Source organism: Eubalaena glacialis, chromosome X, assembly GCF_028564815.1.
Source record: "Eubalaena glacialis isolate mEubGla1 chromosome X, mEubGla1.1.hap2.+ XY, whole genome shotgun sequence".
NCBI classification, from domain to species: Eukaryota; Metazoa; Chordata; class Mammalia; order Artiodactyla; family Balaenidae; genus Eubalaena; species Eubalaena glacialis.
This window is the reverse complement of record NC_083736.1, coordinates 59,175,425-59,247,513: the sequence shown is the minus strand read 5'-3', so window position 1 is coordinate 59,247,513 and position 72,089 is coordinate 59,175,425. Positions and strand designations below refer to the sequence as shown.

At 41.4% G+C, this 72,089-nt stretch overlaps 2 protein-coding genes across 5 annotated transcripts in view; one reads left to right on the top strand and one right to left on the bottom strand.

Annotated features, from left to right (window-relative positions):
• Positions 1 to 6,370, top strand: part of LAS1L (LAS1 like ribosome biogenesis factor) — a 19,691-nt gene extending 13,321 nt beyond the window's left edge. For 2 of the 4 annotated variants that reach the window (XM_061178641.1, XM_061178639.1), the window contains 3 exons: positions 501 to 1,042; positions 3,935 to 4,082; positions 5,997 to 6,370. In XM_061178641.1, the coding sequence (XP_061034624.1) occupies positions 501 to 1,042; positions 3,935 to 4,082; positions 5,997 to 6,129 (823 nt within the window). In that variant the 3' untranslated portion in view covers positions 6,130 to 6,370. Of the gene's footprint in view, positions 1 to 500; positions 1,043 to 3,931; positions 4,083 to 5,996 lie in introns of all 4 variants that reach the window. The other 2 variants (XM_061178640.1, XM_061178638.1) reach the window with 1 other exon arrangement.
• Positions 6,371 to 15,588: 9,218 nt separating this feature from the next.
• Positions 15,589 to 50,740, bottom strand: ZC3H12B (zinc finger CCCH-type containing 12B). Its single transcript, XM_061178866.1, has 5 exons — positions 50,133 to 50,740; positions 20,636 to 20,775; positions 18,964 to 19,198; positions 18,195 to 18,301; positions 15,589 to 17,009 (listed from the first exon to the last, which is right to left on the bottom strand). Exons 1-5 carry the CDS (start codon positions 50,738 to 50,740, stop codon positions 15,589 to 15,591), a joined length of 2,511 nt encoding a protein of 836 aa, XP_061034849.1.
• Between the last annotated feature and the right edge of the window lie 21,349 nt (positions 50,741 to 72,089).

The following is a 72,089-nucleotide window of genomic DNA, read 5'->3' as shown; positions in this document are numbered from 1 at the left end:
CCCAAAAGGGATCACACTTTGTGTTCCATGCAGAAGGAGCACAGCACACTTCCAGGCATATCTTTGGAGCTCAGGATAGATTGCTCAGCTAAAGAGAGGGATCTGCTATTCTCATGTCCAGCCCTGCAGGCCTGTTGGCTAGTTTGTGTATTTACATAGCATTTCAGTACAGATTAATAGCTATCATTTATTGCTTGCTCACTATGTGCCAGGCACTGTGCCAGGCATTCTGTGTGAGCTATCTTATTTACTCCTTTCAACAACCCTCTAAATTAGGTGCCATTATTGTCCTCATTTTACTGAGAGTGGAAGTGAGCCACAGAGATGAATTATGGAGCTTGTTCAGGGTCCATGGTCCTCTTGTATCTGTGTTGTGTCTGCTCTACTGCACTGCCTTTCAGAGGCAGGTCTGGAAGCTCAGAGACCAAATTCAAACTGGAGTTTTGGGATATAAAATGACTTGAGATTTTGAATCTTTCTTACTCCATCCCTCTTCTCAGCATCTTCAAAGCCATGGGGCAGGTCCTGCCAGACGAGGAGCAGGAGAAGCTGCTGCGCATCTGTTCCATTTATACCCAGAGTGGAGAAAACAACCTGGCGCAGGAGGGCTCAGAGGCTTCCCCCATTGGGAAGTCTCCATACACACTGGACAGCCTATACTGGAGCCTCAAACCAGCTGGCTCGAGCTCTGGACCTGAAGGAGAAGCCCAGCAACAGGAGGAACAGGGCAGCCTTAATGATGCCAAGGAAGATGAGAAGGAGAATCAAGAGGCCTTGGAAGACCAGGTGGAAGAGGATGATGAAGAGGAGGAGGAAGAGGAAAATGATGACCAGAAGTGGGAGGAGGAGGAGGAAGGTGATGATGATGACGACGACGATGACGATGACGACGATGATGACGACTACGAAGATTATGAGGAGGAAGACAGGATGGAAGTGGGGCCTTTCTCTATGGAGGAAGAGTCCCCCACTGCTGAGAATGCCAGGCTCCTGGCCCAGAAAAGAGGAGCTTTGGAGGGCTCTGCATGGCAAGTTAGCTCAGGTAAGAAGCCTGATATCCACTTTCTCCCCACATCTATCTTCCCTCTCTGGCTGGCTCTTGAGGCTTCCCTTCACCCTAGAGAAAGGATGGAAAGTAGCAGGAGGTAGCCAGCATGAGCCAAGCCTGGGAGACAGCCTGGCGTGTGGATGACAGCTGGTTTCCCTCCCCCTTAAGATGGAGCATGTGAGCGCCAGGGACCTTAGCACTGTCATGCTGCCAACTGCCTCATGCAGAGAGCACATTCAGAGAGGTTGGTGTGGGTGTGGGCACTGGGCAGCAAAACACAGAAAGCTAGAGGTAGGTGGTTGATATATGTATGATTCTGCGTGTGTTTTTCATGTGCAGTGATCGGGGCAAGGAGCCAAAGAATAGTGCTTTCTGTGTATATGTGAATGTGTATGGACACCTGGAGGCTGGTTGGTGATAGGACAGGATTTTGCTGTGTGTATGAGAAAGAAGGAACCCAGGGGTATTCAGTCAGTGGAAGTGGAAATGAGATCAGAAGGGGGAGAATAAGGAGCAGTGCAGTTTTTTGGTGAGCGTACAAGTTAGTGAGACAAAGCCGGGAGGGAGCAGGAGGTTGAATGGTAGGTGGGGGAACATGAGTCAGCTCCTGAGGGTGGTATTTTGAATGCCCTCATTTGGGTTGGGGAGCAGGAACCTTAAGGCAGGGGGACTCCACAGGAATGAACAGTCTGATGTGTGCACATGGGCATGTGTGTATGTGTACACGCTGGAGGCAGGGGTAGACGTGGGGCACAGCCCATGTGATGGAGCCTGGGGCTGGGACTGGGTATGGTGTGGGGTAGGCATGGTGGGGAACAACAGGGAGAGAGAGGGGAAGCAGTGAAGGAGCTTAGGGGGAAAGTGAAGTCTTTGCCCTTATATGGACGTGTGTGTGGAACGGCTGGGACATAAAGGCCCTGAGTGCTACGGATGGGGGAACATATTTATGTGTGTGTGTGTGTGAATGGGTATGTGCTTGCATGTGCTGGACAAACCAAGGCACAGCAACAGAGAAATCTCTTAGAGCAAGGAGGGCTGTGTTTGTAAATATTCAAAGGGAGGGGCAGTGACTCAGGCAGAATTGTGTGTGTGTGTGTGTGTGTGTGTGAGAGAGAGAGAGAGAGTAAGGGTTGTGAAAAGAGAAAGTGTGAAGTGGGCTGTATGTGCATCTGTGCATACATGCACACATGGTCATATATGTTTTTGGAAGAGGAGGCAGGGTTGCTAAGACCTATGGGGACCAGGAGGCATCTGTATGAGGGAGAGAAGTGGAAACAATAAGAGGTGGGGGGATATGGAAAGGCCTGAGAACAGGCAGTGAAACAGCCATCTTGAGATGGCCTGTGTGGTCTGTGCTATCACTGAGGGGACATGTACAAAGGTATCAGGCTAGAGAGCCAAGGGCAGTGATATAGACAGGGTTGGGAGTAGGGAGGATGGTCAGGTCAGTGACAGACATGGGGGAATGGTCCCTTGTACAAAGGTGTCTTTGTATGCATAGGGCAATGCAGGGTGTTAAGAGAGTCACAGCTTCCTTCATGTAAGAGAGCCAGGGATGGGGAGATGGGCAGGCAGAGGTACAGCCCTTCCTGTGGGGGTTCTTTGAGTAACATAAATCTCTAGTCCAGGGTTGATACTTTCCAGAATGCCAGGGGCATAATGACAGGGAGAATTCTTTGGGTACCAGGGAGATGCAGGAGGCCAGAAACTGGATCTACTTGGAGGAGCTCACCAGTGAAGGCTTCACTTGAAAACACTGGATACACTAGTGTAAGGATGGGGAAGGGATTTAATATAATACTGTGTGGAGGGTACTTAAGTGATAGGACAGAGTGGGTGGGGAGTGCCTGACATGGTCCATTCCGAAGTGGAGTATGACAGGGGTGGGGAGGGGTTGTGAACGTGGAAAGGCTAGGGCATTGAAATCTTTCCCTCTCCCCCTTGTTGTTACTTCCTCTGTATGTGTATACACATATGTGGAGATGCAGGAATGTTAAGATTTCTGGTTTGTGTGCCTGTGCATGAGAAGTATGAGAGGCAGGGAGTAAAACTGGAAACATTTGTTGAGTGGAGGGTTTGGTCTGTGTGCTTATGTATGTATATTGAGGCATCTATAGGGGGTGGGATATGCAATGAGACAGCCCTTCCCTAGAGAAGGGATGTTCTTTGTGTGCATATCTGGGGCAACAAGACCTTGCAGGGGGCAGGGAGAGCATGATAACCGCTGAGAGAGTGTTCACCCTGAGGTGGTATGTGGGCCTGTATGTATATCTCTCAAGGCAAGGCTGCTAAGAAATGATGTGGCACTCAAACACGTTGGGAGGGTGGTTGTGCATAGATGTGTAGGATATCTAGGTCATTCAGATATGCAGAGGTATCTTTCAGTTTGGGGAGGAGGTGCGGTGGGAATTCTGGGGCATCCGGACTCTCCAGGATATATATATATGCGTGTGTGAAAATAGGGGCGAGGGTGAGCGATTGAGGCAGTGATACAGCCAGGTCTGAAGAAGGTGTCATCTGTGTCTGTGTAGGGACATGTTTGGGGAAGTGGGAGAAGAAGAGTAGAGAGGAACAAAAATGTCTATAGTTGTGATAGTTGTGTGCATGGTATGTGGGGGTTGGGGGTGGCTGTGGTGGGGGTGCTGCATGTGAACACATAGAAGGACCATGAAGAGTGTATGGGGGAGTATGGAAGGGACGGGGAGTGCTAAGGTGGAGAGGAGAAATGATGAGAAATGATGCAGAGAGGAGTGAGGATGAAGATAAACAGCCTGTGCTGAGCAGGCTAAGTAAGGTGGGTGGATGGACAGAGTAGGTGGGCTTGTGCACCCATCTGAGAACTAGCTCCTCAGCCCTCTCTTGCCTCCTCCCTTTGCTCCACAGAAGATGTACGATGGGACACTTTCCCCTTAGGCCGAATGCCAGGTCAGACCGAGGACCCATCAGAGCTTATGCTGGAGAATTATGACACCATGTATCTTTTGGACCAGCCTGTGCTAGACCAGCGGCTGGAACCCCCAGCATGCAAGACTGGGTGAGTGCCCATGGCAGCAGGATTTCTCACCCCTTTCTCTGCCTCCCGCAGGAGGGAGGGAGGAAGGGAAGAACATAGAGTGGGGTGGATGGGGGAGGTAACTGTCCCCAGTCAGGGCCTAAATGAGTGAAATATAAGCTCCAGTCCCTGGCTGGGCCCTTGCCAGGAGTCCTAGCCCCTAGTGTGGGGGACCAGTGAGGCAGCCACACAGAACTGGCTTGGCATCCCTCTCAGATTGCATCTGGTTTGTGCATGCGTGCATGTGTGTGTGTGTTTGTGTGTATGTGTGTGTGTGTGTATTGGGAAGGGAGAGGTCCATAGCTTTCAACAGATTCTCTAAAGGATCCACCACTCCTAAAAAGTCAAGAATGGGTGCTCTAATTAACTTCTTCATGTTCCTGAGGAGAAAACTGAGGCCCAGAAAGGGGAAGGGATTTGTCCAAAGGTGCACAGAGTAATCAGTAGGCCTCCCTGCACTGTCCAGGCATCTTGGTAGCAAGGCCTACGCAGGGCTCCATGCTGTCCCTCGAAACTCACCTCTGGATCACAGGCGTAGGAGCCCTTGGGTCATCAGGGAGCCAGGAACCAAGCAGCCCTTGCTGAGGGGCTCTGCTGGTAACACAAAGGAGCCTGTCCAGAGGGCCTGTACATTCCAGAATGCGGGGCCATTGTGACCAGGACAATCCTGTGAGTACCAGAGAGAGACCTCTGTGGGCCCCTGAAACAGTCTGTCCCTGTGCTGCCTGCCCACTGCATGGGAGATGAGCCCCTCTCTTCTTCTAGACATTCAGAGAGAGGGCTATGGAACCCAGGGACCTCAGCAGCAGGCCAGGCCCAAGGCAGTGTCATGGACTCTCTGTTGTAAGCCGGGGCAGCAGGCCTCTTGGAGAGGAGAGGAGGCAGTGGGGGAAGCCAGGTGGTCTGTAGTTGGGAGTGGGGCCCACATGTCTGAGAGAGAGACCTCCTCTCCCTTGGGTAGGGCTGTCTTGATGAACATCAAGGTATCAAGGGTGAAGTTTGGGCAGGTAGAGCTGTTATATCCAGAAGGAGGCCCAGTCCCACACCCCCTGTAGTAGGGAGACTTCCTCAGCTGGAGCCAGCATGCCCACCCCTGCTCCTTGTCTCAGCTCCACCCCGACTTGGCTGTGTGGCCTTGAGCAAGTCCCTTTTCATCTCTGAGCCTCAGTTCCCTTGTCTGTGAGATGGTGAGTGATGGGAGGGGATGGGGCTAGATCATCTGTAAGGGTTTTTTCAGCTGCATTAGTGTAACCATGGATCTCCCTGAGAGGAAAGATGATGACTTTGCTTTCAGCTGTCACCCTCATCTACCTGGAAGGACTTTTGACCTGCAGGAAGCAGGGGAAGCAAGAGTGTTCTGAGCAGGGCCAGGGAAGAGGAGGGCAGTCTTCTCCCTAGGGCAGTTTTGCAATCCTGAGATGGGAGCTGGGCCTAGCCCTGCAGCCTAAGCCTGGCCTTGGGCCCCTTAACCTGCTGTTGGGGTGGGAGGCATCCAGCCCAGGGTCCTCTGGGCCCCCAAGATCTAGGGCCTTAGAAGAAAGCCTATTAAGGCAGCCACTTTCAATACCTTCCTGGGGGTAGGGTGGTGCAGGTCTTCCTTTCCTACCTCAACCCAAATAGCTCTGCTTTAATCTGGTTTAGGTACTGGGGTTCTATATAAAGTTTCATTTGAAAAGTTCCACTCCTTTTCTCCCTCCTCCCTCAACTGAGGGCAGGGCAGAGCCACCCTTGGGGCCCATCTTGAAGTGGTTTCTCAGATGTATTCCAGTCTCTTTGTAAAGCCAGGCAAGAGCGTGGGCCCTTCCCATAGACACACACATCAAGCACCCTTAGCCCCTCCAGAGCCTAAAGCTGCCTCCTTCCCTGACTGACCTCCCCTCTCCCCTCTCTTTGCAGCACCCTGGGCCTGAGCTGCAGCATTGGCAGTGGCAACTGCAGCAGCGGCAGCAATGACAGTGGCAACTTGGACGGCCTTCTCTGGAGCCAGGGCCAACTGCATGGGCTCAAAAGTGGCCTACAGCTCTTCTGATGCCAGCCCTGGTGCAGGTGTTCATCCAGTGCTACTGGGGCAACAGCCCACTCCCCCCCACTCCCCCAGTGCACCTAGTGCTCCATAAAACAAGCTGGGAGACAGCCTGCATCAGCCATATCAGCTCAGCTTTCCATCACATAGGATTTTGAATATGTTTTGTTTTGTTTTGCTTTGTTTCATTTAGTTTTTTGTTTTGAAAAACAATAAACAGGCAACTGTTTTGGTGTTTGTGAGATGAGGGGTTGTGTGCTTCTTCCTTTATTCTGGGGGCTCCGGAAAAAGTGGGATCATAACAGAGCAGGATCTGGGTCCACTGCCCCTTTTATGCCTTTTTTCTGACTCAAACCATTTTCACTCCCCTCATTGGAATGTAGTGTGGGGCCAGCTCACTAGGAAGCATCAGGCCCCAGAAGAGGCATTGTTGGCCATAAAGCCCAGCCAGCATCAGGGGAATCTGCTCAGAACCTCCCTGACAGCTGGAAGACCCAGGTCTTCCTGTTGCTATTCAGCAGGCTTCTGACTCATTTACCTGCCTGCCCTCACTGGGCACCAAACAGCAGTTGAAAGTCAAAGAGAAACCTTTCTTTGTCACCTTTTTGCCTAGAAAAGATGAAGTGGACTTCCCTGTGGTATGCACTGGAGCAGAGAAATGTCTAAGGGACTGAACCAGAGTTCTTCTATGGTCACCCAACTCCTTCAGACACTCAGAGTGCCTTACCCTGTCAGCCCTGAGCTGCCAAGAGACAGGGATGAATAAAATATGTCTCACCCGTCAGAGCCCTCTGCTGGGTGAAAAAGGACAAAGTTCACCAATTATGATAACCTGATGCCTTTGCTAAGTGTCTTAAGAAAGCCCCAGTGTACACAAGTTCTTTGTTTTTCTCAGGGTGATATTTCCAGGGTGGTGGTTGACTGAGGTTAAGATTGGCTACAGTATCTCCCACCCCAACTTGGGAGAGTGATAGCTGGGTGAGAGAGTGGGCATCTGTGGGGCCCGTTTGGGCCCAGATAAGGTGAAACAAGGGACAGAACCAGGCCACATTCCAGCCAAGAAGCTGGCTCTAGAAGTGGCTGAGCCAAGGAATGATGAAAGGAAGGAGAGGGCATATGCTATAAAATGCCAAGGAGGAATTGAGTGGAAGTGTCCTGCCAGAGCCCAGTCAAGGGTTTAAACTAGTTAAGACTCTAGGGAGTCCCCAACACCTCTTAAAAGATATCCTGAATATCTTTGTGGGTATGTGTATGTAATCATTTTTCTAGAGCTAGTTCACAGGTTTAATCAGATTATCAAAGGGGTCCATGAGCCCAACAGCTGAAAAGGTTACAATTTCCTATCCTGTGTGGACCCAAGCGCCAGGCATGGGCCGAGCAGTCTCCTGCACAGGTTAATGCAAAGTCAGTTTCCCTCCAACTCTTCCCTCTCCTGCCAAATGCTAAGTCAGCATCCAGGAATGTCAGATCTAACGGAGCCCTCAAGGAGTATCTAGGCCATATCTAAAGGGATTTGCAAATGTGTATTCTGGGACATAGCCTCAGCATCTGCCCTGTGGGGAGATGGGTGCTGCAAGCTCTTGGTTCCTGTCCAGCACTTCTCTAAAGCAGCCTGGATTTTTATCTATTGTGTATGTATTGGTATTGTATATAAGATTTTTTTTTTCAAAGTGGGCTTTGCTGCTAAAAAAAAGTTTAGAAATCATAGTTCTAGTCTAGCCCCCTCATTTTATACATTGAGACACTAAGGCAGAGAAAAAGGGAAGGGATTTGCCTAAGGACACAGAACAAGTTAACAGCTTGGTGCAGAACGAGTTTCTTGTAGTATCAGCATCACCTGGGTACTTGTTAGACATGCAAATTATTGAACCCCACTCCTGGCCTGGATCAGAAAGGTTGAGGGTGGCCAGCAATCTGGTTTAACAAGCCCTTCAGATGATTCTGATGCACACTAAAGTTTGAGATGCTCTGGTATAGAGGAAAAAGCTACCCAAAGACCTAGATTCCAGGCAAGCTCCACCACTTAATGAGAACAGCCTTGGGCAAATCATGTCAGTTTCTTCATCTGTAGAAGGATATTTGCCTCATGGGCTTGTAAGGATCAAATAAGATAATAGATGTGCAATTGCTTTCTAAAGCTTTTCATGCTTTGTATGTGTGAGTGGTGTGGATTCATGCCAGGGTTCACAGGCCTTGAACTCAGGACTCAGGTCTCCATATAACCTAGGACAAAGAGCTCTCCCCTGGCCCTCAAAGACTGACCTAAAGATGAGAAGTAGGCTATCAGAGCCATTTTTAGTCCAGGTCCAGGGAGAGTAAGAACCAAGCGTTATTGTTGGCTGGAGTCCTCCTGAAACCTGGGATTTGTGAAGCCAGGTCCCTGGGAAGGGCTGCTTTAGATGGCGGGGGCTGGGGGTAGGAAGTGAGGGAGGGGGGCGTAGGGGAGGACAGGCCAGGAAGCAACCTTAGCCCAGTGCCCTTGCACCTTTTCCTTCTGACTAGAGGCCGGAGACTGATTAGAAAAAGTCTTTGAACTGCACACATTTAACCGAGGAGCAGAGTTCGGGGTCAAGGGAAGGGAGCGCTGATTATATTGCTATTCAACGACAATAATGAGAGTCACTTGATAAATGGAATATAAGTGGAATGGAATATTTATAAATGGAATATTTCCTGCCTTATCAATAAACAAAGGATGTCACAGTCATCAACGATTGCAACCCTCCAACGTGAGCTGGTGAGCCCTGAGGAAACTCAGGATGTGAAAATACAGGATACTGGCCACAGATGGTTGAGGTGCATATCAAAGGAATGATTTCAGTGAGCCCAGACTCTTGCATCTTCCCATACACAGAAAAGCGCTAAATTCCTTAACTTGAGGTATCTGGTTTTCTTTAATTAACAGTAATCTTTTGATATTCCCGACTACCTGCCCTTTGTTGCAAAACTCCTCTCTATCCTGGCTCCTCCCCTCGCCTCCTCGGAGCAGTTTCTCAGAGCTATCGAAACGCTGTCTTCCCCGGGCTGCAGTCCTCATTTTGCCCCAGATAAGAGAGTGGCATGGACATATATACACTACCAAATGTAAAATAGATAGATAGCCAGTGGGAAGCAGCCGCATAGCACAGGGAGATCAGCTCGGTGCTTTGTGACCACCTAGAGGGGTGGGATAGGGAGGGTGGGAGGGAGGGAGATGCAAGAGGGAAGAGATATGGGAACATATGTATATGTATAACTGATTCACTTTGTTATAAAGCAGAAACTAACACACCATTGTAAAGCAATTATACTCCAATAAAGATGTGAAAAAAAAAAAAAAGAAAACTTAACTCACAACTCTCAGGTTGTGTATTTTTTTTAAGTCAACACACCCCTTCTGATAGGAGTTAATTTCATCAGTAATGAAGAACATGGTTTCTGCCCCTAAGGAACTTCATGTTTTGTATGGGATCTGCATGCCAACATGATTGTAACAGAGTGGCAAGTGCTAAAATAGACGTATTGTTCAAGATGCCTGCAAGGCCCCCAGGGGGAAAGGACTAACAATGTCTGGACAAGGAGGTGGGACAGCTTAATAAGGAGGTGACTTTACTAGTCAAAACAAAGAGTAGAAGGAAGGTAAAAGTCTGGAGGGTTATAAGAAAGACCATGGCATGTTGGGGCACCAATGAAGCGTACAGAATAATTGGAATATGGGTTAAGCGAAGAACATGGGAGGTCCTGAGGCCAGAGAGGTTAAGCTAGAGAGGGATATGGTCAGACTAATTGATTTTCTGCCTGTGATTAGGGAGAAGTATTGGACATTGAATTGTCCCTTCTTAGAATTCTAATTATTCTTATCACTTCCCCTATATTCACACTGTCACTGCCCTCTAAGAAAGGGAATTCATTTATTTTCTAAGCATGTTTCATTCCCTCATTGCAGTGCAAGTTCCAGAAGACAGGAACTGTTTCTTCCTCTTCAGTCTCTCCCTAGCCCAGTATAGGCCAAGCTCCTATTTGGTACTCAGTAAGAATTTGATGTATGTATGTCTGAGAAATGTGAGAGGAGGCAGCAGGAGTAAACAGACAGAAGAGGAAAAGGATGGGGAGAGATGAGCACACTTAGTCCCAAGAAGGATGATAAAAGAAAAAAAGATTCACGAATACTAGCCCCTTCTGAAGTCTCCTAGCCTGGGGTCCCCTGCAGCCACTGTGTCCACCTCTGCCTTTAGAATGAGACTGGCCTGTTGTGTCGGGGAGGGGAGGAGGAGTGCAGGGGTGAGGATGAGGCTTCAAAGAAGCCTAAGGGAAGAGCAGACACCACTGTGATAAAGGGCTCACTGGCCTGAGAGCAATGAGGCCTGGGGTTCCAGTCCTGGCTTTGCCATTAACTCCCTGTTAAGCCTTGGTCGAATCTCTTCAGTTCTTGGCGCCTCAGTTCTCATACCTATAACTTGATTGAGTCCCTGCAACTGAGCACTCCCCATGTGACTTCTCTGTGAACTGTAGGGTGCCAGGCTGCTTCTAGCTCTGATATTCTGGCTAAGGCTCGGCAGATGATGTCTCTGTGGCCCTGAGGCGATTCAGGGGGGAAACAGTAGGTTTTTTACAGAAATAAGCCTGAGCCCTGAGCCCTCTACCAGTTTCTGACCCACCAGTGGAGGCCTGGTCCAGCCCAGCCCTGGGGGAAACACCGATTGATTAGCACTTATAGATGTGTTAGTATACAAAAATTAGAGGGCATATGTTTACTGTGACGAAATTCAGATGAACTCATTTGTGGAGATCCCTCCCATTATAGCTTATCTCAAGATGCAAATCCCAAGGACAGAAATCTAATTTTTTAGGAGCTGAGTGTGTGTATTTATAGGTGTGGTATGGCTTTTGCTGGTGATATTCTTAAAGAAACAGAGCCCTTAGTGGTTAGTAAACAAAACATTTATGCAGTAATTAAGTGTGGTTACAGTTCATTGTTGTCAATGACACAGCATTTTCCATCATGATGATAGGTGAAACAAATTAAAACCTCATGAAGTAGTCGTAGCACATTCATGCTAGTGAGAACATATTGCAAAGCATTGCACATGCATTGGAGGGGCAGACAAAACTGGGGACACGATATATTTTCACTCACCTCAGGTTAGCTTTGTGTATTTTGTCGTTGAGACTTACATAATGTTTGGGTCAAACAAAAAACCCAAAGAGATTTTATAAAACTTTACAGCCATTATACAGTATCATTTAACGCCACAAATGGATAAAGCAAACTACTATAGCTCAGTGATACACAAACCAGGACTAAAATCAGTCAATCTGCCTATGTATATAGCTAGCTACACTATGATAGATATGGAATATGCTGAGTCTTTTGGCATCAGCTATTTAGATAAGCAGGTTCCCAAAATATACTGGTTTGGTTTCCAATGAGAACTAAGTGTAGTGCCTTTTCAGTTGAAGATTATGCACACCTCAGTGTCAGACCTGAGGAGAAGCAAACTAGGGGAAGGCAGAGAAGGTTTGGGAGGACACCTGAGCAGGGCTCTTTGGACAGCTTGACATTACTTTCCCTATGCAGTTCCAGACCTGGTTCACAGAGTTAAACAAAGTGTATTGAAATTGTTGACCCTCAAAAAGGGTGTTTATACAAAGTCCCATACTTAAAGCATAGATAGAACAGTAACTGAGCGCCTCTCAAAATGAACTCTTCTATATTAGAAGAAAACCCAGTGCCAAAGGTTAATGGATATCAGTGTCTGAATTACTGTATAAAGATAATTTATTCTAAAATAGAAAAAATGGATTTAGAAGTATTCTCCTGGAAACTAGCAGAAAGAGAGAGAGAGAGAGAGGATATATAGATATAGATATATAGATGTATATTTCATTACATAGAAGAAAAGTTTTATATACCATTTCCATAAAGCATCTGTCATCCTCCCATTTCTTGCACCTCAAGAGAGAGTGCAATGGCTGTATGTTACCTTTGAAAAGGCTCACTTTCCTTTGAGCTGTTTTACAGAAATTGTGCCCTGGATTGACCATGCCACTCCAGAGTCACACTTCTTCAGGTCAAAATAAAAATAACAACGACAACAAAATCACAAAAAGAAAAAAAATTCACAAAATCTACAAAATCTAAGGCCTGAACAAGCACAGACTTGCTATGAGTTCAGAAACTCAGTGAAAGAATTAAAATTACAAAGCACCTCTTGCAAAATATACTTCTTGAAAACAACACAAAACACTGTGCAGTAACCCCTGCTTAGTGCTTGGAGGTATATCCTGAGGGACACACACTTAGCCCTAGGAAGGAAGCTTGATTTTATTATCAAGGGAGCCAAAGGGGTTCCAGGGTTTCTTTGTACTTGCTGTTTTATAATTGCAGACAAACTGGAAGTCAAGAAGTGTGCAGACCTCAATGCATTCATAATTGTACAGCTCCATTTATATATATATATTTTTAAATATTTATTTATTTCTTTCTTTATTTTGGCTACACCAGGTCTTAGTTGCAGCACGCAGGATCTTCATTGTGGCATGCGGGATCTTTAGTTGCGGCACATGGACTTCTTAGTTGTGGCATGCAGAATCATTTGTGGCATGCGGACTTCTTACTTGTGGCATGTGAACTCTTAGTTGTGGCATGCATGTGGGATCTAGTTCCCTGACCAGGGATTGAACCCAGGCTCCCTGCATTGGGAGCATGGAGTCTTACCCCCTGGACCACCAGGGGAGTCCCCAGCTTGATTTATAGATTCTTGCAGATGACCCACTAACACTGACACTTTTTTACACAAAGTCTCTTTTGCAAGGATATATTAAACTTAATAGGCTAAAGAGAAACTTATGCAATATAATGCTTGAAACTGTATGCACAATAGCTGTTGGACATAGTAATAAAGAGGCCTTGAAAAATTGTCTTTGTCTATAAACTGCTGCCCTTTGGAAATAAAAGCTCTCTCATGACCCCTGGGCTACTCCCTTGTGACACACAGTGCCACAAACATCATAGTGAAAAGTCAACACCAAACCTAGTTTAAGATGAGTTTTGTACATTTGCTTCTATACAATCAGGAAAAAAAGAGATACAATTTGTATCAACAGAAGGTCATTTCTGGTTATTTGAGGCATTGCTCCTAGCCGCTTTGATTCATACACATTTTATGAGAAGAATGACAATTGTTTTTGGAAATAAGAAATACATACGCTGCCCTAAAAATATTTCCTGTATTGGGAGGAGCTTACAATTTTTTTGAGTACTAAACATGAACATGTTCCAGATGAATTTCAGCTGACAAGATTAATCTTGTGCTTCCCTGTACGTTGTGTAGCTAGTGGATACAGTGGTGCCATTGATGGTTTTGGTAGGAAGATGAACTAACTGGCACAAAGGCAGTAGAGTCATCTAAGATTGTCAAATACCCTGATTTAGACATGGGACAGATTTAGAAGGTCCAAGAAGCTGAAGGTATAAAATGGTGTTTGTGTGAAATAGCAAGCACTTCACTCTCTACGGACCTACCTGACAGAAAATAATTTTACATCTCAGTATGCTGGGGGATAGAAAGATCAGAGGGTAGGAGATGAATGTGAACTGTGGTTAACTGAAGAGAAACACTGAGATGAAGTTTTGATCAACTAGGACAGAGACACAAAGCCAGAAAGCAGCATGCAAGCCATTATCAAACCACCAGAAACAACCCTGACTACAGTCTCACATTCGGAGTGTTTCACAGTAAGAAACATTTATAGGCAGTGTCACACCTTCTCATGAAGAAACAAAAGGCCAAGACCAGGCCTTCTCAACTTTCATGAAAAAACGACCATAGAAATTAGCAAGTTCCAGCTCAAGAAATACTGAGCTGGTCATGGTTCAAAATGTTGCAATATACAATGGATTCAAAAAGGGGTTCATTTAGTGTAGCTGTTAAAAACCCAAAAACAATAAACGCCTCTTCTAGAGGCATTTAGCTACAAAGGTTCCCACCCTGAGCAAGATACAGGTTGCGCAAATAGTGCCGTCAACACAAAGTCCTGCCTTCTTTAGTAATGCATTTAAGAATTACCTAAGGTCAAGTGCACACTCTTTGTGTGCATTTGAAGTGTGTAACTGAGCCAGCTATTAGCAAAGATGTAGCATCCCCTTTTGGAAGCTGCCTTTTTTCCACCCAGAAAATCCCCTAATTTTGTTTCCTAAAGAAATTCTGCTCCACCAATGATCAACCTTATTGCCCAAAGGGTGGATGGCAGGACAAAGTGGATTACATGGCTGTGCATTACATTTCATCCTGTAGTGTTGAATACTGCATAGGTCAGAAGTCCAAAGAGCATCCATTAGACCCTCCTTGAATGCAGCTTTTGTGTTCATCATTTAACACCAAATGAGTTTGGCCATCTCTCCTGGGATTAAGGGAAGTGGATTCTGGTAGGAAATCCCTTGGTCCTGGTCAAACTCTTCTGTGCTTGTCTAGCACACGCATCTACTATGCTTGGAACTTGAGCTTATCCATCAGCTCCTCTGCAGAAGAAGGCTGCAATCTGATCCCTAATTTACTGAGGTGAAGAGACTTAAAAGCTAAGAACTGTCAATAAATGTTGACAAGTAAAAAGTGCAAAGGAAATAGAGCCAGTTTGCTCTGGTGCCTAAGAAAGCAATGTTCAAATATTAGGATGTAGTTTCACTTTCAAAACTAGTTGAAACTATGAAATGTGACATAAAATCAAGTCTGATTTGTGATCTACACAGCTGTAGACTAAGGGCTGTGCAGAGCCTATCTTTTTATCATCACTATATAAAAGGTTATATAGAGATATACACATACACCTCTCAAACAAATACATACAGTCATACATGCAATATAATTGCTAACAATAAGTTTGAAATATAGCTCTAGAAGCTTCGATGTGACCCTATAGCTCGGTTAATAAAGGTATTGAATGGTCAGATATCCATGCAATAAAGTATGCATTTACTTTTAAATAGCTTTAAATATTCCTATTAAAAATCCTAAAAGGTTAATTCAACATATGGATTGATCCTGATGCTCTTGCTCTCTAAATTAGATATTATCATCGATACTTTGTAATATAGAATGTGTGACTAAGAAAACAGTTGGTAATGGAATCCCTTGGGGTTTCTTGCATTTGGGCCTTTCCCCTGGGTTTTGTCCTCCATTACCTGCATGGTGCAGTGCAAAAGGGCATAGGACTTGGAGTCAGAGGACTTGGGTGTGAGTCTTGACTTGGTCACTTGCTAGCAGTGTGACCTCGGCAAGTCACCTAATCTCACTGAGCTTCAGTTTCCTTGTCTAGAAAGCAAGACATTAGTAAGACTTACCTCACAGGGTTGTTATGCACGTCAATGACATACACTCTGTAACTTGTAAAGTGTAACGCAAAATAATTAGTTACTATTATCATAGTATTAGTGCATTATTGGTATTCATATTTATATTTGTATAATGAAATAAGTCCTATGTCATGTCAACGTGCAGCCCTAAGCTTAGAAACAATCAAGGCTGCTAGTTGCTGGGCATCTGCTGTGTGGGGATTCTTCTCCATCACTGCAAGGACGATGTTTGAAGGGAAAATATTGCAGAGGTTCTTGTAGGTCTGATACTGGTGCTCTGGGATCATATGCTCCCTGGAATCATTGCACATTCCAACCCAAGGATTCATCCAAAGCTGCTCCATCTTTTCAGGCACGCTCCGTACCATGACTGGCTCATAGCATGGTTGCATGAGGCTGTTACTCAAGGGATAGGAGTGGTAGCCATAGGAGTCAGTTGCACAGGGCAGTGGGTCCCAGCTGGCATGTTGTTCCCGGCACAGAGGAGGGCGTCTTTGCCTCATGGGGTTGCTCTCATACAGGCGGGAATCAGAAATGCTGTCCATCCGAGTCATCACCAGGGCACGTCCTGGCTGGGGAGTTGCCCCAGGATGGATATTGGGAGGCATGGGATAGTCTCCAGGACAGCTGGAGTGTGCTCCAGTTGTCGGGTGCTGGGCATGCAGAACTAAGTGGGGGACTGATTGCTTGTTGGGGGCTTGCTTAGAGTCCTCTGGGCCATAGCTCTGCACTCGCGTTAAGGCTTCATGGTAACCATGAGGAAAAGGCTGAAGATGGTTCTGAGATGCTGAGCGATGCAGCTTCAAACTACCTTCAGGATGAGTATCAGCTACAGCCAAATACAGGTTGTTGTAAGAGGAATAGCTGTCGTTCCTGCTATGGCTCATACGATTGTCAGGACAGAGGTTGGGATTCCGGGCATACAACCCCCGGTCTGTTTCAGCCATGTAGTACTCTCTATTATGCATGCTGTTGATGTTCAGTTTGGAGAAGTCGCCTAACATTGAATAGTAGCCGTGGTCCCCCAAGGACTCAAACTTTGGGTATTGCTCAGCGTAGCTAATAGGGGTCCCATGGCTATTGGTAACCAGGATTGGGGGGTACTGCATGCTGGTCATGTGCTCCAGTGAGGACTTCTGGTGGGAGAAATGAGAGGATCCTGGCACCGGGCTGCTGGCTGAACGGGTGTTGAGTGCACCCACTGCATGGCTTTTGGGGGGTGGGATTGTGGGGACACTTAGAGCAGTCACAAGTGAGGGGACAGAGCTGGCCTCAGGCTTACGGGCAATGGACAGCCATTCCTCAGGCTCCACAGCCACGGAACGGATGCTGGGATCCGATTGGCGCTTGGGGGCCACACGTTTGACTTCTGAGGTTATGTCACCTTTGGTACTAGACAGCCCTGTACCACACTTGGCCAGGGTGCCTTCACTCATGGTTTTCACTGTGGACAGTTTGGCACTGATGCGGAGCTCATCAGCCACCGAACGCTGCGGTTGGTTGGCCCGCTCCGGATGGTAGTATTTGCACTTGTGGCCGTAGGTGCATTTTTTGCCTGAAAAATAATGCCTTGTGGTAAGACTCTCTCTCAGAGTGGTGCAACTCTCTGTGCCAGAAGCTGTCGTAACAATTTGGTCACTCAGGTTAGAGTTTTACTGTTTGGGGTTAAGGCAGAAAATTAACTGTTCATAAAGATGGGAGACAGACAACACCATGGTGGCATCACACACTGTGAGGGGAGAGGGAAGAAGTGGAAACCTGGGGAGGAAACTGCAATGCGAAAGCTAAGATTTGAGCCATTGAACAGCCTTCATTTTCCTGTAATTCACAACTTTGCCTAGGCATAACCCACATGCTAAGGCAGTGTAGGGCAGCAGCAGGCAGGGTGGTTCAGTGCAAAGAGCACCGGCTTGGAGGCCGGTCAGACCTGAGTTTGAATTCCAGCTATGTCACTTACTAGCCCCATGACCTTGGTAAGCGATTTTACTTTCTGTGCCTCATTTTCCTATTCTGTAAACAAGGTTCATAATAATGCCTTTATTATAGGGTCGTTGTGAGGATTAAATGAAAATAATGAACATGAAATACTCTATGATATGAATAAATGATAGTTGAGAACAAACACCTAGTCATCCTATAAATAAATGACTATCCAAAAATAATGAACATTCAAAGTAGCCTCAGACCAGGCAGCCCACGTCATACTATTAGGCTCACAAACTTTGTATCCCAGGGACTTGGGTAAGATCATGAAAGCACTCTAGAAAACTATATTTAAAAAAGGAAATGAAAATAAAATTTGGAAGTAAACTGGAAAGTACAGATTGGAAGAAAAGGGTATTATTAGTTGACAGAGTGTGCAGTCACCTGCCTGAAAGACACATCCTTCTTCAGGCCAAACGCAATTTGGCATTACCCTTTCTGATTCCATAGGCCAAGTGGGTTTCTGCACATCCCTACACCCAGCAACCCTGCTCAGGACAGAGGCAGCTAGAACACATGCATCATTTTAACTAGTGACAATTATTCTTTCCTTCGATTCTAGTTACCTTTTCCTCATGCAATTTCTAAGATGTTTCTTTAAATGCCTAACTGATAATACATGAAGACACAGACTTTAACTAAGAAAGTGGACAAGCCAGGATTTTCCCTTTGAAAGGGAAACCTTGAAGAGAAAAGTATTCACAGAGTTCTTATGTTTCTCTCAGTACAGAACTTGGTTCTGCACATAGGTACTCACCATAAGGGCATGGTTGCTTCTTGTGTTCGGGAACAACGGGTCTCTTTCTTAAGAAGTTTTCAAGGCTTGGGCCATGGCGTCCTAAAGGATCATCTGGAGGCATAAATCTGGAAGCAAGCAAGCAAGAGGTAAACGTCTTCCATTCTGTCCCCACTATCCCTTATCAGGAGTTCAGACCATCACTACCTCTTGCCTATACTGTTGTCACAGCCTTCTAACGGCCCTTCCTGCTTCAAGTCTATCTTCTGCTAAGCCAGCAGTTCTTCCCTCTGTTTCCACTTGAACACAAAAAAGGAATGATTTTTCCCGTGCATCATTCTTCTGTGGATTATAAGTTCCAGACATACTGGCATGCCTGCTGGTTCCCGCAACATGCAACCCACTTTCACATCTTTGTAGCTTTATTCATGATGTCTTCTTTACCTGAAATGCCCAGCAGCCCTCTTTCCTCTGCAGTAAACTTCATCTCAAATGTTATCTCCTCTGTGAGGCTTTTTCCTATCATTTCACATAGGCAAAGCAATTTTAAAAAATTCTAACCATAGCACATATCATGACACATTGTAGGAATCTCTCTCTCTTCTCCAGTACACTTTGAGCCTCTTAAGGGTGAGTCCTGTTACTCATTCAGCCTTTTATCCCCATGGTGACCAGCATAATGCACTGTACACAGTAAGTGTCCAGCAAATGTTTATTGAAATGAAATGAAATCTATCCCTAGTAATAACTCGGATTTAGGCTATTCAGAGCCTACAGGAAAGAAACATACTTGTCATTCACAAAAGAATACATCAGCAACCGCTCCTCTATAAACTTCTTCCATTCTGGCTTTTCAATTTGAAGGTCTCGGTAGTTATCATTGGATACAATGATGCCATCAGAATCAAAAGCCAGTTTGACTATGAACCGGTCATCATAGCAAACAACTCTCCTGCCCTGGACCCTTCTGGATGGTGTGAAGACAAGAATCTTTTCCTTCTCCAGTTTACGTAGGATATCTTGATCTGTTGAAATACGGATTATATGCCAGAGGGTAGAAATAACCTTTGGAAATCAACAGCATTATCCCCATATTACAAATACAAAAGTTGGTACTAGATTAATATATTATTTGCCCTTAGAGAGAAAGTGGCCTCTATTCCTGGCTATGGCACCAATTTGGATTTTGACCTTAGGCAAGTTACCTTCCCCTTTGCATTCCAGTTTTCTTTCTGATAAAATGAAGGAAATAGATTCAATGGCATCTAAGTTTTTAAAACCTATCATGAACAGTGAGAAATAACACTGATACCCTAGCATTCTTGAGGCTTGTTTTGCCCTTTGGCTGAAGCACCAGCTTTTGGTTGCTGAAGAAACCAGGGCAGTATGCTGAGGATGTGTCAGCCAGAAGGAGAATAAAGCATCCCTCCTAGGGACAACATTTTTGCCTTCTGCCTGAGGGAAAGCCATGACTAAGGAAAAACATTAAGCGGTAGCATGTGAGTACTGACCCCCTTTCCTTTTAGCTTCTTAATTACTGAGGAAAGAAGCCAGGATCCACTCTCAGGCTGAGGCTGAGAGCCTGTTCAGCAGCTGGCAGATAGCTCCATGACACAGTTCTGACAGCCATTCACTGAACCTTCTCATTTTGCACAACAGGCAAGAGCTGATACTCAGAGGACTGGGGTATTTATGCTCTCAAATGCTGTAAAGAGCTAGCTTCATATACTACTACAAGTGAATGTAGTGATCCTCCTGCCAATAGGGCTACATCATGACTTTTGTGGACTTTAGGCACTTTTGCCTTCATGGGTCCCTTCTTCCATTAAAGAAATATTAAAAATTATACTTTACAACTGGGTTGGTATAAAAACAAATAATCCAGTTAGGTACATTATTATACATTCATTGTTATATTCAATTTTCCCCTCTGATGTTAAAAAAATAATAAAATTAAAACTTTTACATGGGACCCTAAAAGTATCTATCATGGGCCCTAGGCACTGGGCCTACTGTGCCTCATAGATAAGTTCGCTCTGAATGCCATGGGACTTTTCTCTTTTTCTATTCTACCCCCTAATTTGCAAATCCCACAGTCACTTATCTGGTACAGAATAAGATCCATTGTCTACCACGGTTTCTTTAGTATTTTGGAAAACTCAGATTCATCCCCCTTTAGTCTGAAGTCTGTGGTCAAATAGAAAAAGCACTCCTTTTTTTCAACTGTGTGCTTTATTCTTTGCCTGAAATTGAAGTCTCTATTTAATTGCTGTATGCCACAGCACAATGGTTTATTTGGATCAGGAAAAATATGCTTTAAAATATACTTAATAAAAAACATTTTAAGTATACTTAATAAATTTAGAAAAGTAATTATCTAATTTGGGAGCATCAAGGTCTCCCCAAACTATCTTGCCAGCTTTGCCTCTGGATGAGAAGAAATGTCTTATTTGAAATGGTACCTGTGATTGGTGCATCAGGGCGGGATTGCTCCTTTCTCCACGCAGGCACAAATACAGTAATGTCTTTATGGCCTTTATCTAGAAACCATTCCACAGCAAGTTGTATTCCTCTGCAGGAGAACTCTTCTTTATTCCCATGGCTTCAGGAAGATAGAGAATGAGAGTAGAGAAGATTGACAACAGATAGCAAAGAAATACTCCAAACAGGCTTTTTCTTAGCACCAAGGCATTAATGACAGACATATTATTTCTTGAGGATGCCAAAAATGTATTTTTTAAAAAAACAAATTCTTTTTTATTCCATCATTACAAATATTGCCGTTATTATTACAGATTCATTCAAGGCCACAGGTAACACCTCCCAACTTATAGCAGCTTTAGTGACAATTTCCTATCATTATTTCCATTTTCTCTCATCTCTTTCTGTTTCTATTACCACTTTCTTTTCAAAGATTCAGATATTTATCAGATGAAAAAAGAAGAGGTGTCACCAGAGGTTTAGATAAAGTTTATATTGAGGATTAATTGGAGATGAATTTTAAGCACATATAGTAAGCTTAAAAAATAACTGATAGCAAAAAAGACACACATAAACGCTGACTGAAAATAGTTATCACATTTAATTAAATATGATGTGCCAACAAAAGTCACAGTCTTGAAAATTTTAAGATGTGGGAAATGCTCACAGTGTAATGCTAGAAGAGAAAAGAAAGGATTTGGACTACATGTAATGTAATCCAAATTTTATAGAAGAAAGTCTATGTACAGTATCCTTTCCTTATCGCGGTTTCACTATGTGCAGTTCCACTTACCCACGGTCAACTGCAGTCCAAAAATATTAAATGGAAAACTCCAGAAATAAATAATTCATAAGTTTTAAATTGTGCAATTCTGAGTGACGAAATCTGGTGCCATCCCATTCCATCCCGCCCCAGGAGGTGAATCATCCCTTTGTCCAGCATATCCCATCTGTGAGTCACTTAGTAGCATCTCTGTTATCAGGTTGACTGTTGCAGTATCATAGTGCTTGTGTTCAAGTAACTCTTATTTTAGTTAATAATGGCTCCAAAGTGCAAGAGTAGTGGTGCTCGCAATTTGGATATACTGAAGAGAGGCCATAAAATGCTTCCTTTAAGTGAAAAAGTGAAAGTTCTTGACTTAAGGAATGAAAAAAAATCATATGCTGAGGTTGCTAAGGTCTACTGTAAGAACGAATCTTCTATCCATGAAATTTTGAAGAAAGAAAAAGAAATTCATGCTAGTTTTGTTGTCACACCTCAAACTGCAAAAGTTAAGATGGAAAAGACACTGAATTTGTACAATAAGATATTTAAGAGGGAGACACACTCATACAACTTTATTACAATATACTTATAATTGTTCTATTTTATTATTAGTTATTGTTGTTAATATCTTACTGTGCCTAATTCATAAATTAAACTTTATCATAGGTATGTATGTATAGGAAAAAGCAGGGTATATACCAAACAGGGTTTGGTATTATCCCTAGTGTCAGACAACCACTGGGGTTCTTGGAACGTAACCCCCGTGGATAACAGGGGACTACTGTAAAAAGTTAGAAAAAATATTGTAGCAGGGAAGAGCCAATTTTGACTCCATGTTGGATCTGTTTCTTTGACTTTAGCTTTTGCTTTTCGTTGCTTTTGTTATTATAATCATACATAACGGCCTGCCTCAGGGAACCCTACCCACCTGTGAATGGCTGCAAGAAAAAAGAAATTAACACATCCCCTCCCCAAGGCTGGCCATTCCAGATGTTTTTCAAGACTGATGGCCCTTTTTACTTTACTTCCTCCCCACTTCTCCCTCTCTATTCTGACTTTTTACTTTACTTCCCTCTCTGATTCTATAAAAGAAACTGGCATCCAGACCCCAATAAGATGGGTTTTTGGGGGGACCCTAGTCTGCCATCTTCTCAGTCTGCCGGCTTTCCGAATACAGTCGCTATTCCTTGTCTCAACACCTCGTCTCCCAATTTATTGGCCTGTTGTGCGGCAAGCAGAGCGATCTTGGACTCGGTAACAAATTTAGCTTAGCCAGCCAGGAGCCTTGCTGCTCATGGCTAGGCGGCGCCAGTCAGGGAATATTGGGGCAAGGCCCTAGCAGCTGCGGGGACCATTTGTCCTGAAGATCTTCCCTTCAAAATTCCCTGAAGCGGCACCGGCTACCCCAGCTCTTGGCAGTTGAAGCAAGGAACCGACAAACTTCTATGAGTCGACAGACTCGATTTTGGAGAGTAAGTCACTCTGGCGTGCACATTAGAACATATTCCCCCCTCAATTTGGGCTTTTCCTTTACGGGACAAACCAAGTTTTTTTGGTTGGGGTACCCTGTTGGAAAGGGGAATTGTTGTTGGACTCTACCTGATTTTGAGAACCGGTTTGTTGGGTTTGGTTTTAGTTTTGTGTGTGTTGATGTTGGAATTTGTGCTTTTTGTGTTGGAATATGTGTCTTTTGTGTTCTGGTGTTATCAAACTTACAAAAATGGGAAATACTCCATCTATCCCAAAGGAGAGCCCTTTGGGGCATATATTAGATAAATGGGCAAAACATAGCTGTGAGCCTATGACTAAGAAAGATATGATATACTATTGTAATAGGGTGCGGATCCAATATATGCTAGGATCAGAAGAACAATGGCCCCTGAATGGCTCACTCAATTATTATATGATATCGCCGTTAGAAATGTTTTGCAAAAGAGCAAGGAAAAGAGATGAGATTCCATATGTAGAAGCATTTATGCTATTGCATCAGGAGGAAAAGGAGTCAGAGGGCTGCCACCTTATGGTGCAGTGGTCTGAAAGAAAACCTAAGGGGGAACCTATTCTACAAGGGGAAGAGGGAGAAAATGAGAGTGAGGGTATGTTATTTCAAAACTTAAACCTCCCTCTAGCCTATCCAGCTCCCCCAACGGTTGTTCCAACTGCCCTCCGACCCATGCCGCCAACATATTCACCACCTCCTATTTCCCTTACCCATGGGGATCAAATAGTAGTTTCTATGTTAACCCCTGGAGCACAGGAACCTGGTTTAGTATCACCATCTAAGACCCGACAGAGCACCCAATTTGGACCGGGAGCCGTTTCCGCAGCAGGGCAATTTCCCTTGCTCCGATATCCTCTAAGAGGCCCGGGGACTCCCTTGGACTTGAGGCGCCCAATTCTAATTTTCCCACAAGAGCTCCCAGGTAACATTGACAGTGAGGAATAAGTTGATTGACCTTCTAATAGATACGGTGTCACATATTCTGTGGTAAACACCAAAGTGGCACAGAAAACATCTCAGTCTATCCCGGTCACGGGAGTTTCTGGAGAAGTACAAAACCATTTGTTCTTACAACCTCTAGAATGCCAACTAGGGGACCTCACCATACAGGGCCATGGATCCCGAATGAACGTGGATCCTTCCTCCCCCAAGGTACAGGCCCTTTTGGCTATGCATTTCATGGCCCAGTCTGCCCCAGCCATCAGGCGCAAAATTCAGAAAGCAACTGCTAGTCTTCAGACTCCAAAGAACGATTTGCTCCAATTGGCTTATTTGGTTTTCAATAATAGGTATATGGCCAAAAATGCTGAACGCACGGAGAGAAATATGCAAAAGGTGCAAATGATTGCAGTGGTTTTGTCTGCTCAGAGACCACCAGCTGCGAGGCCGGCTTTTCCTGGACCACTAGGCCCATGGATACACAGACAGGACCAATGTGCCCTGTGTGGACAAAAGGCACTGGAAGGAGAGTTGCGATCGATGTGCTCTTTGCAAACAGCCAAGGCATTGGAAGAAGGAATGCCCCAGACACCAGAGAGTGATGGGGGCCCCTCGGCCATTGACGGTTTCACAATCAGAAGACTGAGGGGGCCCGAGGCCAAAAGTGGCTCTGCCTAGAGATACCATCTACATAATAAATGTTGAGCCTTGGGTGGTCATTGATGTGGCAGGCCTCCTGATAGAATTTTGCTTATAGATACTGGTGCAACCTTTTCAGTCTTAACCCAAAGGATTGGAAAACTTAGTAACCATAAAGAGTATGTAATGGGGGTGTCAGGGAAAAGGCAGGGCCACACTTTCCTGGAACCCCTTTTGTGCAACATCAATGGCCAGCTGTTTTTACATTCCTTTCTGTTTGTGCCTGATTGTCCCATCCCTTTAATGGGAAGAGGTTTATTAACTAAGTTAGGGGCCACTATGTTTCTTGAGGGGCAAGAGAACCACCCTCACAAATTTCTTAAACCTAGGGAAGATCCTCAAAAATGTTTGTACATAGATTACCAAAATAGGAGGCCACTGGTCTGACTAAATTAACCATAGCTGATATTCAGAGCCTGATTGGAATTTTGGAAGAGGCCTTCTCCCCTAAGCTAAATGAGGAAAAGTAAAACTTTCCAACATAGGTAAATGGGTATGTTAGTCCTTCAATATCATTGAGGTAGCCACACAATTCTTTGAAAAAAGAAAAACAAAACTGTCCTTGTTTTACAAATGTAGTCTTTACAAGACCAGGAGTGTGGCTCCAAAAATAATCCAAAACCCACCAATCCTTTTACCACTCCCAAACCTTCCCTATTTATCTTAAGAGGCTTGTAAGTATTAAACAAAGAGGAAACAAAGTCATCCTAAGAGAAACTTGCCTGTATCTTTGAGATGCCAATGTGCTATCTGGTCTTCTCAGGAACCCTTATCTATGCCATCGTTTTAAAATGCAAAATTTGAAAAAGAGGGTAAAGTAATTTAAAACTTGACTTGTTTTCCATAAATATTAGTAAAAAGGGTTTAGCCATCTAGACAAGCGAGCTTGATTTGTTCCATCTGCCAGAAACCCAACTTTAATCCAACCTCTTAAAAGATGGATTCCTTACCCAGAGAGGGAAAAGAGGAAAGAAAATAGGCAGGCCCAATTATTGGCAGCCCTACAGGGGCAACCCCCATCCAGAGAAACCCTGACCCGTCCCAGCAGAAGCCAAGACCGATGCTGGGTCTGCAGAAAACCTGGCTACTGGGCGAGGGAATGCTTCCACAAGGGCAAGTCTCCTAAGATGCCTTGTCCAAAATGCCAAAAAAGTGGCCATTGGGGAGCCAACTGCCCCTTGGGCCAAAGGGCTCAGGGGCCAGGGGCAGCCCCTCAGATGACCCTGGATTGATGGGACCCTCTGCTCCAAATGGCCCCCCTGTTTAACATCAGTATTACTGGATTGGAACCAAGGGCAAACCTGGATGTGGCAGGTAGGACCATATCTTTCTTATTGGATACAGGGGTGGCCTACTCTGTCCTAGTTTTCCTTCTCTGGACCCTTCTCCTCCGACTCCTGTCAGGTTAAGGAGTCTCAGGTAAACTTACTACTAGGCCCTTTACTGTCCCTTTGTGTTGTTACTGGGAAGGATATACTTTCTCTCATTCCTTCCTGGTCATACCTGAATGCCCCCACCCACTGTTAGGTAGGGACAACATGAACAAGCTGGGAACCAGACTGGTACTTGGGGGAACCACCCCAGTAACACCCCTCCAGTTCTTAGTCTTAGAGACACAGCCCCCTCTGAGAACTGGCACACCAACCTTAGCTAAGTTGCCAGTAGACCCCCAGGTCTGGGCTGATAGAATCCCGGGGAGAGCTATAACCGCCTCCCCAGTGCTTATCACCTTAAAGGACCCAACCTCTTTCCCCAATCAGAAACAATATCCAATTTGCCCAGAAGCCCAAAGGGGACTGCAGCCTCTCATATCCAGATTTTTACTACAGGGGCTACTTATTCCTTACAGTTCTCCTTGCAACACCCCTATCTTACCTGTTAAGAAGCCAAACGGAGAATACAGACTAGTCCAAGACTTAAGAGCTATCAATGAGGCAGTTGTCCCACTCCATCCGGTAGTCCCCAACCCATACAACTTGTTGGGGACCATCCCAGGCACAGCCTCCTGGTTTACTGTGTTAGACTTAAAGGATGCTTTCTTTTCCATACCTCTGTACCCCCAGTCCTACTACCTCTTTGCTTTTGAGTGGCATGAGGAAGGGAATAGAGGACAACAACTCACCTGGACAGTCCTACTTCAAGGGTTCTGAGACAGCCCTCACCTTTTTATCCAGGCCCTGGCCAAGGACCTCCAAGATCTACATCTGGCGGAAGGGACTATCATCCAGTATGTGGATGACCTTCTTATTTGCTCCCCAGACCATGAGAGAGCCTTAACTCATGCTACCCAGACCTTCAATTTTTTGGCCAAGAAAAGCTATAAAGTTTCTAAGTCTAAGGTACAATTGGCATAGCAGGAAGTCAAATATCTGGGAGTAATCCTCTCCCCAGGGGAACAAAGTATCTCCCCAGATAGAATACAAGGGATTTAGATCTGCTGGAACCAACTATCCGAAAGCAGCTCTGAGCCTTTTTAGGCTTCATGGGGTATTACAGACTATGGATTCCTAACTACGGACTAAAAGCACAACCTCTTTATGAGACCTCGAAAGGAAAATCTGACTCTAAACCTCTGCTCTCGGGCCCTAACCAAACCCAAGATTTCTAACAGCTAAAGACATTACTATCTCAGGCCCCAGTCTTGGGAATCCCAAGAACTGATAGACCTTTCCAACTATTTGTGGCAGAAAAACAAGGGATGGCTTTAGGAGTCTTAACTCAGGAACTTGGCCCTGTCTGGAGACCTGTAGCATATCTGTCAATGAGACTGTACCTGGTGGCCACTGGATGGCCCAACTGTCTTAGGGTAGTTGTTGCCTTGGCCTTATTAGTGGAAGAAGCCTCCCCTGACAGTATATACCTCCCATCAGGTTACCTCTCAGAAGAGAAAGGCCATTCTGGCTCACAGATAGCAGGATCCTCAAATATCAGGCATTACTGTTGGAGAATCCAGACTTACGTGTCATGGTCTGCTCCTCTTTAAATCCAGCTACCATGCTCCCCCTGTCTGAAGAAGGTCTACCAGTTCACCAATGTGAAGACAATATATCATTCCTTGTTGCCCCGACCAGATCTAACTGATATTCCACTACAAAACCTGAGGAGGTTTGGTTTACTGATGGAAGTAATTTTGTTTCTGAAGGATGTAGAAGGGCATTGTATGTGGTGGTCTCCTTGACACAGGTTATTGAGGCCCGGACTCTTACCCCAGAGACCTCAGCCCAATTGGCAGAAATAATTGTTTTAACCTAAGCCTTAACCCTGGCTGAAAATAAGGCCCTTAATATATATACTGACTCTAAATATGCTTTTTTGGTTCTGCATGCTCATGCTGTTATCTGGAAGTAATGTGGCTACTTGATGGTCCAAAACAATCCAGTTAAGTATGGACCTCAAATTCTCTCCCTCTTGGAGGTAGTCCTCAAGCCTTCCCAGGTAGCAGTGATTCATTGCAGAAGTCACCAGAAGGGTGACGATGAAATAACAAAAGGAAATTGGCTAGCTGATCAGGCTGCCCGACAAGCAGCCCTTCAGCCCTTTGTGATAGATGGTGCCTTAGTTCCTTCCCTTAGTTCTTTCCCTTCCCTGTCTTACCTGCCTAAGGAAATCAAATGGGCCATAAATCATGGGTACCACCTTGACCCAGATGGATGGTACTGGAGAGAGGACTTAACTCACCTGTCCCAATCGCTCCAATGGAAAATTATTAGATTTTTGCATGAGGCCTGTCACCTAGGGAGAGATGCCTCATACCAGATTGTTTCTTCTATCTTCTCTGGGAAGGGACTTTACAATGTAGTTAATAAGGTAACCTCATCATGCCCTATTTGTATGACTAACAATCCTCAGGGAAATAAGCCACCCCCGTTGGCCCTTCTATCTCAGAGACACAGAACATATCCAGGGGAAGACTGGCAAATGGACTTTACAATGGTTCCTCCCTACTGAGGATATAAGTACATTTTGGTGTTTGTGGACACCTTTACTGGTTGGGTGGAAGCTTTCTCCACCAGGACAGAAAAAGCTTCAGAGGTAGCCCAGAAGCTTTTAACTGAAATCTTCCCTAGATTTGGCCTCCTGCTGTCTCTTCAGAGTGATAATGGTCCTGCCTTTGTTTACCAAATTATTCAGCAGATATCCAAGGCTCTAGATATTGAGTACCACTTTCATTCTTCCTGGAGACCCCAATCCTCAGGAAATGTAGAAAGAGCCAACCAACATTTAAAGAATACCTTAAGAAAAATAACCCAAGAGACCTCTCTCAGTTGGAAGGAAGCCTTCCCTATTGCTCTTTTAAGGATCAGAACATCCCCAAAGGCCTTACTTAACCTTAGCTCTTATGAAATGCTGTATGGTAGGCCTTTCTTATGAGGGGACCTACTGATGTACTCTGTCACCTCCTTTGGACAATTCCAAAAAGCCCTCCAGAAATATGTGGTAAAAAGGCTTCCTTCCCCAGAGTCTTCTCCTTGCCTCTACTCTGCAGGAACACAAGTATTCATCAAAACTTGGAAGGATGGCTCTCCTTGTTCTCAACTTCAGCTGACCTGGAAGGGACCCTATCCAGTCTTGCTCTCTTCTCCTACAGCTGTTAAAGTACCAGGGATCGCCAGTTGGATCAGCCTGAAGTGATCCACAGTGTCTTTAGAGGAATTTTTTTGGTTTGTGGGTATACGCCTCTTAGAGAGAAGCATTCTCAATCTTACCATGATGGTCCAGGAATCCTGGAAGGCTACGGTAGCAGCCACTGAGGAGCAACAGTCAGCCCTAGATTCTCTGGCTGAGGTGGTTTTACAAAATAAGAGGGCCCTCAATGTTATAACACAGCGGTCCCCAACATTTTTGGCATCAAGGACTAGATTCATGGAAGACAATTTTTCCACAGACTGGGTGGGGGGCAGGGATGGTTCAGGCAGTAATGTGAGTGATGGGGAGCAGCAGATGAAGCTCCAGTCGCTTGTCCACCACTCACCTCCTGCTGTGTGGTGTGGTTCCTAACAGGTCACAGACCGGTACCAATCCACAACTAGGGAGTTGGGGACCCCTGTTATAACAGCTGAGGCCAGGGGTGTCTATGCCCTGCTAAATGAAACATGCTGCTTCTATGTTAATACCTCCAGCCAGGTTGAAGAAAACCTTCTGGTTTTAAAGAAAAACATCAAAATAATAGAAGATCTGAAAGAGAGAGCAGGACAGGGCCCTAGCTGGCTTTCTACCCTCCTCTCCTCTGTGGAGACCCAGATATGGACATGGCTGTTGCCCTTGTTGGGACCATTAGTCCTGACAGCCTTTGTTTTGTTATTAGGCCCTTGTATCATAAACCTACTTGTTCGACTCATTTCAGAACGCATACAGGCTGTTCGATTCCAAATGGTTCTGCGAGGTAGCTACCAGCCCATTCAGCCTGACCCTGAGATCAAGATCTACATGGGACCCCTTGATGGTCATCACTCCAGCCTACCTCTTAGCTGAAGGAGAGCAAGAGGAGGGACCCAATCAAGACTCTGCCCCTTAACAGCAGGAAGCAGCCAGAGCAGTCATCGCCCATGTCCCAAAGAATTGGGTCCCATACTCTTGAGGGGGGAATGTTAGGTAGTTAGTCAGACATTAACAGCAAGGAGGTGACAGTGGTGAAAAGACAAGAAGGAAACAAGTCCCACCCCAACCCTCTGGGCACCCTCCCCTGACATTAGGAGCAAGGAGGCAACAGTAGCAAAAAGACAAGAAGGGAGTAGTCGAGTCACACCTCAACCATCTGAGGACCCTGCCCTGACATTAGCAGCAAGGAGGTGACAGTGGTAAAAAGACAAGGGAGGAATAGTCAAGTTACACCCCACCCAAAATGGGTGAAACCATGGTCAGGTGGTGGGCAACATATCCTGATACAGATAAAGAGGGAACCCAATAACACGAGGGAACTTCTCTGGGCTGCACATGCCCAGACCAGACAGGCATATAACCTATAGTAAACCCAAACTCATTATACCATCATTATAATAAAATCTGTATGTGGTTTTGCTCCCCCCCCCCACTCCGGGTAGGCTTTTCTTAGTGAATTAAGGGTAAGGGCATGCAGAATAATGAACTTGTTACATAGTTCGGGACTGTCAATCAAATAATGATCCCCTGTCACTCACCCATGATCATGACCCACCTCCTCACAGAACGCTCCTTACAAACACTCTTAAGCCTGTACAGGAGTGCTGGTTTCACTTCACAGAAATAGCTCACTCTCTCTCTGAGAGTGTAACTATGCTTTAATAAACTTTGCTTTGTACTTAAGCCCAAAGTGGTAGCCTGCAATTCTTTGCTTGCTATCACAAGGACAGAGATTGCTGGTCTGGGTCTTCCTTTGACCTCCTTGGTTGAAGCTATTTGACACAATGCACTCCAACCCAGTAACACTACATAAGGGCCCATTATGCAAAGTTTAGAGATCAATAAATATTTAAGGAATAAATGAATGAAAAAAATGGAAAATAAACAAATCCTGCAAGATGACCTGTTTTAGCCTGAACCTGCAAAATGTCCTTTTGCAATTTTAAAAAGCTAGGACCTAAAATACTATCTTAAAAGCAATATAAAACCTAGGACTTGAAAGTTACAGAATGTTTTAGTGACACTACAACTCACTTTGTTCTGTCAAGTGGCTTAGATATGTCTCACGATCTAGGTTCCAAGCCAAATTCTGTCTAGCAGATGGGTCACTGGCCTCTCTCTCTGACTTTTTTTTTTGTAGGGTTCAAATATTTCGGCTTCTCCTAGACTTAAAAAAGAACATGGTGGGGCGGCTTCCCTGGTGGCCCAGTGGTTAAGAATCCACCTGCCAATGCAGGGGGCACAGGTTCAAGCCCTGATCTGGGAAGATCCCGCATGCCGCAGAGCAACTAAGCCCGTGCACCACAACTACTGAGCCTGAGTGCTACAACTACTGAAGGCTGCATGCTTAGAGCCCATGCTCTACAACAAGAGAAGCCACCACAATGAAGAGTAGCCCCCACTCACCGCAATTAGAGAAAGCCCATGCACAGCAATGACGACCCAACGCAGCTAAGAAAAAAAAAAATATGGTGGCGTTTACATTTGAAAGCCTTAACTCCACTGAAATGGATCCCCCCCCCAACACCCAAGGAAACAGCTCTCTGAATTAACAAACCCTTTAGGATTTTACCATACATCAGTATGTGAATTACAGGTACACCACTATTGTAAATGTTAAACAAATGCTATTAATGACAAAGCATCATGATTTCAATGCAGTCTCATCCAACACACTGAGGAACAAGAGACATCAATATGTAGTTTGTCTAAGTACCAATCTCATGATAAAGTTATATGAGAATGGGGAAAACAAAATGAATTCAGATTAATGGCACTTAAAAAATCATGAGCAGACTATGGCACTGAACTTTTGACCATGTGAAATGTGATTGCAGAATAAATGGGACTCATCAGTAACTTTCCTAGTCAAACAAGGAATAGATGCTAACAAGGACACAGTTGGCAATTAAAAAAAAATCATGTTGTCCATTATGCACTATTTTTACATGCTCCTAAAAATAAGGTTGAGTGCTGATTTTTTTTTTTTGCTTTCTTTAAATTGTGTGAGGTATCTTTAATATAGTAAATCAACTACTATAAAAGACAAAAGTTTATCTTCCTATCAGCATGAGAGTTTACTATTGGCAAAGACTAGATATGTTGAAACTAATTACCTTGGTAATTAATCTCTTCATTATTCCTTACAAAGCAAAAGAACCAAAAAGTGTCCTTCATAATCAGCAATCCTTGAACAGAACTCCAAAGACAAGGAAGATCTTATATCACCATGAATTCAAAGTTCTCAAAGAAGTCCTGGGTTCTTCTCATCCCCACCTCCAAAACACAAAACACTTAAAGGAGAGTGGGTCTTGGGAAATGGGTCCAATCTAAAGTGTTTTGGGTGGCCTGATCTGGTAAAAAATTGATTTTAGCAGATCCATACCTCTTCCCCTCAAGAATCACTCTAGTTTATGCCTATTAGGGAGGGGGGCAAAGTTACCTTTGGTCCTTTGGACACAGAAATCACTCTCTGCTTTTCACCACCCACTGCATCATTCTGATTACTGGAATATTGTGTACAGGTCACTTAACTTTCTTGTTACTATGCTTCTAGTTTCCCCTCATTAAAACAGGGGAGATGTCTAGCCTCCTTTACACAGCCTATTATGATGCTGTGATTTTTAAACACATTTTAAAAAGAGGGAGTCAAGATGGCAGAGTAGGAGGACGTTTGTGGGAGCTCACCTTCCCCCACAAACACATCAAAAATACATCTAGACAGATACATGAGAAATACATCTACACGTGGAACTGCTCCTACAGAACACCCACTGAACGCTGGCAGAAGACGTCGGACCTCCCAAAAGGCAAGAAAATCCCCACGTACTTGGGTAGGGCAAAAGAAAAAAGAAATAACAGAGACAAAAGAATAGGGACGGGACCTGCACCAGTGGGAGGGAGCTGTGAAGGAGGAAAGGTTTCCACACACTAGGAAGCCCCTTCGTGGGCAGAGACTGCGGGTGGCAGAGGGGGGAAGCTTCGGAGCCACGGAGGAGAGCGCAGCCACATTGGTGCGGAGGGCAAAGCGGAGATTCCCGCACAGAGGAGCGGTGCCGACCAGCACTCACCAGCCCGAGAGGCTTGTCTGCTCAGCCGCTGGGGCGGGCGGGGGCTGGGAGCTGGGGCTCGGGCTTCGGTGCTAGCCGGGAGGGAGTCCGGGAGAAAGACTGCAGCTGCCAAAGAGGCAGGAGAATTTTTCTTGCCTCTTTGTTTCGCGGCGCGCAAGGAGAGGGGATTCAGAGCGCCGCCTAAACGAGCTCCAGAGACGGGCGCGAGCCGCGGCTATCAGCGCGGATCCCACAGCAACAGGGACGCAGAGGGAAAAACGGAGAGATTCCCGCGCAGAGGCTCGGCGCCGAGCAGCACTCACCAGCCCGAGAGGCTTGTCTGCTCACCCGCCGGGGCGGGCGGGGGCTGGGAGCTGAGGCGCGGGCTTCGGTCAGATCCCAGGGAGAGGACTGGGGTTGGCTGCGTGAACACAGCCTGGAGGGTCTAGCGCACCACAACTAGCCGGGAGGGTGCACGAGAGGAGGTCTGCAGCTGCCGAAGAGGCAGGAGACTTTTTCTTGCCTCTTTGTTTCGCGGCGTGCAAAGAGAGGGGATTCAGAGCGCCACTTAAACGAACTCCAGAGACCGGCGCGAGCCGCGGCTATCAGCGCGGACCCCAGAGACGGGCATGAGACGCTAGGGCTGCTGCTGCCGCCACCAAACAGCCTGTGGGCGAGCACAGGTCGTTCTCCACACCGCCCCTCCTGGGAGCCTGTGCAGCCCGCCACGGCCAGGCTCCCGTAATCCGGGGACAACTTCCCCGGGAGAGCGCACGGCGCGCCTCAGGCTGCTGCAACGTCACGCCGGCTTCTGCCGCCGCAGGCTCGCCCCGCCTCCTCCGTACCGCTCCCTCCCCCCGGCCTGACTGAGCCGGAGCCCCCGAATCAGCTGCTCCTTTAACCCCGTTCTGTCTGGGCAGGGAACAGACGCCCTCAGGGGACCTACATGCAGAGGCGGGTCCAAATCCAAAGCTGAACCCCGGGAGCTGTACGAACAAAGAAGAGAAAGGGAAATCTCTCCCAGCAGCCTCAGAAGCAGCGGATTAAAGCTCCACAAACAACTTGATGTGCCTGCATCTGTTGAATACCTGAATAGACAACGAATCATCCCAAATTTAGGAGATGGACTTTGGGAGCAGGATATATTAACTTTTGCCCTTTTCCTTTTTTTTGTGAGTGTAGATGTGTATGCTTCTGGGTGAGATTTTGTCTGTATAGCTTTGCTCTCACCGTTAGTCCTAGGGTTAGGTCCGTCCGTTTTTTTTTTTTTTTTTTTTTTTTTTTTTTTTTTTGGCTTAAAAAATTTTTTTTCCCTAATAAATGTTTTCTTAATAATTTTTTCCTTATTTTCTATTTTTAAAAAAATTTTTAATAAGTTTTTTCATATTTTTTATTTTAAAAAATTAAAAAATTTTTTTTCTTAATAAATTTTTTCTAAATAATTTTTTTATTTTTAGTATAAAAAATTAATAAATCTATTTTTAAAAAAAATTAAAAATTTTTTTTTCTTAATAAATTTACTCTTAATAATTTTTTTTCTTATTTTTTATTATAATTGCTTTATTTTATTTTATTTTATCCTCTTTTTTTCTTTCTTTCCATTTTTTCTCCCTTTTATTCTGAGCCGTGTGGATGAAAGGCTCTTGGTGCTCCAGCCAGGCATCAGGGCTGTGCCTCTGAGGTGGGAGAGCCAACTTCAGGACACTGGTCCACAAGAGACCTCCCAGCTCCACGTAATACCAAACGGCGAAAATCTCTCACAGATCTCCATCTCAACATCAAGACCCAGCTTCACTCAACGACCAGCAAGCTACAGTGCGGGACACCCTATGCCAACCAACTAGCAAGAGAGGAACACAGCTCCATCCATTAACAGAGAGGCTGCCTAAAATCATAATAAGGCCACAGACACCCCAAAACACACCACCAGACGTGGACGAACCCACCAGAAAGACAACATCCAGCCTCATCCACCAGAACACAGGCACTAGTTCCCTCCACCAGGAAACCTACACAACCCACTGAACCAACCTTAGCCACTGGAGACAGATACCAAAAACAACGGGAACTACGAACCTGCAGCCTGTGAAAAGGAGACCCCAAACACAGTAAGATAAGCAAAATGAGAAGACAGAAAAACACACAGCAGATGAAGGAGCAGGGTCAAAACACACCAGACCTAACAAATGAAGAGGAAATAGGTAGTCTACCTGAAAAAGAATTCAGAATAATGATAGTAAGGATGATCCAAAGTCTTGGAAATAGAATAGACAAAATGCAAGAAACATTTAACAAGGACGTAGAAGAACTAAAGAGGAACCAAGAAACGATGACAAGCACAATAAATGAAATTAAAAATACTCTAGATGGGATCAATAGCAGAATAACTGAGGCAGAAGAACGGATAAGTGACCTGGAAGATAAAATGGTGGAAATAACTACTGCAGACCAGAATAAAGAAAAAAGAATGAAAAGAACTGAGGACAGTCTCAGAGACCTCTGGGACAACATTAAACGCACCAACATTCGAATTATAGGGGTCCCAGAAGAAGAAGAGAAAAAGAAAGGGACTGAGAAAATATTTGAAGAGATTATAGTTGAAAACTTCCCTAATATGGGAAAGGAAATAGTTAATCAAGTCCTGGAAGCACAGAGAGTCCCATACAGGATAAATCCAAGGAGAAACACACCAAGACACATATTAATCAAACTATCAAAAATTAAATATAAAGAAAACATATTAAAAGCAGCAAGGGAAAAACAACAGATAACACACAAGGGCATCCCCATAAGGTTAACAGCTGATCTTTCAGCAGAAACTCTGCAAGCCAGAAGGGAGTGGCAGGATATACTTAAAGTGATGAAGGAGAAAAACCTACAACCAAGATTACTCTACCCAGCAAGGATCTCATTCAGATTTGATGGAGAAATTAAAACCTTTACAGACAAGCAAAAGCTGAGAGAGTTCAGCACTACCAAACCAGCTTTACAACAAATGCTAAAGGAACTTCTCTAGGCAAGAAACACAAGAGAAGGAAAACACCTACAATAACAAACCCAAAACATTTAAGAAAATGGGAATAGGAACATACATATCGATAATTACCTTAAATGTAAATGGATTAAATGCTCCCACCAAAAGACACAGACTGGCTGAATGGATACAAAAACAAGACCCATATATATGCTGTCTACAAGAGACCCACTTCAGACCTAGAGACACATACAGACTGAAAATGAGGGGATGGAAAAAGATATTCCATGCAAATGGAAATCAAAAGAAAGCTGGAGTAGCAATTCTCATATCAGACAAAATAGACTTTAAAATAAAGACAATTACAAGAGACAAAGACGGACACTATATAATGATCAAGGGATCGATCCAAGAGGAAGGTATAACAATTGTAAATATTTATGCACCCAACATAGGAGCACCTCAATACATAAGGCAAATACTAACAGCCATAAAAGGGGAAATCGACAGTAACACAATCATAGTAGGGGACTTTAACACCCCACTTTCACCAATGGACAGATCATCCAAAATGAAAATAAATAAGGAAACACAAGACAAGCAGCTCATGCAGCTCAATAACAAAAAAACAAACAACCCAATCCAAAAATGGGCAGAAGACCTAAATAGACATTTCTCCAAAGAAGAGATACAGATTGCCAACAGACACATGAAAGAATGCTCAACATCATTAATCATTAGAGAAATGCAAATCAAAACTACAATGAGGTATCATCTCACACCGGTCAGAATGGCCATCATCAAAAAATCTAGAAACAATAAATGCTGGAGAGGGTGTGGAGAAAAGGGAACACTCTTGCACTGTTGGTGGGAATGTAAATTGATACAGCCACTATGGAGAACAGTATGGAGGTTCCTTAAAAAACTAAAAATAGAACTACCATATGACCCAGCAATCCCACTACTGGGCATATACCCTGAGAAAACCATAATTCAGAAAGAGTCATGTACCAAAATATTCATTGCAGCTCTGTTTACAATAGCCAGGACATGGAAGCAACCTAGGTGTCCATCATCAGATGAATGGATAAAGAAGATGTGGCACATATATACAATGGAATATTACTCAGCCATAAAAAGAAATGAAATGGAGGTGTTTGTAATGAGGTGGATGGAGTTAGAGTCTGTCATACAGAGTGAAGTAAGTCAGAAAGAGAAAAACAAATACAGTATGCTAACACATATATATGGAATCTAAGGGAAAAAAAAAAAAAGAGGTCATGAAGAACCTAGTGGCAAGATGGGAATAAAGACACAGACCTACTAGAGAATGGACTTGAGGATATGGGGAGGGGGAGGGGTGAGATGTGACAGGGTGAGAGAGTGTCATGGACATATATACACTACCAAATGTAAAATAGATAACTAGTGGGAAGCAGCCGCATAGCACAGGGAGATCAGCTCGGTGCTTTGTGACCACCTAGAGGGGTGGGATAGGGAGGGTGGGAGGGAGGGAGATGCAAGAGGGAAGAGATATGGCAACATATGTATATGTGTAACTGATTCACTTTGTTGTAAAGCAGAAGCTAGCACACCATTGTAAAGCAATTATACTTCAATAAAGATGTTTAAAAAAAAAATACATCTACATGTGTAGCAACTCTCACTGAAAACTAACTGGAGGCTGGCAGAAAGGCTCTTCTACAACCAAGGCTATAAAGAAAGATCCACAAGGAGTCAGGCAGAGAGGAGAAATGATCAGGTTGGGACCTGCGCTACTAGCGGGGGACACAGAAGAAGAGGGGTATATCATAGGCTTGGAGATACTCCCTAGGAAGCGAGTGGATGCCAAATATATGGTTCTAGCCACATATTTGGCATTCCAGCACTGGGGTCTCACACTGGGAAGATGAGTCCCCTTAGCTTGTTTGAAAACTGGTGGGACTTACTAGAGGTGCTGTGAGAAACTGAGACTCCATCATGAACAGTATGCATGCACACTTCCTTACTCCCAGGAACAAGGCAAAGAAAGCATATTGAAAACAGCCTGGGGCTCTGGCTGGTTTCTCACAACCGCCCCAGCGTCCACTCCAGCCCTCACTGGGCTACTGTTCCAACTCCACTTTCTCTGGCTCTGCTCTCCACTAGGGTGGAGGTGCTGTTGCTGGGGGAGAGTGCACATTTAGAGGGAATGGGACCAGCTTGGACCCAACCCTTAGGGCTTCTACTCCAGCATCTTGGACCCCAGCCTCATGCCCAATAGGGTGGTGACAACCATTGATCGTAGGAGAAGCCCCAGCTCACATCTGTTTCTGGCTCTAGCTCCTCCATATCCAGCCCTACCATCAACTAGGGTGGTAGCTGTCAGCACACCCCAGGGGAAGATGTGACCTGTGCTCATTTCAGATCCAGCTCTCCCACCAAAGTCACTGGGCACACACAGACTGCATAAGGACACTCTCACAGAAAGACACCCCTTCAAGATCAGGATAAGTAACAGTTTCACTTAACTCTATAGAGACAGAGAAAGTTAAACAAAATGAGAAGGCAAAGGAATGTGTTTCAAATGAATGAAAAAGAACTGCCTCTGAAAAAAAAAAAACCCTAATGAAACAGAGGTAAATAATTTACTAGATAAAGAGTACAAACCATTAGTAATAAGAAGGCTAACTGAACTTGGGAAAAGAATAGACAAGCAAAATGAGAATTTTAACAAGGAACTAGAAAATATAAAAAAGAACTGGTCAGAGCTGAAGGATACAATAACTGAAATGAAAAACACACTGGAGGGAATTAACAGCAGACTAAGTGATACAGAAGATGGCATAAGTGATCTGGAAGATAGTCTAATGGAAACCACCCAATCAGAACAGTAAATAGAAAAACAAAATTTAAAAAAATGAGGATAGTTTAAGGGATCTATGGGACAACATCAAGCATAGTAACATTAACATAAGGGTCCCAGAAGGAGAGGAGAGAAAGTAAGAGGTAAAGAATGTAGTTGATGAATATATGGTTGAAAAATTCCAGAAGAAGAAGAGATTTCCATTCACAGGGAGCACAGAGAGTCCCAAACAACATGAACCCAAAGAGACACATACCAAGGCATATCATAATTAAAATGGCAAAAGTTAAAGACAAAGAAAGAATTTTAAAGGCAGCAATAGAAAATCAAGAGTCACATACAAGGGAACTCCCCCAAAGCTATCAGCTGATGTTTCTGCAGAAACTTTGCAGGCCAGAATGGAGTGGCATGATATATTTAAAGTGCTGAAAGCGAAAAACCTACAACCTAGGATACTATACCCAGAAAAGATATTCAGAATTGAAGGAGAGAAAAAGCACTTCTGAGACAAACAAAAACTAAAAGAGTTCATCAATATTAAACTGACCCTACAAGAAGTTTTAAAAGGTATTTTCTAAGTAGAAAATAAAAGGTTACAACAAGAAGTAAAATTTATAGGAAAGAAATAGTCCTGCTAGTAAAAGCAAATATATAGTAGATGTGGTGGATCAACAATTTACATAAGCAAGTATGAGATTAAAAGACAACAGTTGTAAAATAAACTATAATTACAATAGAGAGTTAAGAGGTAGACATGAAGATATAAAATATGACATAAAAAACACAAACTGTGGGGGAGGGGAGTATAAAATGTAGATTTTTTAGAATGTGTTAGAACTTAAATGACTATCAGTTTAAAACATGACCTATACATTTAGTTATAGGTCAACATATACAAACCCCATGGTAACCTCAAGTCAAAAACCTATGATAGGGACTACCCTGGTGGTACAGTGGTTAAGAATCCACCTGCTAATGCAGGGGACATGGGTTTGAGCCCTGGTCCAGGAAGATCCCACATGCCGTGGAGCAGCTAAGCCTGGGTGCCACAACTACTGAGCCTGTGCTCTAAAGCCCATGAGCCACAACTACTGAGCCCGTGTGCCACAACTACTGAAGCCCACGTGCTTAGAGCCCATGCTCCACAACAAGAGAAACCACCACAATGAGAAGCCCGCACACCGCAACGAAGAGTAGCCCCCACTCGCCACAACTAGAGAAAGCCCGCGTGCAGCAATGAAGACCAAACACAGCCAAAAATAAATAAATAAATTTATAAACAACAACAACAAAAACCTATGATAGATACACAAAAACTAGAGAGAAAGAAACACAAGCATACCACTAAAAAATCATCAAACCACAAGAGGAAGAAAAGAATAGAGAAGAACTACAGAAACCACCAGAAAACAAGTAACAAAATGTCAATAAGTACATACTTATCAATAATCACTTTAAAACTCAATGGATTAATGCTCCAAATCAAAAGATACTATATATACAAAACCCTAAAATCTCCACAAAAAACTACTAGAATTAATAAATGAATTCAGTAAGGTTGCAGATACAAAATTAATGTAAAGAAATCTGTTGCATTTCTATACACTAAAAATGAACTGTTGGAAAGAGAAATTCAGGAAACAATCCCGTCCACCATCACATCAAAAAGAATAAAATAGCTAGAAATAAAGCTACTTATGGAGGTAAAAGGCATGTACTCAGAAAACTGTAAGACACTGATGAGAGAAATTGAGGACACAAACAGATTGAAAGATATACCTTGTTTTTAAATTGGAAGAATTAATACTGTTAAAATGACTATATTACCCAATGCCACCTACAGATTCAATGCAATCCCTAACAAAGTATCAAGGGCATTTTTCACAGAACTACAACAAATAACTTAAAAATTTGTATGGAAACACAAAAGACCCCTAATAGCCAAAACAACTTAGAAAGAAGAACAGAGCTGGAGAAATAACACTCCCTGAATTCAGACTATACTACAAAGCTACAGTAATCAGAACAGTATGGTACTGGCTCAAAAACAGACACATAACTCAATAGAAAAGAATAGAGAGCCTAGGAAAAAACACACACTTATGGTCAATTAATGTACAACAAAGGAGGCAAGAATATACAATGGAGAAAAGACAGTCTCTTCAATAAGTGGTGCTGGGAAAACTGGACAGCTACATATAAGAGAATGAAATTAGAACATTCTCTAACATCACATAAAAAATAAATTCAAAATGAATTAAAGACCTAAATGTAAGACCGTAAACCATAAAACTCCTAAAGAAAAACATAGGCAGAACACTCTTTGACATAAATCAGAGCGATATGTTTTTGGATCTGTTTCCCAAAGCAAAGGAAATAAAAGTAAAAATAAACAAATGGCACCTAATTAGACTTAAAAGCTACTGCACAGCAAAGGAAACCTTTGACAAAATGAAAAGGCAACCTACTGAATGGGAGAAAATATTTGTTAGTGATACGACTGATATGGGGTTAATGTCCAAAATATATAAACAACACATACAACTCAACATAAAAAAGCCAAACAACTCAATTAAAAAATGGGCAGAAGACCTGAATAGACATTTTTCCAAAGAAGACATACAGATGGCCAACAGGCACATGAAAAGATGCTCAACATTGCTAATCATCTCTGAAATCCAAATAAAAACTAAAGTGAGACATCACCTCACACCTGTCAGAATGGCTATTGTTAAAAGGACCACAAAAAATAACAAGTGTTGGTGAGGATGTGGAGAAAAGGGAGCCCTACGGTACTGTTGGTGGGAATGTACACTGGTGTAGCCATTATAAAAATACTAAGGAGATTCTTCAAAAAACTAAAAATAGCACTACCATATGATCCAGCCATTCCATCCCTGTGTATATATCTGAAGAGAACAAAATCACTGATTTGGAAAAAATATATGCACCCCAATGTTCATAGCAGCATTATTTACAATAGTCAAGATATGCAAGCAACCTTAGTGTTCATAAACAGATGATTGGATACAGAAGCTGTGGTATATATACAATGAAATATTACTCAGCCTTAAAAAAGAATGAAATTTCGTCATTTGCAACAACTTGGATGGACCTAGAGGGTATTATGCTTAGTGAAAAAGTCAGATAGAGAAAGGCAATTACTGTATGCTACCACTTATATATGGAATCTAAAAAATAAAACGAATGAATATAGCAAAACAGAAACAAACTCACAGATATAGAGAACACACTAGTGGTTATCACTGGGAAGAAGGATGGGGGAGGGGTAATATAGGGGTAGGAGATTAAGAGGTACCAAGTACTATGTATAAAATAAATAAGATACAAGGATTTATTGTACAGCACAGAGAAGAGTCATCATAGAGAAACAGTCAATATTTTATAATAACTATAAATGTAGTAAAATATTGAATTTTACTATCTGATTCAATACTATACAATACTGAATCACTATGTTGTACACCTAAAACTAATATAGTATTGTAAATAACAGTACTTTACTAAAAAATAAAAATATAATATTTGAAAAAAGAATTCTGCAAATGTATTCCCTGCTACTAGAAACTATGTCAGATGGATTTGAGAAGATGGCTGAAGAGTAAGACGCGGAGATCAACTTCCTCCCCACAGATACATCAGAAATACATCTACATGTGGAACTGCTCCTATAGAACACCCATTGAACACTGGCAAAAGACCTCAGACCTCCCCAAAGGCAAGAAACTCCCCACATACCTGGGTAGGGCAAAAGAAAAAAGAAAAAACAGAGACAAAAGAATAGGGACGGGACCTGCACCAGTGGGAGGGAGCTGTGAAGGAGGAAAGGTTTCCACACACTAGAAGCCCCTTTGTGGGTGGAGACTGTGGGTGGTGGAGGGGGGAAGCTTTGGAGCCATGGAGGAGAGCGCAGCCACAGGGGAGCGGAGGGCAAAGCGGAGAGACTCCCACATGGAGGATCAGTGCCGACCAGCACTCACCAGCCCGAGAGTCTTGCCTGCTCACCTGTTGGGGCAGGCGGGGGGTGGAAGCTGAGACTCTGGCTTCGGTCGGATCGCAGGGAGAGGACTGGGGTTGGCAGCGTGAACACAGCCTGAAGGGGGCTAGTGTACCACGGCTAGCCGGGAGGGAGTCCGGGAAAAAGTCTGGACCTGCCGAAGAGGCAAGAGACTTTTCTTCCCTCTTTGTTTCCTGGTGCGCGAGGAGAAGGGATTAAGAGCACTTCTTAAAGGAGCTCCAGAGACGGGCGCGAGTCGCGGCTATCAGCACGGACCCCAGAGACGGGCATGGGACGCTAAGGCTGCTGCTGCAGCCACCAAGAAGCCTGTGTGCGAGCACAGGTCACTACCCACACATCCCTCCCAGGAGCCTGTGCAGCCTGATACTGCCAGGGTCCCGTGATCCAGGGACAACTTCCCCGGGAGAACACACGGCACGCATCATGCTGGTGCAACGTCACACCGGCCTCTGCCGCTGCAGGCTCGCCCCGCATCCGTACCCCTCCCTCCCCCCGGCCTGAGTGAGCCAGAGCCCCCAAATCAGCTGCTCCTTTAACCCCGTCCTGTCTGAGCGAAGAACAGACGCACTCAGGCGACCTACATGCAGAGGTGGGTCCAAATCCAAAGCTGAACCGCAGGAGCTGTGCGAACAAAGAAGAGAAAGGGAAATTTCTCCCAGCAGCCTCAGAAGCAGTGGATTAAAGCTCCACAATCAACTTGATGTACCCTGCATCTGTGGAATACCTGAATAGACAACGAATCATCCCAAATTCAGGAGGTGGACTTTGGGAGCAAGATATATTATTTTTTCCCCTTTTCCTGTTTTTGTGAGTGTGTATGTGTATGCTTCTATGTGAGATTTTGTCTGTATAGCTTTGCTTTCACCATTTGTCCTAGGGTTCTGTCTGTCTGTTGTTTTTTTCCTTTTTTTCTCCTTTAAAAATTTTTTTTCTTAATAATTATTTTTATTTTAATAACTTTATTTTATTTTATCTTTATTTTATTTTATTTTAGCCTCTTTCTTTCTTTCTTTCTATTTTTTCTCCCTTTTATTTTGAGCTGTGTGGATGAAAGGCTCTTGGTCCTCCAGCCAGGAGTCAGTGCTGTGCCTCTGAGGTGGGAGAGCCAACTTCAGGATACTGGTCCACAAGAGACCTCCCAGCTCCAAGTAATATCAAATGGCGAAAATCTCCCAGAGATCTCCATCTCAACACCAAGACCCAGCTTCACTCAACGACCAGCAAGCTACAGTGCTGGACACTCTATGCCAAACAGCAAGACGGGAACACAGCCCCATCCATTAGCAGAGAGACTGCCTAAAATCATAATAAGGCCACAGACACCCCAAAACACACCACCAGACGTGGACCTGCCCACCAGAAAGACAAGATCTAGCCTCATCCACCAGAACACAGGCACTAATCCCCTCCACCAGGAAGCCTACACAACCCAATGAACCAAACTTAGCCACTGGGGACAGACACCAAAAACAACGGGAACTACGAAACTGCAGCCTGTGAAAAGAAGACCCCAAACACAGTAAAATAAGCAAAATGAGAAGACAGAAAAACACACAGCAGATGAAAGAGCAAGGTAAAAACACACCAGACCTAACAAATGAAGAGAAAATAGGCAGTCTACCTGAAAAAGAATTCAGAATAATGATAGTAAAGATGATCCAATATCTTGGAAATAGAATAGACAAAATGCAAGAAATATTTAACAAGGACTTAGGAGAACTGAAGAGGAAACAAGCAATGATGAAAAACACAATAAATGAAATTAAAAATACTCTAGAAGGGATCAATAGCAGAATAACTGAGGCAGAAGAACGGATAAGTGACCTGGAAGATAAAATGGTGGAAATAACTACTGCAGAGCAGAATAAAGAAAAAAGAATGAAAAGAACTGAGGACAGTCTCAGAGACCTCTGGGACAACATTAAATGCACCAACATTCGAATTATAGGGGTCTCAGAAGAAGAAGAGAAACAGAAAGGAATGAGAAAATATTTGAAGAGATTATAGTTGAAAACTTCCCTAATATGGGAAAGGAAATAGTTAACCAAGTCCTGGAAGCACAGAGAGTCCCATACAGGAGAAATCCAAGGAGAAACACGCCAAGACATATATTATGCAAACTATCAAAAATTAAATACAAAGAAAACATATTAAAAGCAGGAAGGGAAAAACAACAAATAACACACAAGGAAATCCCCATAAGGTTAACAGCTGATCTTTCAGCAGAAACTCTGCAAGCCAGAAGGGAGTGGCAAGACATATTTAAAGTGATGAAGGAGAAAAACCTACAACCAAGATTACTCTACCCAGCAAGGATCTCATTCAGATTTGATGGAGAAATTAAAACCTTTACAGGCAAGCAAAAGCTGAGAGAGTTCAGCACCACCAAACCAGCTTTACAACAAATGCTAAAGGAACTTCTCCAGGCAAGAAACACAAGAGAAGGAAAACACCTACAATAACAAACCCAAAACATTAATGTAAATGAGAATAGGAACATACATATCGATAATTACTTTAAATATAAATGGATTAAATGCTCCCAACAAAAGACACAGACTGACTGAATGGATAGAAAAAGAAGACCCGTATATATGCGGTTACAGAGACCCACTTCAGACCTAGGGACACATAGAGACTGAAAGTGAGGGGATGGAAAAAGATACTCCATGCAAATGGAAAGCAAAAGAAAGCTGGAGTAGCAATTCTCATATCAGACAAAATAGACTTTAAAATAAAGACTATTACAAGAGACAAAGAAGGACTCTACATAATGATCAAGGGATCAAACCAAGAAGAAGATATAACAATTGTAAATATTTATGCACCCAACATAGGAGCACCTCAATACATAAGGCAAATACTAACAGCCATAAAAGGGGAAATCGACAGTAACAAAATCATAGTAGGGGACGTTAACACCCCACTTTCACCAATGGACAGATCATCTAAAATGAAAATAAATAAGGAAACACACGCTTTAAATGATACATTAAACAAAATGGACTTAATTGATATTTATAGGACATTCCATCCAAAAACAACAGAATACAGATTTTTCTCAAGTGTTCATGGAACATTCTCCAGGATAGATCATATCTTGGGTCACAAATCAAGCCTTGGTAAATTTAAGAAAATTGAAATCGTATCAAGTATCTTTTCTGACCACAACGCTAAGAGACTAGATATCAATTACAGGAAAAGATCTGTAAAAAATACAAACACATGGAGGTTAAACAATACACTACTTAATAACGAAGTGATCACTGAAGAAATCAAAGAGGAAATCAAAAAATACCTAAAACAAATGACAATGGAGAAACGACGACCCAAAACCTATGGGATGCAGCAAAAGAGTTCTAAGAGGGAAGTTTATAGCAATACAATCCTACCTTTAGAAACAGGAAACATCTCAAATAAACAACCTAACCTTGCACCTAAAGCAATTAGAGAAAGAAGAACAAAAAAAACACCAAAGTTAGCAGAAGGAAAGAAATCATAAAGATCAGATCAGAAATAAATGAAAAAGTAATGAAGGAAACGATAGCAAAGATCAATAAAACTAAAAGCTGGTTCTTTGAGAAGATAAACAAAATTGATAAACCATTAGCCAGACTCATCAAGAAAAAAGGGGAGAAGACTCAAATCAATAGAATTAGAAAAGAAAAAGGAGAAGTAACAACTGACACTGCAGAAATACAAACGATCATGAGAGTTTACTACAAGCAACTCTATGCCAATAAAATGGACAACCTGCAGAAATGGACAAATTCTTAGAAATGCATAACCTGCCGAGATGGAACCAGGAAGAAATAGAAAATATGAACAGACCAATCACAAGCACTGAAATTGAAACCATGATTAAAAATCTTCCAACAAACAAAAACCATGGAGCAGATGGCTTCACAGGCGAATTCTATCAAACATTTAGAGAAAAGCTAACACCTGTCCTTCTCAAACACTTCAAAAATATAGCAGAGGAAGGAACACTCCCAAACTCATTCTACAAGGCCACCATCACCCTGATACCAAAACCAGACAAAGATGTCACAATGAAAGAAAACTACAGGCCAATATGACTGATGAACATAGATGCAAAAATCCTCAACAAACTACTAGCAAACAGAATCCAACAGCACATTAAAAGGATCATACACCATGATCAAGTGGGGTTTATTCCAGGAATGCAAGGATTCTTCAATATATGCAAATCAATCAACGATATGCACCATATTAACAAATTGAAGAGGAAAAGCCATATGATCATCTCAATAGATGCAGAGAAAGCTTTTGACAAAATTCAACACCCATTTATGATAAAAACCCTGCAGAAAGTAGGCATAGAGGGAACTTTCCTCAACATAATAAAGGCCATATATGACAAACCCACAGCCAACATTGTCCTCAATGGTGAAAACTTGAAACCATTTCCACTAAGATCAGGAACAAGACAAGATTGCCCACTCTCACCACTATTATTCAACATAGTTTTGGAAGTTTTAGCCACAGCAATCAGAGAAGAAAAAGAAATAAAAGGAATCCAAATTGGAAAAGAAGAAGTAAAGCTGTCACTGTTTGCAGATGACATGATACTATACATAGAGAATCCTAAAGATGCTACCAGAAAACTACTAGAACTAATCAATGAATTTGGTAAAGTAGCAGGATACAAAATTATTGCACAGAAATCTTTGGCATTCCTATACACTAATGATGAAAAATCTGAAAGAGAAATTAAGAAAACACTCCCATTTACCATTGCAACAAAAAGAATAAAATATCTAGGAATAAACCTACCTAAGGAGACAAAAGACCTGTATGCAGAAAATTATAAGACACTGATGAAAGAAATTAAAGATGATACAAATAGATGGAGAGATATACCATGTTCTTGAACTGGAAGAATCAACATTGTGAAAATGACTCTACTACCCAAAGCAATCTACAGATTCAATGCAATCCCTATCAAACTACCACTGGCATTTTTCACAGAACTAGAACAAAAAATTTCACAATTTGTATGGACACACAAAAGACCCCGAATAGCCAAAGCAATCTTGAGAACGAAAAATGGAGCTGGCACAAAAACAGAAATATAGTTCAATGGAACAGGATAGAAATCCCAGAGATAAACCCATGCACATATGGTCACCTTATCTTTGAAAAAGGAGGCAAGAATATACAGTGGAGAAAAGACAGCCTCTTCAATAAGTGGTGCTGGGAAAATTGGACAGGTACATGTAAAAGTATGAAATTAGAACATTCCCTAACCCCACACATAAAAATAAAGTCAAAATGGATTAAAGACCTAAATGTAAGGCCAGACACTATCAAACTCTTAGAGGAAAACATAGGCAGAACACTCTATGACATAAATCACAGCAAGATCTTTTTTGACCCAGCTCCTAGAGAAATGGAAATAAAAACAAAAATAAACAAATGGGACCTAATGAAACTTAAAATCTTTTGCACAGCAAAGGAAACCATAAACAAGACCAAAAGACAACCCTCAGAATGGGAGAAAATATTTGCAAATGAAGCAACTGACAAAGGATTAATCTCCAGAATTTACAAGCAGCTCATGCAGCTCTATAAAAAAAAAAAAATCTAATCCAAAAATGGGCAGAAGACCTAAAAAGACATTTCTCCAAAGAAGATATACAGATTGCCAACAAACACATGAAAGAATGCTCAACATCATTAATCATTAGAGAAATTCAAATCAAAACTACAATGAGATATCACCTCACACCGGTCAGAATGGCCATCATCAAAAAATATAGAAACAATAAATGCTGGAGAGGGTGTGGAGAAAAGGGAACACTCTTACACTGTTGGTGGGAATGTAATTGATACAGTCACTATGGAGAATAGTATGGAGGTTCCTTGAAAAACTAAAAATAGAACTACCATACGACCCAGCAATCCCACTACTAGGCATATACCCTGAGAAAACCGTAATTCAAAAAGAGTCAGGTACCAAAATATTCATTGCAGCTCTATTTACAATAGCCAGGGCATGGAAGCAACCTAAGTGTCCATCAACAGATGAATGGATAAAGAAGAGGTGGGACATATATACAATGGAATATTACTCGGCCATAAAAAGAAACGAAATTGAGTTATTTGTAGTGACGTGGATGGAGTTAGAGTCTGTCATACAGAGTGAAGTAAGTCAGAAAGAGAAAAACAAATACCATATGCTAACACGTATACATGGAATCTAAAAAAAAAAAAGGTTATGAAGAACCTAGGGGCAAGACGGGAATAAAGACACAGACTTACTAGAGAATGGACTTGAGGATATGGGGAGTGGGAAGGGTAAGCTGTGACAAAGTGAGAGAGTGGCATGGACATATATACACTACTAAATGTAAAATAGATAGCTAGTGGGAAGCAGCCACATAGCACAGGGAGATCAGCTCAGTGCTTTGTGACCACCTAGAGGGGTGGGATAGGGAGGGTGGGAGGGAGGGAGACGCAAGAGGGAAGAGATATGGGAACATATGTATATGTATACCTGATTCACTTTGTTATAAAGCAGAAACTAACACACCATTGTAAAGCAATTATACTCCAATAAAGATGTTAAAAACAAATAGAAACTATGTCAAATATTCTTAATAACACTAATAGCTACATACTGTTGCATGATATTGCAGAAGGAGCATTGGAGTCAGATTCAGGTTTTAATACAAACTGCCATTTATTACTTGTGTAACCTTGGCCGTTACTCAACCTCTGTACTTGAGTTCGCTGACCTGCAGGTTAAATCATATATGCAAAGTACTTGGCACAAAATAGATTATAAATGTTAGTTTCATTTCATTCATCTGAAGCCAGAAAGCTTAAATTTAAATCCTCACTTTGCTACATATTACCTATATCAATTGTTCTCAAGGAAGTCATTTAACCTTGCTGAGCTCTAGTTTTCTCATCTGTAAAATAAAGTTGCTATGAAGATTATATAGAACTATATATTAAAATGAGCCTCCAGATAGCCTGCTAAGCAATTCCTGCATACAGGGCAGTTTTAAAGAAAGAGAAGGAAAATATACCAGTCTTACCTCATTGCCACATTACTTCCATCTATGACAACTGGCCTCAAATTGTCACTGTTGCCTATTCCATCTTCAAGAGACAGTTCAGGGCTTGCAACTTCTCTGGAGCTGGGACCCCGAGGCACGAACAAACTCAAGTTGACTTGCCCTTCCAAATCACCTTTGTTTCCAAGTCTGACAAGCTCTGCCAGTACATCATTAATAAGCGATTCTGGACCCAGCTTGTTCAGCACTAATTGAATCTGTTCCTCTGCATAGCCCAGCTTTAAAGCAAAATCCATCTTGGTTTGGTATTCTTTTTCCAAGTCAAGCTTCCCATCCTGTAGAATGCTACTCTGGGAGAAGCTTGGATGATCTAGGCAGGGTGATCTACAAAGCTGGCGGTGTGGCTTAGAGGGAATCTCCTTTTTCTTCAACTGAACATCTCCAGGTTGGCAGCTGTTGTCATTACTGCTGCTTTTAAGGCTCATCTGTTCAGGGTCACTTTCAGAGCTCAACAGCTCTTCAGAATCAGCATTACCCTGCTCTGTGTTCTCTTGCTTAGGCTGCTGCTTCTCTTCCTTGGAGGCATTCTTCTTCATTTTTGGTGTTTCCACTGCAGCGGTGGCCGTCATCCCGTTCAGTGGGCAATCTGAGGTCTAATCAGCTCTTTTTCTTTTTAGCCTTCTTGGAATCCATGTACATTGGCTTCCCTTTGTGTAAAATGGGGTGGTAGTGGTGGCACAATGGTTTGCCTGTTTGGTTTGTTATGTTTAGATGTTACCAGTTCCTACAAATAAACACACATACCATAATCATGTTTAGTAAACTTATGAAAATGTATTTTAGAATACAGTGTTTTCTTCCTAAGAAACTACAGATTGTCTGACATTATATTTTTCTGCTTAAAATGGTTGGACTCTTGAAATAATACCAAGCATCTTTTCAGACCACAATGATATGAGACTATAAAATCAACTACAACATAAACAACTAAAAGAAAACAATCAAACACATGGAGTCTAAACAGCATGTTACTAAATGACCTGTATTCTGAACAGGATAAGATACTGATGAAAGAAATTGAAAACAACACAAACAAATGAAAGATATACCTTTCTCATGGATTGGAAGAATTAATATTGTTAAAATGTCCATACTACACAAAGCAATCTACAGATTTAATGCAATCCCTATCAAAACATCAATGGCAGTTTTCACAGAACTACAACAAATAATTCTAAAATTTATATGGAACCAAAAAAGGCACTGAATAGCCAAAGCAATTTTGAGAAAAAAGAACAAAGCTGGATGTATTATGCTCCTTGACTTAAAACTTTACTACAAAGCTATAGTAATTAAAATAGTATGGTATTGGTACAAAAACAGACACATAGATCAATGGGAGAGAATAGAGAGGCCAAGAATAAACCGAAGTCTATTGGGTCAATTAATTTATGACAAAGGAGACAAGAATATACAATAGGGAAAAGACAGCCTCTTCAATAAATGGTGTTGGGAAAACTGAACAGCTGCATGTAAAAGAATCAAACTGGACTAATTTCTTACACCATATACAAAAATAAATTCAAAATGGATTAAAGATTTAAGTGTAAGACTTGAAACCATAGAACACCTAGAAGAAAACACAAGCAGTATGCTTTTTGACATCAGTCTTAGCAACTTTTTTTTGGATCTGTGTCCTCAGACAAGGGCAACAAAAGAAAAAATAAACAAATGAGACTACATCAAACTAAAAAGTGCTTGCACACTATCAACAAAAGAAAAACAACCTACTGAATAGAAGAAGATATTTGCAAATGACATGTTAGATAAGGGCTTAATATTCAAAATATATAAAGAACTCATACAACTCAATAACAAAAAGCCCCAAACTTTCTGATTAAAAACTTGTCAGAGATATGAAAAGATTCCTAACTTCATTAATCATCAACAAAATGCATCAAAACCACAATATCACCTCACACCTATCACCTCACACCTATCAGGATGGCTATCATCAAAAAGACAACAAATAACTAGTGCTGGTGAGGATGTGAAGAAAAGGGAATACTCCTGCACTGTTGGTGAGAATGTAAATTGGCGCAGCCAATATGGAAAATAGCATGGAGGTTCCCAAAAAAAATTAAAAATAGAACTACCAGCATTTCCACTTCTGGATATTTACACAAAGTAAGCAAAAACACCAATTCAAAAAGATATATGCACCCCTATGTTCATTGCAACATTATTTACAGTAACCAAGCTATGGAAGCAACTTAAGTGTCTATCAATAGATGAATGGATAAAAAAGCTGTGAGATATATTTGTGTACACACACACACACAGAATATTATTCAACTATAAAAAAGAATGAAATCTTGCCTTTTGAGACAACATGAATGGACCTAGAAGGTATTATTTTTGTTGTTGTTGTTGTTTATTTGTTTGTTTTTAGTTCCCTGACCAGGGATCAAACCTGGGTCCTTGGCAGTGAAAGCATGGAGTCCTAACCACTGGACCTCCAGGGAATTCCCTAGAAGGTATTATGTTAAGTGAAATAAGTCAGACGGAGAAAGACAAATACTGTAAATTTCACTTACATGTGGGATCTAAAAAACAAATCAAATGAATAAACATAACAAAACAGAAACAGGCTTATAGATACAGAGAACCAGCTCGTGGTTGCCGGTTGGGGCTGGGTGGTGAGGGTGAGGCGTTGGGTGAAATAGGTGAAGAGGATTAAGAAGTACAAACTTCCAATAATAAAATAAATGTCACAGGGATCCAATACACAGCATAAGAAATATATAGTCAATAATATCGTAATAATTTTGTATGGTGACAGATGGTTATTAGACTTTTGGGGTGATAATTTTGTAATGTATTTAAATGTCAAATCATTACGTTGTAAACCTGAAACTAACATAATATTGCACATCAACTCTAATTCAATAAAAAATGATTGGACTCACATTACGTTAAAAAAAATAGAGTCTCGAGAAGTCCAATGTGCTATCCATTGCACTACAGAGCCACCTAAGGGTCCCTAATTCTCTACTAAATCCAGACACAAAATTTTCAGTGGTGGCCATAGTGCTTTAATCCCCCCCACACACACACAAACGTCATATCTAAAGTTAACTGCTTATCACAAAAACGAAGGAAGAGAAACATGGCATTTCAACAGGGTGCAGAAACATATACATCTTTTAAGAACTCTTTTTTACTTTCTGCCAGGTAAATTCTCCGAATACCACACCATATTCTTCTAGCTAAAGCTGAACTCCACTCCTGAAGAGGACAACTTCTCCAGCATTACTTTTTGCAAAATATCAGGGTCCCCATCTACTGGGGAGACTGGTAAACCATTAAAATTGCTTTAAAGCAATTGAAGCTGGCTATAAGGGTCACAAATAGAGACGTGTGCTCCAGATAAGAAAAAAAGGTGTATGCACACTCATGAATTGTATCTGCAGCCTCTTTTATCTATTGTAATTGTACTTATTATATTGTAAAAAGGAGAAAATCAACTCAATTTGCATGAGAAACTAGAATATTTTAAAAGAACATTAATTACAGAAGAGAAATAGGAGCGATTTTATTTCTAAACTCCTTTCACCTACATCATCTGTCCCCTCAGGTTTGAGTTCTAACCTGTCCAAGGTGTTTCCTTTACTTTGAGCCTCGGTTTCCTCATATATGAAATGAGGATATGGATAGTTACCTCACAGAACAAGGATTACATAAAATGAGTAAGGAAAGTGCTCAGAAAAGTGAACAGAACACAGTAGGTTCTCAATATATGTAAAGGGTACAACAGACACCACCAGGAGTTTGGTTTAAAAAAAGAGAAGACTGACAGTGAGGCAAGACTATAGACCTGTGAGCATTGATAAGCTCTTCAGATAGCAGCTGTGCTCACTAATCTAAAACCAGACTATCTATGTAACTAGTGTACTAGGGTTTTCCAGTTACACTTTAATTCTATTCATTTAGACAAGAAGAAAATTCATCAATAGTTTTATCTAAGAATAATATAGATAACTGCATACTTATCTTAGGAGAGTCACGTTTGGAAACAACATATGCACACAGAATTGACATCTCAGATCTGACATTCAGGCAGCATATAGTGACTTCTCTAATGATTATATCACCACTTGTTACTTCAAATTTTTCCCTTAATGAATAGACACATAGACACCCATTTCACTGTCACTTCTCTATTAATCTTTGTTATATAAATTTTAAATCCTATTTCCTTTATAAGTTCCATATTTACTACTGACTTACATTTTATTCTCTTGAAAATAATTTCTAGTGCACACAGGAAATTGAAAATTTTCCTCTTGCATTTATTCAAAGCTCCAAAGTCACTTAACAACAACTGTTTATAAGACTAAATGTATATTTTCCTGGCAAATGACAGGTACCTGTAAAAGACAAGTTTGACTGCTCTTAGCTAGCAGACCAAATGTCTAGTTATTACTGTGAACGTTTCTTACTCAATAACCTAAGGTAGAAGAGAAATAAATGACTTGGCAGACATAAACTTTGATTTACTTTTTAAAGACTTAAGCAAGTTTTTAAGAGAAATGCTGGTTGTCTGTCCTAAAACCTACGTAGGTGTGTAAGTATCATGTGGTTTTTTTTGTTTGTTTTGTGCTGTTTTACAATGCAAACTTCTTGAGGCAAAGATAGCAGGAAAGTCTTTTCATTCAAAAGAACAATCACTGAGTGCCAGAGACTGTGATAAGCCCTGGGTCTAGAAGGAGAGATCAGAACTGATCCTGTCCTCAAAGAACTCTCAAACTAATTTTAAAAATGGCTAGAAATGGCCCTAGGGAATGCTGAAACACAATTCTATAGAAGGTGATCATATCATTTTTAGTTCAAGTTGGGACAATTTTGAGAATGAAGGATCATTACTAATAATTACGTCAGAACAATAGGCATGAAGTGGGGAAGTCCCAGGCAAATATGGATGTATGGTTGGTCCTTCAAGTTACTTGAAAATTTACGTTGACATACAGAAGAGGGAATGTTCGATTCTATCCACAGGGTGGGAGATGAGGGTGGTGGTTGAAGGGATTATGAAGAATTCAAGAAAGATATAATATTTGGAGTAATTTTCTGACTAATTAATTAACATCTATTTAGTGCTATGTACCAAGAGACATGTTAGCTGGTAGGGTGTAAAAACAGACAAGGATTCTGATCTCATAGTGCTTATAGTGGTGGTGGTGGGAGTGGAGATAGACAATAATCAAATACTTATATAATTCATAATTATAATCTGTGACAAGTGATTAACTGTTAAAAAGTATAGGGACATATGAGTTGAGTCTTAAAGGAAAGAGTAACAATTTACTGGGTAGGGAAGAATTTTTAAAGTTAAAGATATATGAAGATTAATATGATATTGTGCCTTAATTAATGCCTCATGCTTAATATTACTGGTGAAGATGGTTAAAGGAAAATAGTTACTTTTACTGAAAAAGGAAGGTGACTGGGGGGAAAATTTCAAAGATGATGTTCTAGCTGTTACTTATGACAGGTGTTGTAAAGAGTTTTTATCTTTCATTGTTATTGATTTAAAAAATCACCAATACTGACATATTTTGGAAAATCACAATCGTCAGAAGAAATTATAGGATTGGATGTAATTTGTTTTAAGAAGTTGAGAGCTTTTTCATCAGATGGCCATGTGTTATAGGCACAGAGCTTGCTTATAATTTTCTTAAGAATATAATAAACAAATGATTGAAAACTTGCCTTTGAATCTAAAAAAAACAGAGAAACAAATGCAGGCAAAAGCTGTCAAGAGTGACAAGGAATTTCCACCAAGGGAAAAAGAGTCTTCACCTTACCATTTAGTCTGCTCAGTCCACTTTCTTCCTCCACCCCTCCCCCATCCTTTTATTACAAAATATGATTCATTCATTTTGCATTTGCACAGAGTAATTTTCCAATATCAATCAGGTTCTACTACAAACCCCACTTCATCTTCTCCAAAATCTGCTAAACAACACCCTGTATGGAGACAGAAACATCTGACCATGTCTACTGAGCCAAAATCATAGGAAATGTTCAAAAAAGTCCAATAACCATGTAGAACAGAGCCATCAAGTAGTAGCCAAATCAAGAACAGAATAGTTAATTCTCAATTATCTACATGTGACTAAGCCACTTTCTTATTTGTGGAGCAGTTAAATCTCAAGCTGTGATCTGGGAAGGCATGTTTCGAGAGAGACTTAGGGATACCTAATTAGACAGCTGCCCATTCCTTTCCCTTCTAGCAGGTTTTTCATAATAGGTATCCTCAAAGAAAATACCTATATCAAATACAGAAATACCCACAGGAACACAAAGGATCATAAGAGATTACTATGAATAACTATATGCCAATAAAATGGACAACCTGGAAGAAATGGACAAATTCTTAGAAAGGTACAATCTCCCAAGACTGAACCAGGAAGAAATAGAAAATATGAACAGACCAATTGCCAGTAATGAAATTGAATCAATAATTTAAAAAACTCCCAACCAATAAAAGTCCATGACCAGATGGCTTCACAGGTGAATTCTACCAAACATTTAGAGAAGAGTTAACTCCTATCTTTCTCAAAGTATTCCAAAATTTACAGAAGAAAGAACACGTCTGACCTCATTCTAAGAGGTCAGCATCACTCTGATACCAAAACCAGACAAAGATATCAAAAAAAAATAAAATTACAGATCAATATCACTGATGAACATAGATGCAAAAATCCTCAACAAAATATTAGCAAACCAAATCCAACAATACATTAAAAGTATCATACACCATGATCAAGTGGGATTTATACCAGGGATGCAAAGATTTTTCAATATCCAAAAATCAATCAATGTGATACACCTCATTAACAAACTGAAGAATAAAAATCATATGATCATCTCAATAAATGCAGAAAATACTTTTGTTAAAATTTGATATCCATTTATGATAAAAACTCTTCAGAAAGTGGGAATAGATGGAACCTACCTCAACATAATAAAAGCCATATATGAAAAACCCACAGCTAATATCATACTCAACAGTGAAAAGCTGAAAGCATTTCCTTTAAGATCAGGAACAAGAAAAGTGTGCCTGCCTGCTCTCACCACTTTTATTCAACATATTATTGGAAGTCCTAGCCACAGCAATCAGACAAGAAAAATAAATAAGAGGAATCCAAATTGGAAAAGAAGAAGTAAAACTGTCACTATTTGGAGATGACCTGACACTATACAGAGAAAATCCTAAAACTGCCACCAGAAAACTACCAGAGCTCATAAACGAATTTAGTAAGGTTGCAGGATACAAAATTAATATAAAGAAATCTGTTGCATTTCTACACTAACAACAAACTATCAGAAAGAGAAATTAAGGAAACAATCCCATTTACCATCACATTAAAAAGAATAAAATACCTAGGAATAAATCTACCTAAAGAGGTTAATGTCTTGTACTCTGAAAACTATAAGACACTAATGAAAGAAACTGAAGAGGACACAGATGGAAAGATATACCTTGTTTTTGAATTGGAAGAATTAATATTGTTAAAATGACTATACTACCCAAGGCAATCTATAGATTCAATACAATCCCCAATGCAATCCCTATCAAAATACTAAGGGCATTTTTCACAGAACTAGAACAAATAATTTAAAAATTTGTATGGAAACACAAAAGATCCTGAATGGCCCAAACAACTAGATAACAGAGCTGGAAGAATCATGCTCCCTGACTTCAGACTATACTACAAAGCTACAATAATCAAAACAGTATAGTACTGGCTCAGAAACAGACACATAGCTCAATGGAACAAAATGGCCCAGAAAAAAAAAAAAGCCCACACACTTATGATCAATTAATCTACAACAAAGCAAGAGTGTACAATAGAGAAAAGACAGTCCCTTCAATAAGTGGTGCTGAGAAAACTGGACAGCTACATGTAAATGAATGAAATTACAACATTTTCTAGCACCGCATACAAAAATAAGCTCAAAATGAATTAAAGACCTAAATGTGGGACCAGAAACCATAAAACTTCTAGAGGAAAACATAGGCAGAACACTCTTTGACATAAATCATGGCAATATGTTTTTGGATTTGTCTCCTAAAGCAAAGGAAATAAAAAGCAAAAATAAATAAATGAGACCTAATTAAAGTTAAAAGCTTTTGCACAGCAAAGGAAACCTTGACCAAACAAAAAGACAACTTACTGAATGGGAGAAAATATTTGCAAATGATATGACTGATAAGGGTTGATATCCAACATATATAAACAGCTCATGTAACTCAAGATTAAAAAAACAAAAAAACAGAAACCTGGTTTAAATATATGTATATATGATGGAATACTGCTCAGCCATAAAAAAGAATGTAATTTTGCCATTTGCAGCAACATGGATGGACTTGGAGATTATTATGCTAAGTGAAATAAGTCTGATAGAGAAAGACAAGCACTGTATGATATCACTTATATGTGCAATCTAAAAAATACAACAAACTAATGAATATAACAAAAAAGAAGCAGACACACAGATATATTTAGAAAACAAACTAGTGGTTACCACTAGGAGAGGAAAGGGGATGGGGGCAATATAAGTGTAGGGGATAAAGAGGTAAAAACTATTATGTATAAAATGAACTACAAGGATATATTGTACAATATGGGGAATATAGCAAATATTTTATAATAACTATAAATGGAATATAACCTTTAAAAATTGTGAATCACTATATTGTACACCTGTAACTTATGTAATACTGTACATCAACTATACTTCAATAAAAAAATTATCTACTGTGTGATAGTTTTGGTGAGGCCCAGATAACTGAGAAGTGATTACAGTTCAGTCATAATAAGAATACTAAGCTCTTTTCTTGGTTTCTACTGTTTGAACTGTACCACCGCTTTTAGAATTAACTTTAAAGAGAACAAATCCAAATCTGTATTGTATCAACCCATCATATTTTACTCTAAAAGTGGCAAAGAAAATAAAAGCTATTATGAAACTTTAGTAATAGTAATAAAATATGAACAATCATTTACGTTTGCGTTTCATATTAGAGCTTGCCTAAGTGCTTTCACATACACACTCTCAATCAACAAGGCCATGCCATTACCTATACAGCCCAGATTTGGGTTGTTATAACTTACATAGTCCATCTTTAATTCCCTGTGTCCAGCACATCAGCTAAAGAAGTTACAAAAATCCCAGGGAAAAACATGAAGTGTAAGCTTTCTCAATGTTTGGGAGGCAAAGGAGTTTGAAATACTTATTGATTCTCAAAATGAAAAAGTTCACATGAGAGTGATCTGAAAAAACCCAAAATCTGAATCTTATCATTTTCGTTTATATTAAATCAATTACATACAGCAATTATATCATAAAGGAGATAAACTTGCTTTATTGCTTCCTCAACCTCCAACTGTATCCATTTGTCCATGTGCTCTTGAATGATGGTAACACTTAGCAAAGAAATAAGTATAAGAAATAGCCTATTTTCTGTGGTTTGTAAAAATGGGATTTCCCTCAGGCAAAGAGAGTGTGTTTGTCAGCCTGTCCTTACACTACCCTCTAAAACAAAATAGGCTTTTTCTTTCTTTCCTTTTTTACTTTTAATCTTCAATGCATTCTCAATAAGATGCATGTCACAGCAAAAATTGTCATGGCTGGAGCTAAACACAGCTAAGTTATTCAAAATTAAGGATTTCATTTCAAATCTTCACATGATTAAATGGCCTCAATTCTTGTCCCCTGTACCCATATCAAATGTTGAAATTTTAGACAAAGTGTTTATAGGAAAGTAACACTCCGTTAACTTTTATTATCCATTCATTCTTCTAGGATTTCAAACATAATAGACATACAATGATTTAATTTCAAGACCCATTATCCCTAGGTTTTAAACTGGGGCTCATTTTCCTGCTCCCTTTCACTGCACTCATCCCATTAGGAAAGTTTTATGTCAACAGAACAACTAAAACAAAGTACTACACACACTCTGCTGTCCAAACTAATTAAAACCACATTGGTAAATGTAACCTTAATTTATACTGGATTCAATCTCCCATACAAAAAGCATTTCTAGTGCTCAACCTTCCAGAAAAACAAGGAAGCTGTAGGTTACATACCTACTATTTTCTTCTTTCTGTATAAAGAAGGTCTAGATAAAGATTGGTTGAAATTCATGTGGGGATGCTGCATCACACACTACAAGAGATGGTCTCTGTTAGAGTAACTGTGCAGTGCATATATGTTCTCTGGCCACTAGTGAGAGCTGTCACTAGTGTGTTCCACATGTTCCAGAGAACATGCTCACTTCCAAGACTCATTGGTGAAGTTTCTTATTTCTCTCTCTTTTTTTTTTTTTGCTTTCTTCTCCCCTCTCCCCTTTTCTGTCCTTCACCATTCTCTTTTTTCTCTCTGTGCCATACACTCCCACCCCAAAAATTATTTTGGTCAAAGCTGTAGGGAAATGTGCCTGTGCCATCCTATGCTCACAGTAAATTGAAAAAAAAAATAGTGCCTGTTTTATGACTTTAATAACAATAAACATATCTTGAGCATCCCATTCAGTTAATAATACCAAGCTTGATCTTTCTTGATTCTCTCCAATTCAATTGCTTTGAAAAATAAGTAGAATAGAGTATATCCTATTTTCTTTCTTCATAATCAAATCATTAGACTAACATAAGAAATCACTCAATGATCAGGACAATTCTGAGGGGTAGCTTGCAGTGTTGCAGCCATGAGGTCATCAGCTTATGTCTGGTTAGCCCCAGTGATCTCCAAGAGGAAATTCAAAATGTATTTGGAGGAAAATGGGAGTAGGAGGGAAAGGGGGAGTGGAATGCTTGTAGAGGTTATTAGACTCTCATAAGTCTTAATTATCCTTATTTTAACCAACACACTATTTGTTTTCACTTCCTTTCTCAGACAGTTATGTATTGTTTTCTTTTCAACAGCTGCTCTGTTCTATCTCAGCCTAAGATGCACTTCTGTGGCCATTCAGGTTCGTAAGAAAAAGTTTTAAAAATATTTTAGAGGCTTTCAGAATAGGGGATACTTAATAATGCAATATATGTTATAGTGAATAATATGTCAACCATGTTATGACATAGGCACTTTCCTGGCTGCTCCATGAGCATAGGGTGCTGTCGGTACTTGAACGTCTGAAGCAGGAACAGCCTTCTACCATTTACTAGAGCTGTGTGACTTTAGGCAGTCATCTCACTTATTAGTATGTTTTCTCACCTGGAAAATGGGGATATTTTTATCTTTCTGCTGAGAGGACCAGTGTGAGGATCAAAGAAGAAAATGGGGAAAGTATATTATAAAATAATATAAATGTAAGCTATTGTTACTGTTGGTTATAAGAGAGAGGTGTGAACCACTTAATAATAAGCAGCAACAACTGTAGTAGAATGAGAATCAGGAGACTTACACGCTAGTCCTAACTCTACCATGACTAATTGTGTGATCTTGGACAAATTATATTACCTCTCTGAGCCATAGTTTTCTCACCTGTGAAGTGAGAATGGTGATAGCACCTATTTCATAGGATTTTGTAAAGATTAAATGAAAAACAGATATGAAAGCTGTTTATAAACTGTAAATTTCTATACCAGTTGTCCATATAACATATTTTCATATCTCCAGACTTGGTAGGTTGCTTCACCATCAACTATACTGTTGAAACATAATGTCAAAGTAGTATTTCTCTTGGGCTTACATTCCTCTCTTATCCATACATTGCCAGTAGGAGGATGTCCAAAAGCTGCCCTTCCACATCATAAAATCACTGTTCCAATTTGGATCTTTGAAGATAGGAAGTTCTAATTTATCTCTTTCTCTCCCTTTCTCTCTCTCTTTCTGCATACTATGTGCCCAGCACTACTCTAGGTACTGAGGATTCTAAAACAAATATGACACAGTCCCTATAAGATGTTCACATCCTAGTAGGTAAGACAAACATATAAACTGTCACAGAATAATATACTCTCATAAGGTCGTTTATAAGTGCTAAGAGAATACGAAGGAGAGAATAAGTAATTCTGCTACCTGAGGCAAGGGAAGTGAAATTTGAGCTGGCTTTGAGAGTTCATCAGGGAAAAGGTAAGGGAATTGTGGAAGACATGCTGGGCAGATGGAGTAACATTGAAAGGGCATGGAGGTATGAAAGACCACAGTGGATTTAAGACTAATGAGTAATGCTCTTCACAGTCAGGATTCTCTCCTCTCTACTTCTTCCACTTCACTCCCTCCTTCTTTTGTTAGGAGTCTGTCTCTCTCCCCCACTAGACTATGAGTTCCACTAAAGGCAAGAACGATTCACATTCATGTTTGTAGTTCCTCTTTTCCCAGTCCCAACACTGCACATTGCTATGTACATGGTAATTTTTCAATAAATACTTTATTAAATGCTTCATTTTTGTACTGTTGCAGCCTCTGACATACTCATAGCATCCTGCAGCCAAGTTCAGTTGATCAAAATTATAAAAAATATTTGACTTTATATCAGTTATATACAGCCCTGACTTTTACCTTAATAATGGTGAGTTGGGTTAAAATGATTTCTTGTGAGTCACTTATTATCTAGTGGCAATTTGCTTAAAAAGCTGCCTGTAATTGACTTTGTATTGCAGTAAACATTAATACTAATTGTTTGGAAAGCACATTTTTTCACAGTAGAGATTAAAATAGTGAAAACAATGTACAGCGTAACTCTCCAAATGTCTAAAAGTCCATGTAATTACCTTTATGTCATGAGATTTTTTTTTTATTGGAGTATAGTTGCTTTAAAATATTGTGTTACAAAAACAGAAATATAGATCAATGGAACAGGATAGAAAGCCCAGAGATAAGCCCACGCGCATATGGTCACCTTATCTTTGATAAAGGAGGCAAGAATATACAGTGGAGAAAAGACATCCTCTTCAATAAGTGGTGCTGGGAAAATTGGACAGATACATGTAAAAGTATGAAATTAGAACACTCCCTGACACCATACACAAAAATAAACTCAAAATGGATTAAAGACCTAAGTGTAAGGCCAGACACTATCAAACTCTTAGAGGAAAACATAGGCAGAACATTCTATGACATAAATCACAGCAAGATCCTTTTTGACCCAGCTCCTAGAGAAATGGAAATAAAAACACAAATAAACAAATGGGACCTAATGAAACTTAAAAGCTTTTGCACAGCAAAGGAAACCATAAACAAGACCAAAAGACAACCCTCAGAATGGGAGAAAATATTTGCAAATGAAGCAACGGACAAAGGATTAATCTCCAAGATTTACAAGCAGTTCATGCAGCTCAATAACAAACAAACAAACAACCCAATCCAAAAATGGGTGGAAGACCTAAATAGACATTTCTCCAAAGAAGATATACAGATTGCCAACAGACACATGAAAGAATGCTCAACATCATTAATCATTAGAGAAATGCAAATCAAAACTACAATGAGGTATCATCTCACACTGGTCAGAATGGCCATCATCAAAAAATCTAGAAACAATAAATGCTGGAGAGGGTGTGGAGAAAAGGGAACACTCTTGCACTGTTGGTGGGAATGTAAATTGATACAGCCACTATAGAACAGTATGGAGGTTCCTTAAAAAACTAAAAATAGAACTACCATACGACCCAGCAATCCCACTACTGGGCATATACCCTGAGAAGACCATAATTCAGAAAGAGTCATGTACCAAAATATTCATTGCAGCTCTGTTTACAATAGCCAGGGCATGGAAGCAACCTAGGTGTCCATCATCGGATGAATGGATAAAGAAGATGTGGCACATATATACAATGGAATATTACTCAGCCATAAAAAGAAATGAAATGGAGGTATTTGTAATGAGGTGGATGGAGTTAGAGTCTGTCATACAGAGTGAAGTAAGTCAGAAAGAGAAAAAGAAATACAGTATGCTAACACATATATATGGAATCTAAGGGAAAAAAAAAAGGGTCATGAAGAACCTAGTGGCAAGACGGGAATAAAGACACAGACCTACTAGAGAATGGACTTGAGGATATGGGGAGGGGGAGGGGTGAGATGTGACAGGGTGAGAGAGTGTCATGGACATATATACACTACCAAATGTAAAATAGATAGCTAGTGGGAAGCAGCCGCATAGCACAGGGAGATCAGCTCGGTGCTTTGTGACCACCTAGAGGGGTGGGATAGGGAGGGTGGGAGGGAGGGAGATGCAAGAGGGAAGAGATATGGGAACATATGTATATGTATACCTGATTCACTTTGTTATAAAGCAGAAACTAACACACCATTGTAAAGCAATTATACTTCAATAAAGATGTTTAAAAAAAAATATTGTGTTAGCTTAGTTATGGGTGATGTCAACAGGAATGGTAGAGACAGGAACTCCAAAAACTGCTTGTCTATAAAAGCAATGAGAACGCAAACAAAAATTGTTAAAGTCAACATTTCCAGAATTCTGGAAATTAAACCAAGGCTTGCAGTAATCTAGGGAGTGTTTGTTCTAAACCAAATCACAACAACAACAAACAACTGGCTGAACCATGGTAAGAACAGAAATTGTGGCATTTTAATTTACCCTATTCTCATCTCCTCTCCCCAGATCCATAGTGGCCTTGAAAGCCAACAGCCTCAGAATCACACTAGTCATTAAAGACAACAACTTAGAAGCCAATATAGGGATCAGAATGCATTTAGAGCTCCTCCAAAGTACCATCCCCTTAGAATCATCATTATCTGATATGTCTAGCAGTTCCTTAGAATGCTTGACTCATAGAGCTTGTCTTTATTTGGCCTGACTTAGTGCTTGGGCATGGTGAAAAGATTTTTCCCCAGGGAGGTTTATCAAAAATAATTAGAGGCTATTGTTTAGCATTGCAGCTGTCTTCAGTTGTAATAACATTTGGGGCAAACAAGAAGCTGACTAAAACTCTTAAACATAAAAACTGGAAACTAGATGTCCATAGGGGACAATGAAAAGCTCCCACATATTCCTGGGGATCTGGAAGGACACATGTGTGTGCAGCGCTGTGCATGTCCACAGGAAAGACTTGAAAAATCCCTTAGCTCTCACCTCTGGCTGACATTAAGGCTCTGTGCAGTAGGAAGTGTAGGCTAAGGCAAAGTTATCAAATGCCTCCTAGAGTGCTGAAAGTGTGTGCCAACATGCACACAAAGTCCCTCTGCAAAGGGAGGGACATTTATTGGTTCAAGGTATTTAAGAAGAGCTCTGTTGAACCATTAGCTGACAACTAAGCTATTTCAGGCAGAGACCGCAATGATCACACACAACAAAGAATTCTGTTGAAGAATTTAAAGAATTAGTTCAGAAGTCACTAAATAACAACTACAATAACAAACCCTGGGAAGAGGAGGAAATCTGATTTCCAAAGTTACCACATTATATTATTTAAAATGTCCAGTTTTCAACAACAAAAAAATATGAGACATGCAAAGAAATAAGAAAGTGTGGCCCAAGTGATATCAGCAAGATGATGGAATAGGAAGTCCCCTGCTTGTATCCCCCCTCAGTGACAATAATTTGACAGCCATCCCTGAACAAAAGTGCCTTTGTGGGAGCTTTCGGGTCCAGACACAAGACAGTGAAAATTCAGTGGATGGAGGACCTTCAAGATGGTGGAGGAGTAAGACGTGGAGATCATCTTCCTCCCCACAAATACACAAAAAATACATCTAAATGTGGAACAACTCCTATAGAACACCTACTGAATGTTGGCAGAAGACCTCAGACTTCCCAAAAGGCAAGAAACTCTCCATGTACCTGGAGAGGTGTGGCTGACAGGGTATTGGTGCTCTGGCCGGGTGTCAGGCCTGAGCATCTTTGGTGGGAGAGCTGAGTTCAGGACATTGGACAGAGACTTCCTGGCCCCCCCCCCCCATAATATCAATCAGCGAGAGCTCTCCCAGAGATCTTCGTCTCAATGCTAAGACCCAGCTCCACCCAACGACCAGCAAGCTTCAGTGCTGGACACCCCATGCCAAACAACCAGCAAGACAGGAACACAACCTCACCCATTAGCAGAGAGGCTGCCTAAAATCATGGTAAGTTCACAGACACACCAAAACACACCACTGGATGGAGCACTGCCCACCAGAAAGACAAGATCCAGCTTCATCCACCAGAACACAGGACCAGTTCGTTCCACCAGGAAGCCTACACAACCGAATGAACAAACCTTACCCTCTGGGGGCAAACACCAAAAACAACAGGAACTACGAACCTGCAGCCTGCGAAAAGGAGTCCCCAAACACAGTAGTTAAGAAAAATGAGAAGACAGAGAAATACACAGCAGATGACGGAGCAAGGTAAAAAAAACCACCAGATGAAACAAATGAAGAGGAAATAGGCAGTTTACCAGAAAAAGAATTCAGAGTAATGATAGTAAAGATGATCCAAACCTTGGAAATAGAATGAAGAAAATACAAGAAACTTTTAACAAGGACCTAGAAGAACTAAAGAGTGAACAAACAATAATGAACAACACAATAAGTGAAATTAAAAATTCTCTAGAAGGAATCAATAGCAGAATAACTGAGAGAGAAGAACAGATAAGTGACCTGGAAGACAAAATAGTGGAAATAACTACCACAGAGCACAATAAAGAAAAAAGAATGAAAAGGATTGAAGACAGTCTCAGAGACATCTGGGACAACATTAAACGCACCAAAATTCGAATTGTAGGGGTACCAAAGAAGAAGAGAAAAAAAAAGGGACTGAGAAAATATTTGAAGAGATTATAGTTGAAAACTTCCCTAATATGGGAAAGGAAAGAGCCAATCAAGTCCAAGAAGCGCAGAGAGTCCCATACAGGATAAATCCCAGGAGAAACATGCCAAGACACATATTAATCAAATGATCAAAAATTAAATACAAAGAAAAAATATTAAAAGCAGCAAGGGAAAAGCAACAAATAACATACAAGGGAATCCCCATAAGGTTAACAGTTGATCTTTCAGCAGAAACTCTGCAAGCCAGAAGGGAGGGGCAGGACATATTTAAGTGACAAAAGGGAAAATCCTACAACCAAGATTACTCTACCCAGTAAGGAACTCATTGAGATTCGACAGAGAAAATAAAACCTTTACAGACAAGCAAAAGTAAAGAGATTTCAGCACCACCAAACCAGCTTTACAACAAATGCTAAAGGAACTTATCTAAGCAGGAAACACAAGAGAAGGAAAAGACTTACAATAACAAAACCAAAACAATTAAGAAAATGGTAATAGGAACATACATATCGATAATTACATTAAATGTAAATGGATTAAATGCTCCAACCAGAAGACATTGACTGGCTGAATGGATACAAAAACAAGACCCATATATATACTGTCTACAAGAGACCCACTACAGACCCAGGGACACATACAAACTGAAAGTGAGGGGATGAAAAATATATTCCATGCAAATGGAAATCAAAAGAAAGCTGGAGTAGAAATTCTCATATCAGACAAAATAGACTTTAAAATAAAGACTATTACAAGAGACAAAGAAGGACACTACATAATGATCAGGAGATCAATCCAAGAAGAAGATATAGCAATTGTAAATATTTATGCACCTAACATAGGAGCACCTCAATACATAAGGCAAATGCTAACAGCCATAAAAGGGGATATCGACAGTAACACAAACATATTAGGAGACTTTAACACCCCACTTTCATCAATGGGCAGATCATCCAAAATGAAAATAAATAAGGAAACACAAGCATTAAATGACACATTAAACAAGATGGATTTAACTGATATTTATAGGACATTCGGTCCAAAAACAAAATACACTTTCTTCTCAAGTGCTCATGGAATGTTCTCCAGGATAGATCATATCTTGGGTCACAAATCAAGCCTTGGTAAATTTAAGAAAATTGAAATCACATCAAGAATCTTTTCCGTCCACAACACTAAGAGACTAGATATCAATTACAGGAAAAAATAAAAACACATGGAGGCTGAAAAATACACTACTAAATAACATAGCGATCACTGAAGAAATCAAAGAGGAAATTTAAAAAATACCTAGAAGCAAATGACAATGAAAACAAGACAACCGAAAACGTATGGGATGCAGCAAAAGCAGTTCTAAGAGGGAAGTTTATATCAATACAATCCTACATCAAGAAACAAGAAAAATCTAAAGTAAACAACCTAAACTTACACCTAAAGAAATTAGAGAAAGAACAAACCCCACCCCCAAAGTTAGCAGAAGGAAAGAAATCATAAAGATCAGATCAAAAATAAATGAAAAAGAAATGAAGGAAACGATAACACAGATCAATAAAACTAACAGCTGGTTCTTTGAGAAGATTAAAAAAATTGATAAATCATTAGCCAGATTCATCAAGAAGAAAAGGGAGATGACTCAAATCAATAAAATTAGAAATAAAAAAGGAGAAGTTACAACAGACACCACAGAAATACAAAGCATCCTAAGAGATTACCACAAGCAACTATATGCCAATAAAATGGACAACATGGAAGAAATGGACAAATTCTTAGAAAGGTATAACCTTCCAAGACTGAAACAGGAAGAAATAGAAAATATGAAGAGACCAATCACAAGTACTGAAATCGAAACTTTGATTAAAAATCTTCCAGTAAACAAAAGTCCAGAACCAGATGGCTTCACAGGAGAATTCTAATAAATATTTAGAGAAGAGCTAACACCCATCCTTCTCAAACTCCTCCAAAAAACTGCAGAGGAAGGAACATTCGCAAACTCATTCTATGAGGCCACTATCACCCGATACCAAAACCAGACAAACATACTACAAAAAAAGAAAATTACAGACCAGTATCACTGATGAATATAGATGCAAATATCCTCAACAAAATACTAGCAAACAGAATCCAACAATGCATTAAAAGGATCATACACCATGATCAATTGGGATTTATCCCAGGGATGCAAGGATTCTTCAATACATGCAAATCAATCAATGTGATACACTATATTAACAAATTGAAAAATAAAAACCATATGATCATCTCAATAGATGTAGAAAGAGCTTTTGACAGAATACAACACCCATTTATGATAAAAACTCTCCAAAGAATAGGCATAGAGGGAACTTACCTCAACATAATAAAGGCCATATATGACAAACCCACAGCAAACATCATTCTCAATGGTGAAAAACTGAAAGCATTATCTCTAAGATCAGGAACAAGACAAGGATGTGCACTCTCGCCACTATTATTCAACATAGTTTTGGAAGTCCTAGCCACCACAATGAGAGAAGAAAAAGAAATAAAAGGAATACAAATTGGAAAAGAAGAAGTAAAACTGTCACTGTTTGCAGATGACATGACACTATACTTTTAGAGAATCCTAAGGATGCATCCAGAAAACTATTAGAGCTAATCAATGAAATTGGTAAAGTTGAAGGATACAAAATTAACACAGAGAAATCTCTTTCATTCTCATACAGTAATGATGAAAAATCTGAGAGAAATTAAGGAAACACTCCCATTTACCCTTTCAAGGAAAAGAATAAAATACATAGGAATAAACCGACCTAGGGAGACAAAAGACCTGTATGCAGAAAACTATAACACACTGATGGAAGAAATTACAGATGGAGAGATATACCATGTTCTTGGACTGGAAGAATCAATATTGTGTAAATGACTATACTACCCAAAGCAATCTACAGATTCAATGCAATCCCTATGAAATTACCAATGGCATATTTTACAGAACTAGAACAAACAATGTTAAAATTTGTATGGATACACAAAAGATGCCAAATAGCCAAAGCAGTCTTGAGGGAAAAAACGAAGCTAGAGGAATCAGACTCCCTGACTTCAGACTATACTACGAAGATACAGTAATCAAAACAATATGGTATCGGCACAAAAACAGAAATATAGATCAATGCAACAGGATAGAAAGCCCAGAGATAAACTTACGCACCTATGGTAAACCAATCTATGACAATGGAGGAAAAGATATACAATGGAGAAAAGACAGCCACTTCAATAAGTGGTGCTGGGAGAACTGGACAGGTACATGTAAAAGAATGAAATTAGAACACTCCCTAACACCATACACAAAAATAAACTCAAAATGGATTAGAGACCTAAATGTAAGGCCGGACACTATAGAACTCTTAGAGGAAAACATAGGAAGAACAACCTTTGAAATAAATAACAGGAAGATCTTTTTTGATCCACCTCCTAGAGTAATGGAAATAAAAACAAAAATAAACAAATGGGACCTAATGAAACTTAAAAGCTTTTGTAAAGCAAACTACAAACAAGACGATACAACAACTCTCAAAATGGGAGAAAATATTTGCATATGAATCAACGGACAAAGGATTAATCTCCAAAATATATAAAAGCTCATGCAACTCAATATTAAAAAAACAATAAACCCAATCAAAAAAATGAGCAGAAGATCTAAATAGACATTTCTCCAAAGAAGACATACAGATGACCAAGAAGCACATGAAAAGCTGCTCAACATCACTAATTATTAGAGAAATGTAAATCAAAATTACAATGAGGTATCACCTCACACCAGTTAGAATGGGCATTATCAGAAAATCTACAAACAACAAATGCTGGAGAGAGTGTAGAGAAAGGGGAACCCTCTTGCACTGTTGGTGGGAATGCAAATTGATACAGCCACTATGGAGAACAATATGCAGGTTCCTTAAAAATCTAAAAATAGAACTACCATATGACCCAGCAATCCCACTACTGGGCATATCTGCAGAGGAAACCATAATTCAAAAAGACACATGGAGAGAGAGGAGAAGATGGCGGAAGAGTAAGATGCGGAGATCACCTTCTTCCCCACAGATACATCAGAAATACATCTACATGTGGAAATGCTCCAATAGAACACCCACTGAATGCTGGCAGAAGACCTCAGACTTCCCAAAAGGCAAGAAACTCCCCACGTACCTGGGTAGGGCAAAAGAAAAAAGAAATAACAGAGACAAAAGAATAGGGAAGGGACCTGCACCAGTGGGAGGGAGCTGAGAAGGAGGAAAGGTTTCCACACACTAGGAAGCCCCTTCACGGGCGGAGACTGTGGGTGGCAGAGGGGGGAAGCTTCGGAGTCACGGAGGAGAACGCAGCAACAGGGATGCAGAGGGCAAAGTGGAGAGGTTCCCGCACAGAAGATTGGTGCTGACCAGCACTTACCAGCCCGAGAGGCTTGTCTGCTGACCAGCCGGGGAGGGTGGGGGCTGGGAGCTGAGGCTCGGGCTTCGGTCGGATCGCAGGGAGAGGACTGGGGTTGGTGGCGTGAACACAGCCTGAAGGGGTTAGTGCACCACGGCTAGCCGGGAGGGAGTCCGGGAAGAAGTCTGGACCTGCCGAAGAGGAAAGAGACTTTTTCTTCCCTCTTTGTTTCCTGGTGCGCGAGGAGAGGGGATTAAGAGCGCTACTTAAAGGAGCTCAAGAGACGGGCGGGAGCCGCGGCTATCAGCGGGGACACCAGAGACGGGCATGAGACGCTAAGGCTGCTGCTGCAGCCACCAAAAAGCCTGTGTGCGAGCACAGGTCACTATCCACACCCCCCCTCCTGGGAGCCTGTGCAGCCCGCCACTGTCAGGGTCCCGTGATCCAGGGACAATTTCCCCAGGAGAACGCAAGGCACGCCTCAGGCTGGTGCAACGTCACGCCAGCCTCTGCTGCCCCAAGCTTGCCCCGCACTCCATACCCCTCCCTACTCCCGGCCTGAGTGAGTCAGAGCCCCCAAATCAGCTGCTCCTTTAACCCCGTCCTGTCTGAGCGAAGAACAGACGCCCTCAGGCGACCTACACACAGAGGCGGGTCCAAATCCAAAGCTGAACCCCGGGAGCTGTGCGAACAAAGAAGAGAAAGGGAAATTTCTCCCAGCAGCCTCAGAAGCAGCGGATTAAAGCTCCACAATAAACTTGATGTAACCTGCATCTGTGGAAT

What these genes read in the sequence shown, in the direction of transcription:
- ZC3H12B (XM_061178866.1), bottom strand. Translation starts at nt 50,740, where the DNA reads ATGACGGCCACCGCTGCAGTGGAAACACCAAAAATGAAGAAGAATGCC. An exon ending in GGAAGTAATGTGGCAATGAG is followed by an intron (nt 20,776 to 50,132) that starts GTAAGACTGGTA and finishes ATCTTCCTGAAG; the next exon opens with CCATGGGAATAAAGAAGAGT. An exon ending in CCCTGATGCACCAATCACAG is followed by an intron (nt 19,199 to 20,635) that starts GTACCATTTCAA and finishes GTATTTCAACAG; the next exon opens with ATCAAGATATCCTACGTAAA.